General features: G+C 33.5%; 4 protein-coding genes across 5 annotated transcripts; 3 read left to right on the forward strand and 1 right to left on the reverse strand.

The window, feature by feature from the left end:
• Window positions 1-25,202: 25,202 nt before the first annotated feature.
• Window positions 25,203-26,218, forward strand: LOC131605963 (uncharacterized). Its single transcript, XM_058878249.1, has 3 exons — window positions 25,203-25,313; window positions 25,415-25,646; window positions 25,785-26,218. Exons 1-3 carry the CDS (start codon window positions 25,203-25,205, stop codon window positions 26,216-26,218), a joined length of 777 nt encoding a protein of 258 aa, XP_058734232.1.
• Window positions 26,219-30,495: 4,277 nt separating this feature from the next.
• Window positions 30,496-32,610, forward strand: LOC131608126 (protein neprosin-like). The gene is made up of 7 exons (XM_058880054.1): window positions 30,496-30,626; window positions 30,714-30,794; window positions 30,988-31,140; window positions 31,441-31,602; window positions 31,719-31,772; window positions 31,935-32,081; window positions 32,160-32,610. Exons 1-7 carry the CDS (start codon window positions 30,498-30,500, stop codon window positions 32,538-32,540), a joined length of 1,107 nt encoding a protein of 368 aa, XP_058736037.1. The 5' UTR covers window positions 30,496-30,497; the 3' UTR covers window positions 32,541-32,610.
• Window positions 32,611-36,292: 3,682 nt separating this feature from the next.
• LOC131605964 (protein SMALL AUXIN UP-REGULATED RNA 51-like) lies at window positions 36,293-36,637 on the reverse strand. Its single transcript, XM_058878250.1, has one exon. It carries the CDS (start codon window positions 36,635-36,637, stop codon window positions 36,293-36,295), a length of 345 nt encoding a protein of 114 aa, XP_058734233.1.
• A 14,464-nt stretch (window positions 36,638-51,101) lies between these two features.
• LOC131608127 (protein neprosin-like) lies at window positions 51,102-53,198 on the forward strand. Of its 2 annotated transcripts, XM_058880055.1 has the most exons (7): window positions 51,104-51,237; window positions 51,325-51,405; window positions 51,599-51,751; window positions 52,050-52,211; window positions 52,328-52,381; window positions 52,525-52,671; window positions 52,748-53,198. In XM_058880055.1, exons 1-7 carry the CDS (start codon window positions 51,109-51,111, stop codon window positions 53,126-53,128), a joined length of 1,107 nt encoding a protein of 368 aa, XP_058736038.1. In that variant the 5' UTR covers window positions 51,104-51,108; the 3' UTR covers window positions 53,129-53,198. The 2 variants fall into 2 exon arrangements, with proteins under 2 accessions (XP_058736040.1, XP_058736038.1); XM_058880057.1 differs by lacking the exon at window positions 51,325-51,405 and having other exon boundaries at window positions 51,102-51,237.
• The last annotated feature ends 18,891 nt before the right edge of the window (window positions 53,199-72,089 follow it).

The following is a 72,089-nucleotide window of genomic DNA, read 5'->3' on the forward strand; positions in this document are numbered from 1 at the left end:
TTCAGCTCCAAATCCTCCACTTTGTCTTCTTTGTTGGATGTGTTGCCACCTTTCTCTAATTCTTTTAGAAACAACTCAATTTCTTTTTCTTCTTCTTGAGTGAGTACATTAAATGACTCAACAAGAGACCTCTCTAAAGGGTTAGAAAGATGAATTTGGCTTGCTACTTCTTCGACACTTGTTTCAGTTACATCCATGCGAAAACAATCATTCTTGTCTTTGGGTTGTTTCATGGCATCAAAGAGGTTAAAACATACCTCTTCATCTTGGACTCTTAGCTTCATTATACCGTCATCGATGTCAATCATCATCCGGGCTGTTTTCATGAATGGTCTTCCAAGAATGATAGGTGAGTCTTTATCTTCTTCCATATCGATTACCACAAAATCTACCGGAAACAAAAATTTGTCAACTTTCACTAACATGTCTTGTGCAGTTCCATATGGGAGAGTGGTAGACTTGTCAGCTAGTTGCAGAGTCATTCTTGTTGCTTTCATCTCAATATTTCCCAGCCGCTTTACTATTGATAAAGGAATTAAATTTATGCTGGATCCGAGATCAATCAATCCATTCCCAATATTTTGATTCCCTATTGTAACCGGTAAAGTGACTCTTCCAGGATCTCTCGCCTTTTGAGGAAGACGCGATATGATAGCACAACATTGTGCATCAAGTATAACAACCTCTTCTTCTTCCGGTCTTTTCTTCTTTGTCAAGATATCTTTCATGAATTTCGCATATTTTGGCATTTGGGCAATAGCTTCAGAGAATGGAATATTAATTTGTAGTTGCTTAAAAATTTCCATAAACCTGGCATATTGTCTAGCGTTGTCTTTCTTTGAAGGAGCATGAGGATATGGCAAATGTTGACTTGGAATCGTGTTGTTCGCCATCTTATCTTTAGCACTCCTTCTTTTTAATTTCTCCTTCTTGACTTCTCTACTCAAATCTTCCTCTTCATCCCCCTTTCTAATAATTTCACATTCTTCATCTTCTCCATCATGTTTTTCATCTTCTTTTTCTTTATCGTCTTCAACCTCATTAGTTTTCGTTTCATCCTTGCCACCTTTTTGTCCAGACCTTGTTACCACTGCTTTGCAATGTTCTCTTGGGTTCTCTTGAGTGTTGGCCGAGAAAGTTGCATTTGATTGATGAGTTGCAATCTGCTTAGCAAGTTGGCCCACTTGAGTTTCTAAACTCTTTATAGCCGCTTCCTGGTTCTTCTGATTTATCACTGATGTTTGAATGAACTGATTCACTGTTTCCTCTAACTTGGATTGTCCTCCTTGCTGTTGTTGCGGTGGTTGAGTGTATGGCTGGAATGCTTGTTGTTGATACCCTTGATTCGGTGGCCTTTGTTGGTACCCTTGGTTGTTGTATCTTGGTGGATAACCTTGTTGGTATGGCTGATTCTGATATTGATTCTGCCTTTGTCCTTGGTTATTGTTCATGTAATTCACTTCTTCTTCTTGCACTGGTGGACAGAATCCTGTTTGATGATCTCCCTTGCATAATTCGCACTTAGCAACTTGATATGAATTAGATACCCAGTTCAGCTCCTTGATCTGTTGTGGTAATTTAGACATTTGTTGTGTCAAAAGTTCCACTTGTGAAGTTAGCAATTTGTTCTGAGCAAGTAGAGCATCACTGTTGTTCAACTCTAACATTCCGGGTTTCTTATCTCTTACCGTTCGATCATGATTGCCTTGACGATCATTTAGAGCCATTCGCTCTATTATCTGAGTAGCTTCTTCAGGTGTTTTGGACATGAGAGAACCACCAGCTGTGGCGTCCAAAAGTGTCTTGTTTGTAGCTGTGAGACCGTTACGGAACATATGGATTTGGTCAACGTCTGAAAAACCGTGTCCTTTGCACTTTCTCAACATAGCTTTATACCTTTCCCATGCTTCATTCAAAGATTCATTACTACCTTGAGAAAATACTGCTATTGCTGTTTTTGCTTCGAAGAATCGGTTTTGAGAGTAAAACCTTTCCAGAAATTTTTCTTCCAATGTGTTCCAATTTGTCATCACTACCTCGGGTTGATCCAGATACCAATCCTTTGCCTTAGATAGCAAAGAGTGTGGGAACAACCTCTTAAATAATGCTTCCTCATCAGCTTGAGCGACACCCGTAGTACCCGCTAACTCATAGAATAGAGTAAGATGCGTGTACGGGTCTTCATGGTCCAATCCGGCGAAAGGACTTGCACAAATCAATTGTATGATACCGGTCTTCAGTTCTGTCGGTCGCCCGTTGGCGGCAGTTCTCGTGAACTGAGGATTGAGTCTTGGACTATTAGCACATGGACCATTAGCAGCCATGTTGCCAACAGTAGGTTGTATAAAAACTTCCGGTTCTTCCTCCGTGAATAGTTCGTGAAAGAAGAATCCTTCTTGCGACTCGTCAATGGTTTCAAGTTGTTGTGACGATGTCGCGGTTGCGTTGTCTCTTGCTTTTGCTATGTTCGCTCTTTTTCGTGCTTTGCTATTTAACCTCCTAGCGGTCCTTTCGATCTCGGGATCAAAAAGAAGTTGATCGCTAGAAACTTTGCTGCGCATACACAATCTTCTGCAAAACTAGCAAACACGTGAAACAACCAAATAGAGAAAATAAAAATTAAAACTCAAAATAAGAACTATTGCAATGCATGCAATATTGACACCAATCCCCGGCAACGGCGCCAATTTGTTGAAAGTATTTGTGGGTAAATATTTTCGGTAATATATCGTATCCACAGGGATTGGTTAATATCACTGCCGTTCTATAGTTGTTTATTTTGAGTTAAGAAATTTGGTTTGGTTTGTTTTATACTAATAATAATATCAAAAGCAAATAATAAAATAAAAGCAAGTAAAGGACTTTGTGTTAACAAATAAAGAAAGATGTTAAGTCTTTAGGGTTCATCAACCTAATCCTATACAATTATCAATTAATTCACAATAGAACAATCCTTTGAATCATTATCTTCACTTATCCTCAAATAAGATTCCATGTCTGCAAATCAAATTAGATAACTTTTACCGGTATGAGATTCGATCTCTCCAAATCACAATAACGATAATAGTAATTAAGAACGATAATTATGAAAACCCAATTACAATTCCATCTCTGCAAATTGCAATTGAATCAATATAGTAACCTAGGGCAAAAGTTAAATCCTTTCTTTCGATCAAAGATTCAACAATAATGTAAATTAAAAGCAAGGTTTCTTATTGATAATAAATTCAAACAATTGTTCACAGGGATTAATCAATGGTAATGTATATTCATAGGTTAACTACTACCTTAGACTCAACAAGAGGGATTTAGCTCTCCATAGACATGAAGAACATACAAGAATCAATGGAGGAATTCATCTTCATCAATAGAATGTCTTCGATTGGTAAAGAATCCACCTTCAATTGTTGTTCTCAGCTTCAGAATCAGATAGCTCTCCTAATTTCGCTCCCACAAAGTATATCTAACCACTTGGAAATTAGGGCTTTAAAACAGAACTTTTGGGCTTTTAACGCCGAGGCCGCGGCGCGGCAACGGGCTGGCGCGGCGCGCCCCTCAAACAGAAGTATTTTCGCGGCGCGCCTAAGAACTCTCGCGGCGCGCCCTTTGTACTTTCCATCTTTTTCTTCAGCCTTTGAGACTTCCAGCTTTCTTTCCTCCTCATGTTCTTCTTAAGTTCTTATTCAGCTCAAAACCTGCAACAATAACACCCACAAGTGATTCGATTTGCTTTACGCACGAACTAAACTTATTCAGTTCAATTCTTAATAAAAACCTATGGATTCATCACATTTTTGCATTGGTTTAGAGAAGAAATCACTTATATTAACATATGAATTTACCATTAATTTACTCCTAACAGGTATCCAGATCCCCTAAAGGGATAGCTGCGAACTCAGTGGACTTGGCCGTTTGGCCTGAAACAAGTTGTAACTATGAATTCGACGCTTTGAAGCTTTGATGCCCTAGTAATGGCATCTCCATGTTCTTGCGTATAAACTCACATGTAATGGGTGGAATCTGTTCTAATTGCTTTCCTGAACATGAACATACACACCAAAACACGTTAATAAGACATAAATACGTAATTTTGCGTTTTGGAGAGTCTTACCTATGGTGATGACCATGAACCAATTTAGGGCGTGTTTGGCTTTGCTTAATGATGCAGCTGAGTCGTTGAGAACCCCAGAAGATTGATGGAACAGTCGTAGTCCTCTAGAACTTGCTGCAACGCATCTTTTCGTTGTGACCTAGTTTTGCGTAAGTTTCTTGAAAGTTTGGCTAGGGTTTTTGAGGCTGCCTCTCCTATTTTCTGTCCCTTGGCACGTGAATCAGTTAAATATATATATATATATATAATAGAGGAGATTAGGTCAAGTTTGTGGGCTTGGACTTTAGGTTATGAAGAGAAGGAAATTTCATAAGAAAAAACCATGTATTTTCTTTCTAATCTTGGATAGTTTCTTCCCATGACCATGAAAACGAACTTTGGACCTTATTGTGGTATTATTTGGGCCTCCATATGATTTGAAAATAAACCCCTTTAATTTGTTTCATAATTTTGTGATTTTATTTGATTTATTTTGCATTTAAATGAATAAAAAATTCAAATAAATTAAATAAATGGCACAAAAATATGAGAACAATTTTATGGGCTTTTATTGAACTCATGATCATGTGTAGAAACTCAAACTTAGGCCCATTAGTCCAAAAACACCAAATTGTGCAATTTGGGTTTTGAGTTTTTCTTGAGAATCGACCAACTTTTGAGCCTCGTATCTCCTTCAATTCTTATCACATGGAGATGATATAGGACTTTTTGGAAAGCCCTAGGTATCCTTTAATCAACCCTTTTGGTCCCATGTCAAAATGTTTTTCTATGCTCCATATATGCTCTTTTGAAAAAGTTGACTTTTGGTTGACTTTTGAAAAGGACCTGTAATGTTTTGGTCCATATCTCTCAAATGAAGCATTTTTAGACTTGGCATGTGAGACACAAATTTGTAGAGAATTAAATTTCCTTCAAAATGAGCTTTGGATGGGAAATTTCTGATGTTCCATGTGAAAGTTATGGATGGTCAAAGTTGGGTTGACTTTTCCTATAAAAACCCTAATTTAGAAACTCAGGTTCTTGATGATTCTGGAGCTTTTGATTTGCTGATTTTCCTTTGAATAAGTCAAACCCTAGTTTCAGATCCTTGTGTATGAGAATGTGTCTAGGAGCTTTGTGTATTGATTTGAATTTGAATAAGAGAAATAGTATGGGCAAATTTTGGGGTATGACAAGGTACTTACTCTTGTGGTCACTAAACATTTCAAAATGAACTCCATACAAGTAACGATGCCCCACCTTCAGGGTAAAAACAACCGCATCCAATTCTAAAATCATGAGTTGGATAATTCTCTTCGTGAACCTTTAACTGTCGAGATGTGTAAGCTACCAACTGACCATCCTGCATCAATTCTCCTCCTAATCCCTTCTTGGAAGCATCGCAAAATACTTCATAAGACTTATTTAGATCAAGAACGATTAAAATAGGAGCAGTCGTCAATCTTTCCTTCAAGCCATATGCAACACGGTGAACTGACTTTTTATAATCGAAAATGTCGCGGTTAAGCAAGAGTCGCCACCGACTTTTATTTTATCCAAACATATTCGGAAAGGCTAAAAGAAACAGAAAAAAACCTTTTAAGAAATCTAAGTTCGGGGGGTAATTTATGCAAAGGGAAGGTGTAAGGCACCCTTCGCATCCATGGTTTTCCATGGGCTCTTAATTGCTTTGCTTGCTCGTTTGTTTTGAAAAAAATAGAGATGAAAGAAAGGTGGACTTTAGCTCGTAAATGAGCGTAGCCAGTTTTCGAAGAGTTATGAGAAAGAATATTAAAAGTTTGAGCATTGCAAGGCAATTAGGGGCAATTACCTTAAACTTAGATGATAGGTCTCTTTTAGCCTTTCAGAATGAAAGGGTCTATCCTTGCCATGAGAGGGCAGGAAGCCTTTCGTTTGGAGGTTGAAGGGTCGTCGAAGCATCCTTTGCCATAAGACTGTCCCATGCCATAGAAGGGCAGGTAGTCTAAGGCAAGGATCAGAATAAGCCATTTTTTGTTAGGCAACCAGAAGATACCTCAGCCTTTTTCCGTAGGCAACTTCCGAGGGTCGAGGTCATATTTGTGTATCGAAGGCAGCATCATTTAGGGTCGTATGACCTTTAATATTCGAGGCAGCATGGCTGAGGTATCCTCAAATTCGAGGGACATGGCTTATTCTGCAAAAACACAAAGGCAACAGGCAACAGACAACAGAGAGGAGTTACCCCAAAAGGCGTGCGTGTGTGCACCAATCACGTGATTCAATTCAAAATATATTATCTTATAGATTAGTGATTCTAATTGGTTCAGAGTTGCACTCCCTAAATTACTAACCACGCAGTATATAAAGCAATAAAGGGGAAGGGGAAAATGAAACCAGCGGATCCCAACAGGGTTTGACATAAGTAATAATAATAAACATGAAATAAAAAAAAATAGGGTTTAGGGTTACCAACGACGTGGCTTTGGCATTCGACAAACCCTAAAAAAAGAAACAGACAAAAAAATAGGGTGAGTGTATGGCTAGTTCAAAGGCGAGCGGGATTGACCCTAAAAATAAAGAATGAATAAATATATAGAAAAAACAATAATTAAATAGGCAAGGGTACTTAGCTCTGATTTGATCTGATATGGTTGCTAGGGCGCCTTTAGGGTTGACCCTGAAAAGAGACAAGGCAGAAAAAGGATGAAGGCGAAACAAACCCTAATATTAAAATAAACCAAATATAATTTAAATTAAATTAAAATAGAATTACTTAACTTCGGGTTTTCTGAAGGCGCGTGGTCGGGAGAAATCATGTTGCTAACCCTGAAAAAAGGCACGGAAAAGAAATAAAATCAGTGTATGGCATGATCTTGTAAACCCTGATTAGGGTACGAATTTAAATAAGGAACCACAAATGATTTAATTAATTATTGGTCTTGCGACCTAATTAATTAAATCAGGATCAGAAAAATTAAATTGAATGTAAAAATATTTTTTAGGAATTTTTTTGGCATTTAATAAGATAGATATGAATTTTTTAAAATATTTTAAATAATTAAACAATTTAAATAACTATTTGTATATTAATTATATAAAAAAAAAAATTATAAACAAATAATGGTAGTAAAAAAAAAGTGAATAAATATTAAAAAAGTTTTGAAAACAAAATATAACTTGTTTGATAAAAGAAAAAGAATTTTAAAAAGTAAATATGTATATATATTAATAAATAAAACTATTTATATAATTAAAAAGAAAAAAAATTGGAAACTTAGCTGGTCGATCCAGTGTGGCGAGCTCCTGAAGGACCACGGTGCAACTACATGCTTACAGGCGTTGGATGAGCATCAAATGGGATCGGACGGCTGTTTGAACAAGGTGCATACGCGTGTCTGCAGATGCGAAGTACCGGATCCCACTGTCTCTTCTTTCCACGCGCGCGCCCTTTTTTGTTTGAATCAACCAATAGGACGTTGACACGTCCTTGTCTTCTTCCTTGAGAAGTTGCAGAAGATGCTTTTACACCGCGTTTAGTTGAAGCGCTGTAAAAGCCCACTTCTTTTACACCTGTAGAAAACAACGAACAGCACAAAACAAAGCAAAAATATGGCGCACATGCACCCTTGTGATCGTCCAGTCTCCACGATCTCAACCATGGCCTTATTAAACCATAATTTTGCGTGTGGATGAAACCCCTAATTCGAAGCCGGAACCCTAACCATGGCAATATGATCATAACAACACAATAACGCACCAAATTTTCCAGAAACGATAAATACAATGTTCTAAACACAAATATGCAATTAGGTTATGATATAAATGCGTGAATTTATGCGATCGAAGAAGATTAGAATCGGACAAAGAATGACTCACAGTGCTTTGTTCTTGATGTTTCAATGCTTGAAAAGGATCGAGACAGCTCCAGTAGGGATCACAGAAAGTGTTTGGATGTTTAATTCCTCTTGAATCGGCCTGCAATTAGAATTTCAATTTTGGAATTTCCTTGAGTTTTACAAGCTCTGTTAGGGTTCTTTTGCTGCCAATTTTTCGTGACCTTTGCATCTGAGTATGTTTTGTACTTATATGGGAAGGATTTAGGGTTGTTATTTTGCTTTGAATCTTCAAGAATCAATGATTGGTAATCTCCAAAATTTGATTCATGGAAGTTTCTATATTAGGCCCAATCTCAATCTTTTTGTGATCAATTTGCCTTGCACGAATTTTGATTGATTTTGGAATATATTTGATGATTAAACAAGATCCAAATCACCTCTTTTATAAAATATTTGATTTTCCAATAATTTATTTGATTTTAATCCTTTTTAAATGAATTAAAAATTCATAATAAATCAAATGAAACATATAATTTCGTGGGAAAAAGGTTTTGGGGCCTTGTATGACTTGTGGATCAAGTTTGAATGAAAACATCTTGGGCCCATTTGTAAAATATTTGCATTCCTTCACATTTTTCCCTCCAAAATAACCTAATTTGGACAAGGCCTATCTCCCTCAATTTTTGAGGTATGGAAGTGTTCTAGGACATTTTGGAAACCTTAGAGAGTCCTCTAACCAATGTCTTTGGTCCCATATCAAAATCATTTTCCATTCTCATTTTATGACCTTTTGAAAAAAGTGTCTTCTTGTTGACTTTTGAAAAGGACCTATAATGTTTTGGTCCATATCTCTCAAATGAAGCATTTTTAGACTTGGCATGTGAGACACAAATTTGTAGAGAATCAAATTTCCTTCAAAATGAGCATTGGATGGAAAATTTCTGATGTTCCATGTGAGAGTTATGGCTGGTCAAAGTTCAGTTGACTTTTCCTATACAAAACCCTAATTTAGGAACTTCTTGATTTGTTGATTTTTGATCTTTCCTTGATGAACCATGATCAATTGTTGATCAAATGGTGAATGATACTTCAATATGAGGATTTTGACAAAAAATCAGGAGTTTTGACTTTGCTTTGACCACAGTTGACTTTTTAGGTCACCCAGTCGACTGTTGACCTTTTGTACTTTTGAATAGCCAGAACTTGGAGATGAGCCTTGATACTTGTCATAGGGATAGTGTGGAATGTATTTAGCCATATGAGATGCTTTGGAGCCATTGATTCACTGATTTCTTTTTGAATTAATCAAACCCTAGTTCAACCATTTGTATAGGAGAGTGTTGCTTGTGGCTTTGTACCTTGTTTTGAATTTGTGCCAGAGAAAAAGTTATGGGCAAATTTTGGGGTATGACAGCTGCCCCTGTTCAATTATCTTGAACCTGAAGATGTAGAGTGGTTTGTATGCCAGTCGGTATCTGAAGGTGGAAGATGATTGAACACTAGAATACCAAGAAATTTGCCCTAGCTGAAGTAGGGACTTTTGTCGGAGATGGGCTTGAAGATGCCACCCAGATGTCGAGACTGAAGTGTTTGAGAAGTAGTTGTTTTGAGTGTTGATCGTGTCATTACTGTTCGTAGTAAATGAATTAGGTCTAGGAAATAGTTGATTGTGTCCACATCGTTCGTGATGATAGAATTGGCTCTCTTGTCGTGTCAGTACCGTTCGTAGTAACTGAATTAGACTGTAGAAGCAATTGATCGTGTATACACCGTTCGTGATGATAGAATTAGATTCTTTAGAGGTTGATCGTGTCAGCACCGTTCGTAGTGACCAAATTAGATCTTGGAAAGATAATCGTGTCCACACCGTTCGTGATGATGGAATTAGATCTCTGAGGTTTGATCGTGTCAGTACCGTTCGTAGTATCTGATTTAGATATTGGAGAGATAATCGTGTCTACATCGTTCGCGATGATAGAATTAGATTCTCTTGTCGTGTCAGCACCGTTCGTGGTAACTGAATTAGACTGGGGACGCCAGTGATCGTGTCTACACCGTTCGTGATGATAGAATTAGATCTCTGAGAGTTGATCGTGTCAGTACCGTTCGTAGTAACCGAATTAGATCTTCTGCCGTGTCAGTACCGTTCGTAGTAGTTGAATTAGACTTGGTTGGTCATTGATCGTGTCTACACCGTTCGTGATGATAGAATTAGATCTCTGAGCATTGACCGTGTCAGTACCGTTCGTGGTAACCGAATTAGATCTTTGAAAGTGACCGTGTCATTACCGTTCGTGGTAAATGAATTAGATCGTTGATCGTGTCAGTACCGTTCGTAGTAGCTGAATTAGATCTTGGAAAGTTGGAGATTTCGTTCATTTGTCTGTACCTGTATTCTGAAAAAGGTAAGGTTAATTTTTATGCGATGTCATGATGTATGGGTCATGTAATGAGTCTCTCAAAATGAATGAGAAACTTTGTATGTTATGCCTGAATTCATTATGAGGTAAGGTATGCAATGTATGAATATGTTTATGCCATATGATATGTGAATATGATTTATGTTGATTGAGAAAATGAATCCCTATGTCCTTGGGACTTTGATGTCTGATCTTGTTTTGAAGATGCTCAGCTTGGGGATTTGTGATTTCTGCTTGGAGATGATCAGTGACTTGATGTGCCACTCTGTTGGGGAGCCATGTCTTTGTCTGGACAAGAGTATTTGAAGATATCTTCTTGGTGATTACTCTGTGGGGATATGATATTGTGAAATCAACTTTGTGGGAAGACGCGGGTGTCTTGAATTTTGCCCCCAGTATTATAGTACCTACCATTCCTGGGTTTTAATTAGGACGTGCCACTGAATGTATAGGTTTGCCCCAGTTAGTAGGAGCTTTGAAAAGATTCGCCTCGCGAGGACTTTATGAGATGTGAACTATGGGTGTCATGCTCCTCGTAATCATTGGTCCAAGACAATGCCCCATGTTGATTGGAAATAGATTCAGATTTACTTGGATGCATGCCCCTGATTATTTTTGGCATCCTTGAGAGATTCTCGGAATCTTGATTTGATTGCCCCAGATTGATCGGGAAATAGTTTGAAACCCATTTGAGATGTATGCCTTTAACTTTTTGGCATTTGAGAGATTCTTCGAATCTTGACTTGATTGCCCCCGATTGATTGGACAAAGCATGCCATGCCCCTTGTATACGTAGGAGATGTTGCTTCTCGGAGTGATCTTGTCTATCGGGATAACTTTCAGTCATTAGTTGTACCCTATGCAAGTTCTTTCTGATGCTAACATTTGAAATTATGTAGCAGAATATTTTTAATAAAGAATTCATGAGATGCAATGCATACGTTTGTCTTGAATTTTTGAAAAGCATTAGGACAAGAGATGTAAAAGCGTGATATTTGTAAAACATGCTATTTGTAACAACGTGATGTTTATAAAAACATGATGCTCGTAAAAACGAAATATCGACTCAGCATTCGTGGTAAACCTTAGGGAGTCAGGATACCTTTTTTTGGTGACAGTATGCTTTCGAACTAACCATGCTTCAATTAGGACTTTTGAGGGTTGTAATGTGGCTCGGTTCACGGTTTAAGAAACAAAGGATAAGGCTCAAAATTATTTGATTGTACCCACCCCTCTTCGTGATGATCTTCAGTCCTAAGCTCAGTTAATTTGACTAATGCATTCAGGTTCCAAGAGACTTTTGGATTTGCACCTTTTGATAATGATGATGGTTCATAAGCAGAGAGAATTTTTGAGATGGCAGTCTTCCTTTTGGTAGTCACAACATTGTGTTGTTCAGAAATTTGTTGACTTTTTTGTTTTCTTCTTTTTTATATCCCTAACTTTTGCCTGAACTGTCTATTTTGAGCTTACAGTCAGCGGGATGCCTTGATTTTTGCCTAAGTCATCTTTTGATTTTTGACTTAGCAGGCTTTTCTTTGTATATATGTTTTTTCATTTTTTCTTTTTGAAATATATTGACTGCCTCGCTTAATGATTGATGGACCATCATTGGCTTTTGACTGACATCTCCAAAACTTCTTTGATGTGTGCGGATGAATGCTTGTGATTGAAACCTTTGTAGAAAGGTGTACTGAATGATTCTCTTGAAATAGAATGCACAACCAAATTAACTGAGAACTATCCTGCCCCAGGTTATGATCAAGGGTTTTAATTAGTACAAGAAAAAAACTTCTACTTCTTAGGCTCAAAGGGGTTGACGAGGGATTAACATCCTTGTATCTCCACTGTTTAGGAATTGAAACAATGCCTGTACATCATCAGCATAGTCCGTTCAAAAGCATACCGTATGAAGTTGCGGTATCGTTTTCGTCATCCTCCCTTAAAAGGTATACAACTTTAGCAGGAGTTTGAGTATTATAAAACATATGCAAAGTAAAGACATAATTAAAAATGAGTGATAACGAAATAGTTTATTCAAGACAAACATATGTAATGCACTGATGATTATTATTGAAACAGATAATGTCTATCATAATTTGAATGTTTAAACAAACAGAATAGTAACTTGCAAACGAAATTAAAACTAATGATTTAAAAGTTCATCCTTCTGAACATTAATCAATCTTGTCGTGACTAGAAACGGGAGCGGTGATCACCACAGGGGTCTTGGGATGAGTGAATTCAATCTCCCCAGCATCGATCAAGTCTTGGATCTTGTTTTTCAAAGGCCAACAATCATTTGTATCATGTCCAGGACTGTTGGAATGGTATGCGCACCTCGCATTGGGCTTATAGTTAGGAGCGGAAATGTTGGGCTTTACAGGAGGATCCCTCAGAGTGATCAAATTTGCTTTCAACAAATGTTGTAATGCCTGAGCCAGCGACATGTTGATCTTTGTGAACTGACGCTTAGGTGCAGCTGGCTTGCGTCTTTGTTGTTGTGAAAATGCCCCAGTGGGTAGGCTGTGTTCATTGCGACCTTTCGGGTTGTGCGCAATATTAGCCATATAGGGTTTCTCAGGTGAATTGAAGCCAATGATCTTTTCGTCAATTAAGTCTTGAATCTTGTGCTTCAGTTGCCGACAATCCTCTGTATCATGACCACGACTATTTGAATGATAAGCACATCTCGCATGGTACTTATACCCAGGAACAGGTTTAGCAGGAAATGAATATGGAGGTAGTAGAGTAATCAAGTTCTGATTGAGCAGTTGTTGCAGAACTTGAGACAGCGGCATGGGTAACAGAGACAATGATCGCTTAGGTTTGGATCTCTGATTATCTTGACCACCTTGATGCTTATGTTGATACCTCTCCTTCTCGATCAGAAGTGCCTTTAGTTCTTCTTGCCCCTTGGTCAAGTGAAAGATTATTTTCCTGAACTGGTTATTCTGAGCCTGAAGATTTTTGACAGATTGTTCGAGATCCATTTTCTCACTGAAATAAACAGCGGAAAGATGAGGCATTTGTTTTTGGGTTAATACCTATTTTCCCCCTGCCATATAGGCGACATTTGAAAAACCCCCCTGCAAAAAAAAAAGTTGCAAGAATTTCCCTAACATTTCAAGATTCTCTCATTTTAAACCTTCGTCAGATCCAGTCAGCAAAAAAGCTGATGTGGCATGTACTTTTTTTATTTTATTTATTTTTTTAATGATGTGGATGCCCAGGTGGCTTTTTATTTTATTTATTTGTTAATTTTAAATGCCACATGTACTAAATCTTATTTTTATTTTTGTTTAATATAAAAAAACATGTTAAAAATATGTTGGAGGTGGGAGTTGAACTCACACCCTTCCACTTACAGTGTGCAACGCCTGGCCACTAGACTGGATGATTCAAGTTGTTACATATTTACATTTAATTGTTCTTATAGTATCAACTAAATATTTGCATTTAATTACTAATTATATACAACTATATATATATATATATATATATATATATATATATATATATATATATATATATATATATATATATATACTATATTTACGTATAATATATAATAATAATATATTACGCTAAATAATAATAATAATATATATATATATATATATATAATAATATATATACTATATATATATATATATATATATATATATATATATATATAAATAATAAATATTTACTATATATATAATAAATAAAAATATTTACTATATTTTATGTTTTATATATATATATATATATATATATATATAAAATAAATAATAATATTTACGTTTTATATACTATATATATATATATATATATATATATATATATATATATATATATATATATATATATATATATATATATATATAAAATAAATAATAATATTTACGGTTATATATATTTACATTATAAAGTAATATATTAGTTAATAGTTAATATTTAAATTAATAATTATTAGTTAATAGTTAACGTTATTAATACATATTTAGTTAAATTACAAAACCAATACTGTAGCTATTTAAATAAATTAAAAATAAACTAAACTAATTATATTAATACATATTAACTAATTATAATTTAAAAAAAATATTGTTGCAAAAAAATATTGTTGTAAATATAAAACGTAAAATATAGTATGTAAAACATATAAATTATAATATATAAACCATAGTATTAAAAAATCTATAGTAAATACTATATAAAATATATATTAAAAAAGTTACATTAAATAGTATTTAATTAGTTGTATATAATTATTAATTAAATGCAAATATTTAGTTGTACACTATAAGAATAGTTAAACGCAACTAAGTTACAACTTGAAGCTCTCAGCCTAGTGGTTAGGCGCTGCACTAATATGGGAAGGGGAGTGGGTTCAACTCCCAGCTCCAACATATTTTTAACATATTTTCATGTATTAACCAAAAATAACAATAATATTAAGTACATGTGGCATTTAAATTAAAAAATAAATAAAATAAAAAGCTACGTGGATATCCACATCATTAAAAAAAAATAAAAAATAAAAAAAATACATGCCATGTCACCTTTTTTTGGTGACTGGATCTGACGAAGGTTTAAAATGAGAGAATCTTGAAATGTTAGGGAAATTCTTGCAACTTTTTTTTTTGCAGGGTGGTTTTTCAAATGTCGCCTATATGGCAGGGGGGAAAATAGGTATTAACCCTTTGTTTTTTATGAAACCTGTGATGCGATGTTTATGAATGATATGATTATGCATATGCAATGTTTCCAAGGATTTAAAGGACTTTTAACGCATTTTTGGAGAAGGAAATAAAAGAAGTAAAATAATAGTTCTCTTATAAAATATAGTGTTGTAAAGTTGATAGTTACATCTGAAACAATAAAATAATAACAATTAAAATAATAGAAATCAATCTCCAAGTCGGCGCTTCCTCTTCAAAATTCTGATCTCTTCTTTGTGAGCTTTGATCATCTCATTCCTTTCTTGGACGAGCCTATCAATCTCTCGTTCCCATGATTGTATCTGATCTGGAGAGACGAAATCCTCAATCTTCCATTTGCGGGAGAAATAGTCAAGCATACCATCTCGCTCTTTAGCATCAGCCACTAATACCGCTTTTTCAGCTTCAACCTTTTGTAAGCGACTTTCAAGATCCGCCTTTTCTTTTCTTAAGGAAGCAATGGTAACAGCAAGGTCTTCATTTGGAGCTGGTACATAAGGCTCCAAAACCACAGGAATAATTGGAGGTGTAACCCTTGGCACAATAGGAGTATCAGATGGGTATGGCATACCATGCTCAATCACTCGGTCATAAATCCATCTAAAATAAAGGTCTAAAGGGATGTAGTTTCTTGGTCCTAGCTCTCTTGTGCATACTTTCTTTACTATGGACCAAGCTCTAATGAACAGCTTTTCCTTTCCAGTCGTATCTGAACCAAAATCAAAATTTTCTGAACTGAGGTATATGGATCGAGGCTTGTCTTTCAAAGCGAAACCAAACTGATGTCGAGCTAATATGGGATTATAAGTTATCCCCCGTCGGGTACCAAGGAGAGGTACATTTGGGAAGTCTCCACAGCTATCGAACAAGTGAGTTCCTTCGAAATCTTTTTGACTCCAAATAATGTCTTCGTATGAGAGCCTTATGATTCTTTGAACCCATGTCAAGCCTTCTTCATTTTTTATCATGGAGCGGGGTAAATGCGAAACAAACCACTTATGCAATATTGGTGCGCATCCAAGAACACAACCTTTGCCTTTAGACGATTTGTGATGGATGGAATGTGGCAGGTCACCTAGTAAAGTTGGAACCGGATTGTTGCTAATGAAGATCTTGAGAGCAATCACATCCACGATTTTGTCATAACGCGGAAACAATACTTGCCCATAGATTAGGCAAGCGAGGACCTTTTCAAGAGCATCCATACTCATAGCATTAATTAAGATATCAGCTTGACTATACAAGAAGTCAATTGGTACACCAGTATAATCTCCTTTGCTTACCCAAACCTTTTTGATTTCTGATCGAGGCAAGTGTAATGCAGCAGCCACATCTTCCAACTTAGGTACCTCTTCTTCGCCAGTGTATGGCATCTGATCAGGCACAGGTAATCCTAGGATGGAGGAAAATTCCTCTAATGTGGGAACCAACTGAAAGTCCCTATAAGTAAAGCAGTGAAGGAGAGGATCATAAAACCGGATCATTGTGTTGAGAAGCGTTTCATCCACCTTGGTCCTTACCAAACTGATTAATCTGTTAAGAGATTCAGAAAGCACAAAAGCACCAGAAACATTGTCACAAAGAATCTTCAAAGAAGTAGGTATCCCTCTGAAACTGAGGCAGAAAGGTTTATGAACTTTGATTTCCATGACCTACAAAACAAATTATGGTTAACAATCCTTTAACTACTTGGAATGAGTTAGCCATGATATGTATGAATGATGCATGGATGCAGCAAACACAAATAAGTTCACGCAAATCACACAATTTTTGGCTTAAGGCTTGAATGGAGTCTGATCAGGTGTCCTTCCCAAGGGTATTTCTATGGATAAGGAGATTTCAGCAACGGGTTCTACCAAGTGACTCAGAATTGTCAGCCCCCTCTAAAGCACCCTCGAACATGGTACATGCATACCACGCAATGATACTTTAGGAAGAAACCTATCTGAGCTGTAGTATCGGGTAGCGACCATAACTTGGCATGCACCAAGAATAGCCCCCCCCACTACGTTCCTAAAAGTTAAGATGGGTTAAGGGTTACTATAGGTCCTTGAGCTCCGAAGCACCCAAAGATACATGCGTAAACCTCTCTCATGCAAAAGAGGTACACAATAACCAGTGGAGGCCTAACTCAAGTGCGAACTTCATTTTGACCAACCCTAAGCATGCACAAGGGGGGTCTCCATGACTATGCCGCTCCTAATCTTAAGTGTTCTTGAATCCGGGAATAGGATTCGTCCTTCAATTTTCCCAAAACGCCCCTGAAAAATAAAACAAACAAAGCAAACAATAGAAAACATTTTAAAATGCATCCTAAACCTTTAAGGTAACCCCTCTTAATCGAAACTTCCCCAGCAGAGTCGCCAGTTCTGTAACACGGTGAACTGACTTTTTATAATCGAAAATGTCGCGGTTAAGCAAGAGTCGCCACCGACTTTTATTTTATCCAAACATATTCGGAAAGGCTAAAAGAAACAGAAAAAACCTTTTAAGAAATCTAAGTTCGGGGGGTAATTTATGCAAAGGGAAGGTGTAAGGCACCCTTAACATCCATGGTTTTCCATGGGCTCTTAATTTCTTTGCTTGCTCGTTTGTTTTGAAAAAAATAGAGATGAAAGAAAGGTGGACTTTAGCTCGTAAATGAGCGTAGCCAGTTTTCGAAGAGTTATGAGAAAGAATATTAAAAGTTTGAGCATTGCAAGGCAATTAGGGGCAATTACCTTAAACTTAGATGATAGGTCTCTTTTAGCCTTTCAGAATGAAAGGGTCTATCCTTGCCATGAGAGGGCAGGAAGCCTTTCGTTTGGAGGTTGAAGGGTCGTCGAAGCATCCTTTGCCATAAGACTGTCCCATGCCATAGAAGGGCAGGTAGTCTAAGGCAAGGATCAGAATAAGCCATTTTTTGTTAGGCAACCAGAAGATACCTCAGCCTTTTTCCGTAGGCAACTTCCGAGGGTCGAGGTCATATTTGTGTATCGAAGGCAGCATCATTTAGGGTCGTATGACCTTTAATATTCGAGGCAGCATGGCTGAGGTATCCTCAAATTCGAGGGACATGGCTTATTCTGCAAAAACACAAAGGCAACAGGCAACAGGCAACAGAGAGGAGTTACCCCAAAAGGCGTGCGTGTGTGCACCAATCACGTGATTCAATTCAAAATATATTATCTTATAGATTAGTGATTCTAATTGGTTCAGAGTTGCACTCCCTAAATTACTAACCACGCAGTATATAAAGCAATAAAGGGGAAGGGGAAAATGAAACCAGCGGATCCCAACAGGGTTTGACATAAGTAATAATAATAAACATGAAATAAAAAAAATAGGGTTTAGGGTTACCAACGACGTGGCTTTGGCATTCGACAAACCCTGAAAAAAGAAACAGACAAAAAAATAGGGTGAGTGTATGGCTAGTTCAAAGGCGAGCGGGATTGACCCTAAAAATAAAGAATGAATAAATATATAGAAAAAACAATAATTAAATAGGCAAGGGTACTTAGCTCTGATTTGATCTGATATGGTTGCTAGGGCGCCTTTAGGGTTGACCCTGAAAAGAGACAAGGCAGAAAAAGGATGAAGGCGAAACAAACCCTAATATTAAAATAAACCAAATATAATTTAAATTAAATTAAAATAGAATTACTTAACTTCGGGTTTTCTGAAGGCGCGTGGTCAGGAGAAATCATGTTGCTAACCCTGAAAAAAGGCACGGAAAAGAAATAAAATCAGTGTATGGCATGATCTTGTAAACCCTGATTAGGGTACGAATTTAAATAAGGAACCACAAATGATTTAATTAATTATTGGTCTTGCGACCTAATTAATTAAATCAGGATCAGAAAAATTAAATTGAATGTAAAAATATTTTTTAGGAATTTTTTTGGCATTTAATAAGATAGATATGAATTTTTAAAAATATTTTAAATAATTAAACAATTTAAATAACTATTTGTATATTAATTATATAAAAAAAAATTTATAAACAAATAATGGTAGTAAAAAAAAAGTGAATAAATATTAAAAAAGTTTTGAAAACAAAATATAACTTGTTTGAAAAAGAAAAAGAATTTTAAAAAGTAAATATGTATATATATTAATAAATAAAACTATTTATATAATTAAAAAGAAAAAAATTGGAAACTTAGCTGGTCGATCCAGTGTGGCGAGCTCCTGAAGGACCACGGTGCAACTACATGCTTACAGGCGTTGGATGAGCATCAAATGGGATCGGACGGCTGTTTGAACAAGGTGCATACGCGTGTCTGCAGATGCGAAGTACCGGATCCCACTGTCTCTTCTTTCCACGCGCGCGCCCTTTTTTGTTTGAATCAACCAATAGGACGTTGACACGTCCTTGTCTTCTTCCTTGAGAAGTTGCAGAAGATGCTTTTACACCGCGTTTAGTTGAAGCGCTGTAAAAGCCCACTTCTTTTACACCTGTAGAAAACAACGAACAGCACAAAACAAAGCAAAAATATGGCGCACATGCACCCTTGTGATCGTCCAGTCTCCACGATCTCAACCATGGCCTTATTAAACCATAATTTTGCGTGTGGATGAAACCCCTAATTCGAAGCCGGAACCCTAACCATGGCAATATGATCATAACAGCACAATAACGCACCAAATTTTCCAGAAACGATAAATACAATGTTCTAAACACAAATATGCAATTAGGTTATGATATAAATGCGTGAATTTATGCGATCGAAGAAGATTAGAATCGGACAAAGAATGACTCACAGTGCTTTGTTCTTGATGTTTCAATGCTTGAAAAGGATCGAGACAGCTCCAGTAGGGATCACAGAAAGTGTTTGGATGTTTAATTCCTCTTGAATCGGCCTGCAATTAGAATTTCAATTTTGGAATTTCCTTGAGTTTTACAAGCTCTGTTAGGGTTCTTTTGCTGCCAATTTTTCGTGACCTTTGCATCTGAATATGTTTTGTACTTATATGGGAAGGATTTAGGGTTGTTATTTTGCTTTGAATCTTCAAGAATCAATGATTGGTAATCTCCAAAATTTGATTCATGGAAGTTTCTATATTAGGCCCAATCTCAATCTTTTTGTGATCAATTTGCCTTGCACGAATTTTGATTGATTTTGGAATATATTTGATGATTAAACAAGATCCAAATCACCTCTTTTATAAAATATTTGATTTTCCAATAATTTATTTGATTTTAATCCTTTTTAAATGAATTAAAAATTCATAATAAATCAAATGAAACATATAATTTCGTGGGAAAAAGGTTTTGGGGCCTTGTATGACTTGTGGATCAAGTTTGAATGAAAACATCTTGGGCCCATTTGTAAAATATTTGCATTCCTTCACATTTTTCCCTCCAAAATAACCTAATTTGGACAAGGCCTATCTCCCTCAATTTTTGAGGTATGGAAGTGTTCTAGGACATTTTGGAAACCTTAGAGAGTCCTCTAACCAATGTCTTTGGTCCCATATCAAAATCATTTTCCATTCTCATTTTATGACCTTTTGAAAAAAGTGTCTTCTTGTTGACTTTTGAAAAGGACCTATAATGTTTTGGTCCATATCTCTCAAATGAAGCATTTTTAGACTTGGCATGTGAGACACAAATTTGTAGAGAATCAAATTTCCTTCAAAATGAGCATTGGATGGAAAATTTCTGATGTTCCATGTGAGAGTTATGGCTGGTCAAAGTTCAGTTGACTTTTCCTATACAAAACCCTAATTTAGGAACTTCTTGATTTGTTGATTTTTGATCTTTCCTTGATGAACCATGGTCAATTGTTGATCAAATGGTGAATGATACTTCAATATGAGGATTTTGACAAAAAATCAGGAGTTTTGACTTTGCTTTGACCACAGTTGACTTTTTAGGTCACCCAGTCGACTGTTGACCTTTTGTACTTTTGAATAGCTAGAACTTGGAGATGAGCCTTGATACTTGTCATAGGGATAGTGTGGAATGTATTTAGCCATATGAGATGCTTTGGAGCCATTGATTCACTGATTTCTTTTTGAATTAATCAAACCCTAGTTCAACCCTTTGTATAGGAGAGTGTTGCTTGTGGCTTTGTACCTTGTTTTGAATTTGTGCCAGAGAAAAAGTTATGGGCAAATTTTGGGGTATGACACCATGAAACTCTGTTTACACCCCGAATCCCAATCATAAGGACACTCCTTTCGGATAATTCTAGTCATTGGTAAAGCCAATGAGAAAACCCTTTTATAAATCTTCTGTAGTAGCCGGCTAAGCCCAAGAAACTTCGGACTTCTGAGACATTACTCGGCCTCTCCCAATTAATCACCGCTTCAATTTTTTGATGGGTCCACTGCCACACCTGCTTGAGATATGACATGACCAAGAAATCTTACCTCCGCCATCCAAAACTCACACTTGCTTAACTTAGCAAACAATTGATTTTCTAGCAATACCGACAGAACAATCCTCAGGTGTTCTTCGTGCTCTTGTGGAGTACGAGAATAAATAAGAATGTCATTAATAAAGACTACTACAAATTGGTCCAAATAAGGTTGAAATATCTGATTCATATAGTCCATGAAAACAGCTGGAGCATTCGCTACACCAAAAGGCATTACCAAGAATTCATAATGACCATAACGAGTTCTAAAGGCAGTCTTTGGCACGTCTGAGCTCTTCACACGGATCTGGTGATAACCCGATCGTAAATCAATCTTCGAGAACACGCAGGCTCCTTTCAATTGATCTAACAGGTCGTTTATCCTTGGTAAAGGGTATTTGTTCTTGATAGTGGCCTTATTCATTTGACGGTAATCAATACATAACCTCATCCCACCGTCCTTCTTCTTTACTAACAACACCGGGGCTCCCCACGGTGAGACACTAGGTCGCACAAAGTGTTTATCCATCAGCTCCTCCAATTCTCTCAATCCAAGTGGTGCCATCCGATACGAAGAAACGGATATAGGAGCCGTTCTCGGTATCAGGTCAATAGAGAATTCCACTTCCCTTTCCGGAGGAAGAGAACTGACATCCTCGGGAAAAACATCAGGGAAACCACTAACAGCAATCGTGAAATCTCGAATTTGTCAATCGTCTCCTCCGTGAGAACCAACAAAACAACTACTCTTTCCCAAACAAGGAATTAATCATACCTACCGTACCTTCCAGAATAATAGTCAAAACATCTTTCGGAGTAACTTCTTCAGATGGAATAATGATTAGTTTCTCTTTACACCCAATGAATACCGAATTAGCAGAAGGCCTATCCATTCCCAAAACAACATCTACTTTCTTAAGTGGTAAACAATTAAGGTCAATTTGGAATTTCTACCACCCACAGATAAAACACAATTCTCACACACCACGGTGTCTCGACTATCTCATCCAAGGTATACACTCGACCAATACCTCTTCCTTGCATTTGATTCCTATTCTGAGGACAATTCCTCACCACATGCCTTTCTTGTCAATAATAAAAACATTTCACCCTTTTTAAGGTTACACCTTCCAAGGTGATTCTTACCACAACCACGACACACCGGAGGTGCACTAAACCGAGAACCTTACACTTGTTTCCCTTAGAAAACTTGTGACCTATGCCGAAACTGTTTGGCTTGGCCTTCCTTTCTCATTATGATTCTTCTTCTTCAAATCTTCCTCAGCTTGAACTTTCTTCAAACTGGTCTCAGCCACATAACATTGTCACAACAACTCCGTATAGGTAGTGAACTCCCTCTAGGACACACTATGCGAAATCTCAGCCCTTAAACCAAATAGAAACTGGTCCACCTTCCAACTCACATCAGGAGCATACTCGGTCTGCCTAGAATAAGCAACCAGAATTTCAAACTTCTCAGTATAAGTAGCCACCGACATATTCTCCTGCCTTAACTGTTGGAACTCCAATTCCCCTTTAGTCCTCAGCGAACTAGGGAAGTATTTCTCCATAAAAGTGGTCTTGAAATTTTCCCACTCCTTAGGTACTTCTTGAATAGTCATCAACGCAGAAGCACTCTTCCACCATCTCATAGTTGGACCTTTTAGCAAATGAGAAGCACCACCACCTTGTCCTCTTCACTACAATGCACGATCTAAAACATCCCTTCCACATTGGCCACCCACTCGCGTGCCTTAATAGGATCTAATCCGCCGTGAAATTCCGGAGGATTCATGCGAATGAAATCCTTATAAGTCGCACCTGCAGCTTCGGGTACAACCACTGGAACATTATGACTCCATTCATCTGTTGCATCATCTGCAGCATGAACTGATTCTGCTGCTGTTGCATCTGTTGCATGAACTGGGGCCACAGAATATTCTCACCGCCATTCGGTTGATTCACTTATGGGGGTTAAGTGTGGGGGTCAACCACGAGTCCTGCGTCCGTCCACCATGTTCCTGGAGGTCATGAAAATGGGATTGAGTTGATCAGGCTCAATACCATAGTCATAACACAACAAAACTCATGGGAACACAACACATCTTGGACAGAAAGAAACACTTAAAATATCTCATGGCTAGGTCAAGGATACGACCTGCTCTGATACCAACTGTAACACCCATATATAATTACATGCATCAAATCATATAAATATACATGAATCCAAGTATTTGGTATTGAAATACTTATAAGTCCCTAGTAAACACATTATACATATTAATGCCCTAACACAAAAGTTCTATACTATGGCATAATACATACAAGATGTCCAAAAGAAAAATACTAAGAACTAGATCAAACAATGATCACAAAAGAAATTCACAACGGAAGCTTCGCCATATCCAAAATAACAAGAGAAATAAGGAGTCAAATTGCTTTCTCCTTACCCTTCGCGGAACATGTAGTACCTGAAATCAATATATAATGGGGTGAGATAAAATAATCTCAGTGAGTTCCCTATCTTATGGGTCCTCTCGGCTTTACAAGGTTCTAGCCTATCACTCTCAAATATAGACAAGGAACTAGACCTTAAGTTCACACACTAACATTATATGGAATCATACTTAGAGTTCAACAACTCAGACACAAGATTACTAATCGGAAACCAATACCAAGGCATCCCTCTATTCCCGTCCCCTTCTACGATGAAGTATACCAATCCTCCTGCAATAGGATTCACCCAAACAAAATACAAAATACTAGGTTACACCGAAGGCAACCAACAATTTTCATCATTTCCTGTAACAAATGGCAAGTTATCACAACAATATAGCAATTAATCAAATGTGCTAAAAGTATATCGTTCACTTAATTCTGAACGATAAAACAACTCGAGGAATCAAACTATTTTTCCCGATTTCCGATTAAATAATTCTTCTTTTGATCCCAAAACCTACACTACTAGAAAGCACACGCTTCTAGCTTCCTACCACTTCGAATGGTGATTAAAACAGAGTTATGGTTCAAAAGTTATGATCGAAACAATTTTATCTCATTCAACTAAAATTGCTAAGAAAAGGCTTCAGTTCGCGCGCGCTAACTGTTGTTCGCGCCGCCAACCTCAGGCAGTGGCAAACATCACAGAAAACTCGCAGTGTTCGCGCCGCGAACCCTTGTACGCGCCGCGTACTGTTAACAGAACCAAACCCCATAATCCTTCTGCATGGTTCGCGCCGCCACCTATCGTTGGCGCCGCGAAGCGCGCGAAATCAGAAGTTCCAGATCTGTTTTCTTGCCTTTCCCATGGTTCAATCTGACCATTTCCACATCCAAACCTGTTCCAGACCACACTAAAGCCTAGAAACAACATACACATGGTACACTTATGATTTACAATACTAAATCATGAACATTCAAGATTTGATTCAAAACCTAGGTTTTTATAGAAAACCCCAAATTGCAAAACTTATGATTTTCATCCATAAATCAAAAGCTATAAGTTTCTAACTAGAACCCACCTCGATTACAAGTCGTTGATGATGAAGATGAGTTGATTCGGCGGAGAATGGTGAAGATCCAAGCTTTTCCTCTTTTCTCCTCTTGCTCTTCCTTCTCTCTACTTCTTCTCTCTAGAACCTTGTTTATGTTGCAATGAAGAAGAAAAGCAAAAGAGGAAAGAATATAAGACTATATTCTTAAGTTAGCACTACTAACTTAAATGTCCAAAAGTATCTCTAATGTTCCAATTAATGAAACCTCAGTGTCAGCTAATATCATTAGAGCATTTAATTAAATACGGGGTATTACAAGTCTCTAGAATGCTAAGGATGTTCTATATTTGGGATGTAGGTGGAGCATTAGAAATTGTAGTAATATCAAGGTCTTACATGAGCCTTGGCTTGGAGGTAGCAAGGATTTCCGCCTTAGAGGTCTGTTTCCCCAAGGTGTGTATCAACTCGCGGTTCAAGATCTTCTCTTACCCAATATTAAGTGTTGGAACACTCAAGTTGTTAATTACTTATTTGATCAGGTTGTTGCGAAAGAAATCTTCAATATTCCCTTGATAGAGGAGGTAGTAGAGGATAAGCTGGTTTGGGACGAAGAGAAAAATGGGGACTATAGTGTTCGTACGGGTTATAAACTCTGGAGGAATTCTCGTTATTTTCAACCAAATTGTAGAGTGGGTGGCAATTGGGATAGTTTGTGGAATATTATGGTGCTACCTAGAGTTAAACATCTCCTTTGGAGAATTTGTATAGGCTGTATACTGTCGCGTAGAAGACTTAGACGATATTACGTTCAATGCCCCTTGTCTTGCCCGATTTGTGATTTGGATGTGGAAGATGATTGACATGTTTTCTTTGGTTGTCATTCTACTAGTCTTTGTTGGCACGCAACAGGTTTAACTACTATTGTTGATCACCATTTACAAACTTTTAGTGATGTTAAGTCTATTATCCTTGATATTTGTAGTCGAGAAGATAAGAAAGACGCGGGTCGTTTTGCTGTAGTGTTAGAGAGTCTTTGGAAGAACCATAATAATATTGTTTGGAATAATAATAGGGAGGATATTTCTAGAATTGGTACTCAAGCTTATTATAATTGGTTTGATTGGTTTGATGCTCGTGAAATTCATGTTCCGAACATTGTTCCTCAACTCCCGTTGGTTTGCATTCCCCCATCTGAAGGGTGGTTGAAGTGTAATGTTGATGCCGATTTTAATAGCCACTATCAGACTACAAATAGGGGTTGGTGTCTTCGAGACAATATGGGAAGATTTATCATTGCAGGTGTAGCATGGGATAAAGGCATTATGTCTCCTTTAGAAGTTTAAGCTTTGGCTCTAAAAGAAGCCATTCATAATGCTATAACTATGAATCTGAACAATGTGATTTTCGAAATGGAATATCAGGGGGTGATTCACGGAATTAATTCTACGGTTACCAGTAGTTATGAGTTTAATGCTATTATTGTCTCTATCCAAAGATTGTTGAGCTTTGTTACAAACTTTGAGGTTAAATTTATTAAATGTCAAGCAAATATGGCCGCCGACTCGTTAGTTAAGGTGGCCAATTCTTGGTATAGACATAGTATGGTTAATGTTATTCCTCCTTGTATTGATTGTCATTTGTTTAATGAAATGAGTTAAGTTTGTTCTTGTAAAAAAAACACTAAGGATATTTTTTGAAAAATCGATGTGGAACTTGTTTAGAACACAACAGCATATTCTACCTGCGACCTAATATGATAAGCATGACCACACACAGTAATGTCAATCGCAACCATTTCCATTATGAGTTTAACAAAATTTAATCAAAGTTTCTTATGAACTTGAACATGTTTCAAGACATGAAATGAAACATAACCATGGCAAGAACCCTTAGGATGAATGCATAATATTCAAAAAGCTCATTTACTAAAATCATCAAATCCTTTCTCTTACAACAAGCAGCACAGAAGTGTTGTCCCAAATTTTGAAGATTCTTTTAACATAGTTATTATACACGGAGTATATTGAAGTATTTTTCAACCATATACATTTATTGTTCACAGAAGAAAACTTGGATCTATTCTATTTTTTTTCCTTATGAAGTGTTCATATTTTTATGTTTTTTTGCACACTGAATGGGTAGATAATGATATTTTATTCAATCTATTTTACTTGAAGGTCGTTCATTCTGCCAAAGAGAGGTGAAAAAAGTTGAAAAATATTAAAGTTTAGAAGATAAGAGGGGTGCATAAATATCCAAGGTGTAATATTTATGTTAGAACATGAAATCTTCTGATCAATATTTCTATATTTGATGATAACATTATATATGAATTTTGTATAAGACAATGTGGTACTCTAATTATTCACATTTTCCATTTCAGAAAAAGTCAAAAAGAGTATGCACAAAATCATCATTCAGAAGCTCTGACCCAGAAGATCTGGATGGCTTCATCAGAACATGGTCTGGAAGACATCAGAAGATGGTCTTAAGGAAATCAGAACATGGTCTTAAAGACATTGAAAGATGACATTCAGAAGCAAGGTGTAGCGGCCGACGTAAAAAATTCAAACGTTTGCACATTTGAAATATAACAGAGTCGCCACCAAATTTTATTTATTCCAAAAGGGAAGGGGAAATATTGATAAAACCCAATGGGAAATTAAAACAATGGATAATATGGTCCTCGCAACCAAATTTGGGTTCGGGAGTCGGTTAAGCAAGGTGAAGGTATTAGCACCCCTCACCTCCATCGTACTCGATGAGACCCATTTAGTTAGTATTGTGATATATTGTTAGCTTGATGTTTACTTCCGTTATTTATTAGTTAGAAAAAAGAAAGGAACAAAAAAGGTTTTTTTTATTATTATGCTCGTCAAGACATTTGTATCTTGTGCCTACGTATTCACTCGTGCAATGGGAAAGTCAGAGCAACCATAGTTCGGGGTAAAACTACAAAAGTTGGTTGATTTTAGCGAGAGGTACTTGATCGCATTCAAACAATACTATGCATACATGGATGAGAGATTGTTCGCATCACTACAAGAATGGATAACTAAATCAAGAGTAAGACGAGATTTTGGCCATCATCACATTCGAGTAAAAAACATTCAATTTTCACACGTGAAAGTATAATTGTATTTGAATTCGACTAAGTGTCTCGTTTATAAAAAGAATTTGAAATGAAAAGGTGTGAATAAATTTGTTTATTAAGAGAGAAATAAGCATTCAAACAAAGGCTTAACGACCATCGCCTAAATGCTTTAAAGAGCAACTTGCACAAGTACGCAAACCCATCTTGGATGATGAAAAAGATTGATTTGATGATTTGAGAGTGTCTTTTAGAGTTTTGTTAAATAAAGATACAAATCGAGTTTTATGGAGTCTTTAATGAAATTCGTGCATTCAAACAAAAGCTTAACGGCCATCTCCTTAAAGAACAACTTGTACAAGTACGTACAGACCCTTCTTGATCCATTATAGACAAAACTCAATTTGATTATTAAAAGCGTTTTGTAAAAAAGGTGAGTTAAATCGAGTTTTAAGAAGTCTTTAATGGAGTCTAAACATCCAAACAGTGGCTTAACGGCCATCGCCTAAACGCTTAAATAACAACTTGTACAAATACGTATAAACCGTTTTTGATTCATCCATTATAAACCACACTCGATTTAATTATTAAAAACATTTTTGAAGTTTTTGATGGTAATAAGATAAATTCAAACATACAATGAATAATAAAAAATAATAATATAATAAATTGAATATAAATGGTTAAGATAAAAAGATAAAGAATATAAATGATTAAGATAAAAAAGAGAATAATAAAAAATATTAATATAATAAATAGATAAGCTAAATTGATGAAATAGATTTTTAGTTATTATAATTTAATGTGATGAAAAATTTATTTAAATTAATTAATCAATTTAATAATAATAAATTGATATGTCAATTTTTTTTAGTGAGCGTGTGTTAAATAAAAAGAGTATAAGTGGTTGAGATAAAAAAAAAGGAAATATAAAAAGGGAGTGTAAGTAGTTGAGATAAAAAAAGGAATATAGATTGACTCCATTAAATAATAAATTAATTTAGATAGTTTTTTGATAAAATAAGTCTTAAAATTTATATATATATATATATATATATATATATATATATATATATATATATATATATATATATATTTGGTAGTAAAATTTTTATATTTTTAATACAACATTTTAACAATATCAAAATTTTAAATAGTTACTTACATTAAATATATAATATTTTTTAGTATCAAAGTTTTTTTTTAAATATGTTGTTAAAAATAATTAATTTAAGAATATCAAAATTTTAAATTGTTACTTACATAAAATATATAATATTTTTTAATATTAAAGTTTTTTTAAAATATGTTGTTACAAGTAATTAAGTGATTTTAAATATTCAGCTATTTATAAAATATAATTTGAGAGAAAAAATATAGAATATAATTAAATCATGATTTTAAATTTTGAGCTATTCATAAAATATAAATGGTTGAGATAAAAAAGAGAAAGAATATAAATGATTGATATTAAAAAGGGAATAATAAAAAAAAATATATAATAAATAAATAAATTAAATTGATGAAATAGATTTTTAATTATTATAATTTAATGGGATGGAAAATTTATTAACTAATCAATTAATCAATTTAATAATAATGAATTGATATGTAAATTTGTTTTTGGAGGTGAAAGTGGGTTAAAGAAAATGAGTATAAGCGATTGAGATAAAAAAGGAAATATAGAATGAGAGTGTAAGTAGTTGAGATAAAAAAAAAGGAATATAGAATGGCTCCATAAGAATGGTTCAAAATTTATTATTGTGTTTTAGGCGCCTAAAATGTGGTTGAGATAAAAAATTGCAAATATTAAGTAAATAGGTTTAGGCGGGAATTGATTGCATTTAGGCGCCTAAAATGGTAAATAGTAATGTGTTTTAATATATTAAGGATAATGCAAATTATATTATATAAATATGTAGTGCGGGTATGGGGCGGAGTGAGTAGTATGATACTCGTTTCCACACTTATACCCACTTGTTTTAATGGGTAAATTACCCGTGTCCGTACCCATTTCCATTTTGTGGGTATCCATAGGGTATGAGCCAAATTGTTATCCCTAATCTTGACTATATATATTCTAAATACATTACATAAAGTATTTCATAAATTTTAACTTTTAATTTTTTATATTTTTAAATTTGACTTTTTTAGATTTAGTGAATAATTGATGTATCCTGATTCCTGCTATTGTATATAGACAAATTACTTTTAAAAAGGTGTATTCAAACGTATCGAAAAAAATTATTTTTTATTTTCTTTTTAAAATTTAACTTTTTAGATTTAATTAATAATTAATGCATCTTGAATATATATATATATATATATATATATATATATATATATATATATATATATATATATATATATATATATATATATATATATATATATATATACTTTACATAAAGTATTTAATAAATATAAAAATTAATTTTTATAATAAAAAAATGATGGAGTATAAGTTGTCATAAGTATAAATAAGAATATTTGGTCGAACAAGTATTATCTAAACATTATTTGAAAGAAAAATGTATAGTTATATGGCGTTATCTATGGTTCTAGTTATTAGTTTTTGCTTAGCATCTAACAATGTTAATGCAAAATATAAAACTCTATTAACGGAGAAACATCATTTTTTAAATTCTGAGAACATGATGGTATGTATAGTATTGATTTTTCTTTCTTAAAATTTGTTTTATATATATTTTATTTGATTGAAATTTTTGTTAACAAATCCAAATCAGATGGATGCTGGTTTTGATTGTGTTGATATCTACAAGCAACCTTCTTTACAACATCCTTTATTGAAAAATCATAAAATCCAGGTAAAAATAGTAGAAAATATTTTAAATTGTATTAGCTTACTTAATTTTGAACGTATGAAAGCTTATTGTTATTTTATGAAGTAGTTAAAGGGAATGATGCATAATTGTTTTTTTATCATATAATTTATTATTTATTTTTGTTCAAAATTTGGAATATAAATTCTTGTTGTGCTTTGGTTTCATTGTCAACCAGCTTTACCCAACATTTGCCAGAAACATTGTACCAACAAATTCATCTTATGACGGTAAAACCATTGAAGAATGTCCAACAGAAAAAGTTCCTTTTTTCAATACAACAAAAAAACATCAAATAGAAGGTTTTCGGCCAAATTCTCCAAACTATCATGTAAGTGGACTATCATAATCATCATATCATGATGTGTAAGATTATATATTACATAATAAATTTAATATATAATGTAAACTTTAAACTTACTTAACATATCATGATTTTTTTTAAAGATAAAATTTAATATATAAACAAATTAAAAATAAATTTGCTCAATTAAAAAATAATCTTTCTATTGTAAATCAAAAGAAATATATCATTGAAATAAAGATTAGTGAAAGTTGTAATAATAATAATACTTATATTTTATATTGAAATATTGTATAATCTTAATATTGTATTTGTATTATTCTCTAGTCGGTTACCCTCGACACTACTCAACCTATGACATTTCATGGAGGACATGCATTCATTGGTGCATATAATTTACAACTTCAAGAAAAACAATATAGCATATCTGGAATATGGGTTCAAAATGGTCCACCTTCTGATTTGAATAGCATATTTGTTGGACTTGGGGTACGTTATTTTAAAAAATAGATTTCTTTAAGTACTTAAGGGCGTTCATAGTTTATTTTTTCTGTTAATAAAACTATTTTTAATGTATTATTTGTATCCATTTTTTGATATACAAGGTTAATCCAGGCTTATATGGAGACAGTAAACTTCACCTAACTGCACGTTGGAAGGTAATAATATAAATGTAATGTTTTAAATATTTTTACAAAAATCATTAATAATTCAACTTTTAAACTATTAGATTAAAAAAGAAACCGTAAAAAAAGCAAAAAAAAAAAAGAAGAAAGAAAGAACATTGATATTGTTTTTCTTAATTTGATACAAACATGCAGGCAGGTAGATCTGGATGTTTTGATACTAATTGCCCTGGTTTCGTGCAAGTATATAAAAGTAAAACATATATTCTTGGAATGGAAATATTGCCAGTTTCTAAAATTGGGTCACTTAAAAAAACAGCTGTTGTTACCATAATCAAACAGGTAATTTTCATTTGAAATTTTTAACACATATATCATAATGTATATTTTATTAAATTTTAATTGCTTAAATATTTGTAGGATAAATCAACAGGTCATTGGTGGTTATGTATTAACTCTGAGCAAATATGTCTTGGATATTGGCCAAAAGAATTATTCTCTCACTTAAATTCAGGGGCATCTATAGTTAGATTTGGCGGTGAAACTTATACTCCACCTGTAATGGATAATCCTCCAATGGGTAGTGGAAGATTGCCACAAGAAAAAGTCATCAACTCGGGTTTTATGTCAAGAATTGAGATTATTAATTCAGAATATAATGAAACTGACGTACATCCTGAAAATATGAAGATAAATAAAGGGGGTAATTTAAATTGTTATGACTTGTTATATCATGGTTATGAAGGAAAACTTAATCATCAAGCTTTTTTGTATGGTGGGCCGGGTGGAAAGTCGTGTTAATGATTGTATCACATAATAAAGTTATTTAACGTATTTATAAAAACTTATTGAATAAAGTTAATGATTTCTATCTTGTGTCTTATATTTCTCCCAACGATATAAGCTTTCTTATTATAATGGTCTATAATTTTTGTAATTTTTGAAATCTTACTCGGGTGAGTTCTATCATCTTAAGAATTAATTGTCTCTAGAACCAAGAACACAAGTCAGAAAATTATCATAATAGGAAGTACATCTAATATGTGAATATTCATAATAGACTCACACTCTAGACAATGCCTTCAGAATGACCAAATAGGGTTTGCGCCCTAAATGGCTACTAATCCTGCTCAGTTGTCAATTTTTGGTGCATGTATACCATTGTGTTATGGGTAATTCTTGATGCAAGTTCATCACAATGCCTGTGCACTATTTTATACTAGAGTAAGGGCATACATAAATGGAGGTCCAATAATGAATGGCCATGTGTCCCTAAGTGAGTGACTCTTCAATGTTTGTCTTCTATGTTAATTGCTGAAATTTGCAAGGTGTATGTGCTATTATGATTAAGCATGAGGACATCAATGAAATGTCGGCGCATCTTAGACATTTATGAATGCTACCTGCATAGTTGTAAGTTTTTGGTGCAGGTGCACCGTTGTATTCTGGGTAATTCTTGATGTAGGTGGACAACGATGTAGGTGTGTTGTTGTATACTGGAGAAGTCACCACCATTATTTATATATCCTAAGGACAAGGAAAATAATAGGAAAACCCTAGATTTAAGGTATGGATAAGGTGGTCTTCACCACCAAGTTAATGGTTCGGGATTCGTTTAAGCGAGTGGAACCAATCCAGTCCATTAAAATCAACAAAATTAAAATTTAATGGACGTGATTCATTGTTCTCATTTCTCATAATAACCAAGTGTTCTCACTTGAGTCGTCCCCATATATATATATATATATATATTAATGAAGACTAAAAATTAAAATTAAAGAATTTATAAGGAACAAAAATATATTTAACTAAAAAATAAAAAAAACAATTACATAATATATATTCGCAGATACAACCACTTTATTTAGAATTAAGATCCTCTTCACTTCTTTAAAAAAAACATCAATTTTAATCTTAATATACTTAATATAAATGTAAGGTTGTGATGATGACAACCCTAGCATTTGCTTATGTGTCATCTTCACATAGCATTTGCTTATGTGTCATCCACACAAAATCCTACCTCCCAAAATTCTACCAATTAAATATAATTATAATAATAATTAAATTTTTAATTTTTAATAGACAACAAATTAACAATATTTTATTGTTTAATATTTTGTAACTCTAAAATATATTTCAATTATAAAGTATACAAATATTAGATAAATTTTTTTATATGTATGTAACAAATTATATATGTAACTCTCAAATATATTATATGTATGTATTTTTATGTTTATATTTTAATAATATTTTATTATTTAATATTTTGTAACTCTCAAATATATTCTAATTATAAAGTATAAAAATACTTTATATGTATATATTTTTAACTTTTATATGTATGTATTTTGATGTTTATATTTTTAATAATATTTTATTATTTAAATTCTATCAATTAAATATAATAATAATAACAATTATATTTAATTTTTAATGGGCAAAAAATTAATTTTTACACTAACTCAAATTCTTACAAATTACTCCTCTAATGATAATAATAATATTTTATTATTTAATATTTTGTAACTCCCAAATATATTCCAATTATAAAGTATAAAAATATTAGATAAAAAATTTATATGTATGTATTTTTATGTTTATATTTTATTAATATTTTATAATTTAATATTTTGTAACTCTCAAATATATTATAATTATAAAGTATAAAAATATTAGATAAAAAATGTATATATATATATATATATATATATATATATATATATATATATATATATATATATATATATATATATATATATATATATATATATATATATATATATATATATATATATATATATATATATATATATATATATATATATATAAAATTTATTTTAATAACTAATTATGATAAAAAGAATTTTTCACTTAGTTTATAAACATCATAAGAAGATTTTATCTCTATTTTATTTAGTGACTAAGTCATATATTTAATTTTATATAATTTAAATTTTAATTATGAAATGTAACAAAATTCAAATTAAAAACTTTATTTCAAAATAAATTTATCAAATAAATTTTTTCTGTATCATAATAGATAAGAAATAAATAGTAATAAATATATTTATTATTATTAATTTTATGTGTCATAACTTATTTATGAATAATAATAATAATAATAATAATATTCATATTTTTATTCCAATTTTATCTAATTCCAATTATAAATTTAATAAATAAAACTTAGAAATATATTTACATTCCATTCCAATTAGTAAGGGTATCTAATAAAACCTATAAAAAATGAAAATTAATATATATTTTTGGAATATTTTTTTTCTTATTTAAAAATGTATAGTGAATTAATTTTAAAATTTTCACAATAAAAATAATGGACAATTAACATCATATAGTTACATACGTTAAACTTTGCATTTTATCATTATGAAATTAATTTTCTTAATAAATATTCCAAAAAAAATTTCTATCCATTTCATTTTCATAAATAAATTAATTAAACGTTACTCTTTAGTCAATAAATTAATTAACGTTACTATTTGCATACTCATAAATAACGTCATAAAATTAATTTTCTTAATGATAATTATGGAAAGTTAATTGATAGAATTATTATAAATTGATAGGCACAAATAAATATCAACAATAGACTCTCTCTTTCTCTCTTTAAACCGATGTTATAGCCATTCTCATGCAAATACCAATAAAACTCAACAACAATCTCTCTTTTTTAACCAATGTTAGATGCATTATGCATTATCACACAAAATACTACATGATGTGTCTAGAAATTACAATTTAGAAGATAAGATAATTTAATTTGATTTATTGCTTTCTATCTTATTGCATTCTTGAAACCCAAATTCTCCTCACAAATTCCATTAACTCATGTTGATTTTATTTTTTATTGATCAACTTATTTTTCTATGATTTGTATTATTTTTAGTGTCTCAAAGAAACACAAATTTCCACTGTGATTTTAATTCCAAATAGGATTAACCATGTGTGAAGGATGAAAATATTGAAATATAGATGAATTCAATAATTAAATAATTGTCATTGTGTTAGATGTATATGTTGGAAATGACTAAAAAAAACTTCATTGTTTTGTAAATAATAAAGTTAATATCATTTTCTATTTTTAATTTGTAAGCTTTACTTGAGTATGTAATTGTGATTATTTATTGATATGTATTAATTATTTCAATTGCAGCTAGGTGCAAAAACAAAATGTTGATGAGACTAAATAACACTACTTAAGGACAATGAAACGAAATTATAAATAAGGCAATATTACGAGACTAATGATTTTATTTTATATGGATGTAATGGTATGATTTATCATATACTTCCACTATGAAATGTATTTGAGCTATTAAAAAAAATAGTCTCATTTTAAAAACGAGTAGAGAGTAGACTATACATTTTAAGGTTCAAAGAATAGTAACACTTTTTATTATTATTGACAAAATTAATTAAAATGATTATGAAATAAAGTTCATTTTTCGATAAAATAATAAATTCCATGCATTGAATTTCAATCACAATGTAATCTAATAAAATTTATCATATACTTCCATAATAATCTATGCACGTGCATAGATTTTTATGTATGCACAGTAACTGCACCCGCACGGAAGAACCAAACCTCCGTTACCTCGTAGACCGAACTCTTCCTCAGTCACATCGAGAAGACCGGCGAAAACGGGGAAGTTGAGAAACCGAGCGGGGATGGCGAAACGGTGCCGTTCCGATCCGACGTAGACGAAGAGGAAGCCGGACGGCGGTTGTCGTCGAGGAGTGACACTGGGCTCTTCGGGCTCTGGACGGAGGGAATGGCGACGGAGACTGAGGTGTTTCCACCGTGTCATGAGCTGTTTCAAGCGAACGATTTGGCGAATCTTGTCGACTTTTTTCATTGTTCCTGCCATTGAAAGATGAAGAGAGAGAATCTAGAGAGAGAAAGAGAGAAGGTTTTGGAATTGAGTTTTTCTCTCTGTGATTGTGAGCGTTACGAAGAGCTCTTGTTTGCTTTGGTTTTGGATTCTGAGTTAAATAGTGAAATGAAAAAACGAAACAAGTTTTGGTTGGGAAAACGACTGTGTTTATTATTTTGTTATTTGAGGGTATAAATGGAAAATAAAATATAAGGGAATTGGAAAAATTAAAATCGTAATCATTATCACATTACTGGCTACGATTGTTCCGAATAAATTTGATGATTATTTTTTTTTAATAAAAAATTTGTTTTAAAAATAATATCTATTAGTAGTAAGTAGTTTAGAAATATTTTAAAGTAAACAGCGAAATGTGATAAAATTAATAAAAAAATTAAAATTAATAATTTTATTACAACCGATGAAATATAGAAAGCAATTTTAAGTAAATATATATATATATATATATATATATATATATATATATATATATATATATATATATATATATATATATATATATATATATATATATAATGAGGTGGGATATTATTACTCCAGAAATAAGTTATCAACACTTACTCCTCATCATGATCATTGATTCTATTCAATCCAATGGTTAAAATTAATGAGTATTATTTTTCTCTCTCCACATTTAATTACTCATTAATTTCAACCATTGGATTGAAAAGAATCAATGATCATGATGATGAGTAAATGTTGATAACTTACTCATGGAGTAAGAATATCCCTCCTCATATATAATATATTTAAAGAATTTTTTAAATATAAATATTATATAGTATACACCCTCTGGTCACTATTATAAGAAAAAAAATAATCTAATTCTTAGTCACTATTATAAGCAAAAATCAATTATTACTAAATCATTTAATGCTGTAATTCCTAATATACCCTATATTTCATTTTCCAATACTTCATTAAATTTAATAAAGAGGATATTATAGTAAATTTAATCAATATTTTCTCTGAAATCTAAAAAATTAACTACACTTAATTGAATTTCTTAATAATCGTGAAAACTATTTTTTTGCTTATAAATGTGACCGGAGGGTGTATCTGATAAGTTGGATTGGGTCTAAATCCAGATTCAATATAGTCTCCTCGATTTTAAGTCATTCCATAAAATAAAAATGAGATTCAAATTTAATGAGGCAAGTCGAGTAGGTTAGTCCTAAATCAAAGTATTTTATTTTTGATTGATGTACTCCAACATATGAATAGAAATCATTAATCGGTCTAAGACAAGAAAACAATGAAAATATTGTTTCCTTATTAATTGGTCTTATGCAGGGAGAGAAACAATAGTCTTAATGATCATCGATTGGTTTTAAGAAAAATCGTAATCATATCATTTTATTAACTACAATTTCCCCAAATAAGTTTACTGATTATTGTTTTATAAAAATTTATTTTAATATCTATGTTATTTGTTTTTTTAAGTAAATGATTGCATAACAAAAAAAAAACATAGGCATAACATTTAATCTATCAAAGAACTAGTAAAAATAATAGTGGAACATGTCCGAGCTATCTTTCAAAAACTTTTAAAAGTATAAATAGAAAGTAAATCTAACTAAATGTTATACCAAAAAAAAAACATAGACTAATCCATCTGCAGGTGCATTTTCCTATTTAAAAAGGTGAGATATCTTGAATATAAAAGAAGCATATGTTGTATAAAATATTCTTCTATTTAATTAAAACATGACAAAGAATAATATTCACATTAGAAAATGTATGAGTGGTCAATATTGAGTCAATTTTAAACTAAAGATTTCTCATTTTCTCCTATTATCATATTCGATAGCTAACATGATTTCATACAATTCAACTTGAAATGAAGTGTAACTCAAATTTTAGTTAAGAACGCTTCCAAAAATGTTCCTAAATCATCCCAAATATGCTGCCACATGTTGATATTCTAAGATTTTCTTTTGAAGCTTCATATATATGTGTTGCATTTAATCTAATCATGACTAGAAAAACACCAATTAACTTGTGTGATTTTAGGTGTGAGGGGAGATTGATATTTCATGTCAAAATATTTAATCAGTGTAAACTCGTGAATTGAAGAATACATGTGACCTTTGAAAGAAGTAGATGTCATATAAACTAATTGTTTAACACGAATAATGTCTCTATCAAATTCAATTTTACAAATTTGAAATCTTATATTATTTCTTATGTAGCTCAATTAGAGGCCATAAAGATGTTATTAGCCTTTTTCTACATTATGAGTTTCAAAAGGATAAAGACGTGCTTTTTGAAACGATTACATCAAGGAGGAGTATTTGTTTTCAAGTTTTATTAACTCAACTTTTTCTGAGCATGTTTTCAAACATAAGAAAGCTTTATACAAGCTGAAAGAAATCTCAAAGGCGTGGTACGACCGTCTAAGTAAGTTCTTGCTTGAAAATAAGTTTCATAGAGGACAAGTTGATAAAAACACTTTTTAACAAGAAAACTTAGCATGGCATTTTACTGGTTCCGATTTACGTCGATGATATAATCTTTGGTTCTACTAGCGAATCCTTGTGCAAGGATTTTTTTGAAATGATACAAACCATAAATAACACTAAATTTCCACTTCTTGCTAGCCAACATATAAACACATATTTTAAATGGACACTCGTATTTTCTAGAACACATGTTATCTCTTTTAAACTTCCTTAGAGGAGTATGGTATTTCTTGCTTCTTTGGCACAACATTGTTACAAAAGTGTTTCTTCTTACGGTACCATTATCCGATTTTCCTATTACCACACCAAAATCATGATTTGTTGCATTCTTACGAATTCATGTGAGCATGCTTTCACAATCATCAAACTCTTGCTTGTTATTAACTAATTCTCTTGAGATATTGTCGGGGTGCACCATACCTATTTATAAACAATAACACAAATAACACAAAATCACAAGACTACTGGAAAAAAACAACACATGTACGTTTCGTAGATGCACCTCTGGAATGTGTTCATCTTACGTTCCGTAGATATACCTACGGGAGCAACATTACTTTTTTTTACAGAAAAATTATGCATAATATGAGCAATGCAATAGACAAAAATGATTATTTATCTGAAATTGAGTCTTCTCTTGCTCCATTAGATTTGTTGCACCAAAAAAATTGAGTTTTGCAGTGAAAATGATATTGATTATGTAGGGTTTTTAGGTTGTGGAGAAGTGGGTGTTGAAGAAGAAATGTAACAATGAGAGAGTGATCATGCTGGTTCAAACTATATCAGATACTCCTTTAGATACATCTAAGGAAATTTCTGGCGCTAAGTCGTTCTGTAGATGCACCTAAGGAAAAATCCCTAAACTGAATTAATTTGTATTACTCCCAAAGTTCACTAGTTTAAAATACTTCCGCATATGCATCTCTGTAAAAATTTAAATTTTGGTAAAATAAATTAATTCCTGATGTGCATTTATGAAAGCAGGGGCATAATTAAAATTTTGTCAGGTGGTTAAGAGAATCAAGGGGTGTAATGAGATATTCTCTAATATATTGTTAAATATTATTATTTTTTAGTTTATAGAATAAATTATTAATTATTAATTATATATGTTAGAAACTAATTAAAACTCTTAAAAATAAAATTTTGGATCTAACTCTCATTTAATTTTAGCATGTGCCTAATATTCATAATTACAATTTGGTAAGTATAAAGTAGCATGTGCCTCATTTATTTGGGCTTACCTTCGATGATAGGTCGTAGCAAGAAGGGGACTTTTGCTTTTATAAAAGATAGCATTTGGAAGAGAATTAATTCTTGGAGGGGTCGATCATTGTCGAAGGCAGGGAATAAGGTGATGATAAAATCTGTTTTGCAAGCTATTCCATCCTATATTATGAGTGTGTATGTTATTCCTGATGGGGTGGTGAATGATATTGAGAAGATGTTAAATTCTTTTTGGTGGGGAGGTGGTGGTGGTAATATGGCTTGGGAGAAGTTGGTGTGTCCGAAGAGAGATAGAGGTATGTATTTTAGAAATTTTAAGGCCTTTAACTTGGCTATGGTAGTTGTTTTGGACTGGGCCAAGGTTCGTCCCACTTAACCTTGGAGGCCCAAATCATCCTTAGGCCCATAAGGAAAAAACGATGTTCGGCTTCTCAAGGACCAAACCACCTTTAGAGAACTATATCCAGTGCCCGACATAAGCTGCTCCCCGCGAGCATCCCACCTGACGAGGATCCTCCTCGTCTAGGTCCAAGCATGCCAAGCGCGCTCCCAGCGAGCGCCTCCTCCACCGAGGACCCTCCTCCTCGTGGTCCTATGCCGAGGATCCTTCTCCTCGTAGGGTTCCTTCACATCCAACCCCCTGAATAATACAGAGTCCGCATAGTCCTTAAAATACCGTGTCTCCCTTGAACTTCGGATTGGTTGACCAGGACGGAGAGCACTCACGCACCTCCGATATTTCCGCCTAGGAAACCTAGCAGTCTCCTAATTGGGTCTGGGTATCCAGTCCAGTAGCGAGATCTTGGCCCAACGTTGGGGGCTATAAATACCCTCTTTCACTAGAGGGTCAGGTATTCATTCTCTTCTAACCTTTAGCTTGTACTTGCACTATGATTTCTCGTCTTCTCACTTTGGTATCAGAGTACCTTGCAGGTACACCCCTCTCCACTTCTCAAAGATCCAGTTCTGTTCAGGCCCTGAAGATCCATCTGATAAGGTATGATTAGTAGCTAAACAAGGTTGGAAGTTGTTGTCTAATCTCGCTTCTTTACTATCCAGATTCTTCAAAGCAAGGTACTTTCCTAATTCCTCGTTTTTGGATGCTCTCTAATCCGAGTTTTTTATGGAGAAGTCTCTGGAATGCTAAGGATGTTCTATATTTGGGATGTAGGTGGAGCATTAGAAATGGTAGTAATATCAAGGTCTTACATGAGCCTTGGAATTCTCGTTATTTTCAACCAAATTGTAGAGTGGTTGGCAATTGGGATAGTTTGTGGAATATTATGGTGCTACCTAGAGTTAAACATCTCCTTTGGAGAATTTGTAGAGGTTGTATACCATCGCGTAGAAGACTTAGACAATATTACGTTCAATGCCCCTTGTCTTGCCCGGTTTGTGATTTGGATGTGGAAGATGATTGGCATGTTTTCTCTGGTTGTCATTCTACTAGTCTTTGTTGGCGCGCAGCAGGTTTAACTACTATTGTTGATCACCATTTACAAACTTTTAGTGATGTTAAGTCTATTATCCTTGATATTTGTAGTCGAGAAGATAAGAAAGACGCGGGTCGTTTTGCTGCAGTGTTAGAGAGTCTTTGGAAGAACCGTAAAAATATTGTTTGGAATAATAATAGGGAGGATATTTCTAGAATTGGTACTCAAGCTTATTATAATTGGTTTGATTGGTTTGATGCTCGTGAAATTCATGTTCCGAACATTGTTCCTCAACTCCTGTTGGTTTGGATTCCCCCATCTGAAGGGTGGTTGAAGTGTAATGTTGATGCCGATCTTAATAGCCACTATCAGACTACAAATAGGGGTTGGTGTCTTCGAGACAATATGGGAAGATTTATCATTGCAGGTGTAGCATGGGATAAAGGCATTATGTCTCCTTTAGAAGTTGAAGATTTGGCTCTGAAAGAAGCCATTCATAATGCTATAACTATGAACCTGAACAATGTGATTTTCGAAAGTGAATCTCAGGTGGTGATTCACGAAATTAATTCTACGGTTACCGGTAGTTATGAGTTTAATGCTATTATTGTCTCTATCCAAAGATTGTTGAGCTTTGTTACAAACTTTGAGGTTAAGTTTATTAAACGTCAAGTAAATATAGTCGCCGACTCGTTAGTTAAGACGGCCAATTCTTGGTCTAGACGTAGTATCGTTAATGTTATTCCTCCTTGTATTGATTGTCATTTGTTTAATGAAATGAGTTAAGTTTGTTCTTGTAAAAAATACTAAGGATATTTTTTGAAAAATCGATGTGGAACTTGTTTAGAACACAACATCATATTCTACCTGCGACCTAATATGATAAGCATGACCACACACAGTAATGTCAATTGCAACCATTTCCATTATGAGTTTAACTAAATTTAATTAAAGTTTCTTATGAACTTGAACATGTTTCAAGACATGAAATGAAACATAACCATGGCAAGAACCCTTAGGATGAATGCATAATATTCAAAAAGCTCATTTACTAAAATCATCAAATCCTTTCTCTTACAACAAGCAACACAAAAGTGTTGTCCCAAATGTTGGAGATTCTTTTAACATAGTTATTATACACGGAGTATATTGAAGTATTTTTCAACCATATACATTTATTGTTCACAGAAGAAAACTTGGATCTATTCTATTTTTTTCTTCCTTATGAAGTGTTCATATTTTTATGTTTTTTGCACACTAAATGAGTAGATAATGATATTTTATTCAATCTATTTTACTTGAAGGTCGTTCATTCTGCCAAAGAGAGGTGAAAAAAGTTGAAAAATATTAAAGTTTAGAAGATAAAAGGGGTGCATAAATATCCAAGGTGTAATATTTATGTTAGAACATGAAATCTTCTGATCAATATTTCTATTTTTGATGATAACATTATATATGAATTTTGTATAAGAGAATATGGTACTCTAATTATTCACATTTTCCATTTCAGAAAAAGTCAAAAAGAGTATGCACAAAATCATCATTCAGAAGCTCTGACCCAGAAGATCTGGATGGCTTCATCAGAACATGGTCTGGAAGACATCAGAAGACGGTCTTAAGGAAATCAGAACATGGTCTTGAAGACATTAGAAGATGACAGTCAGAAGCAAGGTGTAGCGGCCGACGTAAAAAATTCAAACGTTTGCACATTTGAAATATAACAGAGTCGCCACCAAATTTTATTTATTCCAAAGGGAAAGGGAAAATACTGATAAAACCCAATGGGAAATGAAAACAATGGATAATATGGTCCTCGCAACCAAATTTGGGTTTGGGAGTCGGTTAAGCAAGGTGAAGGTATTAGCACCCCTCACCACCATCGTACTCGATGAGACCCATTTAGTTAGTATTGTGATCTATTGTTAGCTTGATGTTTACTTGCGTTATTTATTAGTTATAAAAAAGAAAGGAACAAAAAAGGTTTTTTTTTTTATTATTATGCTCGTCAAGACATTTGTATCTCGTGCCTACGTATTCACCAGTGCAATGGGAAAGTCAGAGCAACCGTAGTTCGGGGTAAAACTACGAAAGTTGGTTGATTTTAGCGAGAGGTACTTGATCGCATTCAAACAATACTATGGGCACATGGATGAGAGATTGTTCGCATCACTACAAGAATGAATAACTAAATCAAGAGTAAGACGAGATTTTGGCCATCATCACATTCGAGTGAAAAACATTCAATTTTCACACGTGAAAGTATAATTGTATTTGAATTCGACTAAGTGTCTCGTTTATAAAAAGAATTTAAAATAAAAAGGTGTGAATAAATTGTTTATTAAGAGAAAAATAAGCATTCAAACAAAGGCTTAACGACCATCGCCTAAATGCTTTAAAGAGCAACTTGCACAAGTACGTTCAAACCCCTCTTGGATGATGGAAAAGATTGATTTGATGATTTGAGAGTGTCTTTTAGAGTTTTGTTAAAGAAAGATACAAATCGAGTTTTATGGAGTCTTTAATGGAATTCGTGCATTCAAGCAAAGGCTTAACGGCCATCGCTTAAATGCTTAAAGAACAACTTGTAGAAGCACGTACAAACCCTTCTTGATCCATTATAGACAAAACTCAATTTGATTATTAAAAGCATTTTGTAAAAAAGGTGATTTAAATCGAGTTTTAAGAAGTCTTTAATGGAGTATAAACATCCAAACAGTGGCTTAACGGCCACCGCTTAAACGCTTAAATAACAACTTGTACAAATATGTATAAACCCTTTTTGATTCATCCATTATAAACTACACTCGATTTGATTATTAAAAACATTTTTAAAGTTTTTGATGGTAATAAGAGAAATTCAAACATACAATGAATAATAAAAAATAATAATATAATAAATAGAATATAAATGGTTGAGATAAAAAGGTAAAGAATATCACTACTAGAAATACTCTGTTTTCCTGCGGATTATAGCTAAATTTCTGCAGGAAATACTTTTCTTGTGGATGTTCCTGCATTTTTATGTCCCCAGCTAAAACCTTCGTGGGTAATGTATTTCGCAGGAAGATCCGCAGGAAATATTCCACAGATAAATCCGCAGGTACCTTCTGTCCCAAATTAAAAAAAAAAAATTTTTTGAAACATAATAAATTATATATTAAAAAAACCATAATATAAAAAGATAATTTTAATTTAAAATATTTGAATTTATATAAGACAAATTCATAGAACAAGTTACTATAAAAATTGCTACAAAATTATAAACATCAGGACATTAGATAGTAAAAAAGAGTGAATTTAAAACAAAGTAACCATTCTCAACAACAATTCCATACATTCCTAAAACAAGATCACTAGACTCCAAATTAAGTGAGTATATAGAACTCAAGTTTAATGAGATGAGAATTGGGCAGCCTTCATCTTCATAATGGAATCATTATCTTCATTCCTGCCAAGACAACAATCATCCTCTTCATTCCTGTTCTTGCCAAGACAGCAATCAACTGATTTTAATCTCTATGACAACTAGAATACAAAGTTCTAAACTTTAAGAAAATATAGAGATGGGAGCAGGGGATATAAGACAGGATCTGAAACCAAGTGGAAGGCTAATTTCATTTCATAACAATGTTTACCTTTGGGATTGAATGAGAGTGAAAAAAATAATAAGTATAAAGCCCCGTCTAGTGGCTAAAGGGTTCAACCAACAGCCAAGATTTAATAATACAAAAATATTCTCTTCAGCATTCACAAACTATATACAACACATGTGGTTCTTTTCTTGAGCTCTCATATACTAAGTGTTTTAATCTATCACCGACATCACTAAGATTGAACAAAAATCTAACATTACATTGCAAATATTAAACAACTAAATGAAGTATAACCAGAACAAAAACAATACACATAGAAAATAATCATTATAATAGTGATAAATAGGAAATGGTTTTTGACTTTTCTTACTATAAATGTTCTGTCGTCCTAATCAATTCGTTTAGACTTTAAATAAGTTAATAAACTTTTAGGCAAGTTGTTTTCTATTGGATGCTTTAAGTGTATGCTTTAAGTTAAAAGTAATCAAGAGTGATATATTATCTCTAATCCATGCAGCTACCACTTTGTTTTGGAACAAAGTATAATGTATTAATTGCATAAAGTAAAGTATGATTTGATAATACTGAAACAACTTGTATGTATATGGAACCTTATTTAATTAAGTTTTTATTTAAAACTAGTTGCTAGAAATGCTTTAAAAATCATCATTCATTCCACTTCACAATTTATAAAAATCTGACGTAGTAATAAAAAGAAGAAAAAAACATCCAACAAAATTAGTAAATGGTTGAGGCTATAGGTTTTCGAAGAGTAAAAAAAATAGAAAATCAAACACCCTATAGAAAATCTAACATAATATGAGATTTTGACACCCTTCAAATATAAGTTTAAAGGTGGAGAAAGAAAATGTAATCCCGCTTCTTAAACTACTTATCAAGTAATAACAGATAAAGAGGTGGAAAAAAGTGTAACCTGAAGAGGCAGGCTAGCTCCAGACCACTGTGTGAGATTAGTCTGCATAAAACGTCAACGGTTATATACAGGTGAAGGTAATCACGCATGAGGCAAGCTCTAAACAATCTATCAGAAGTAGGACTAACAATTAAAAAAACATACAAGATTTCTAAGCAAGATTAATTTTTCTAAGGCTATATCAAAATCTTACAAAGTCAAACCTTATATCGGAGGGTAAACAAACGTGCATGGGGGAAATCATTGGAAAGCCATTCCCCAGACCAAAAGGTTCCAAGCTTTCCATCTTCCTCTCCAATCTTCTCTACCAAGGAAGACATAGTCGAGGATTTGTCTTCAGATATACGCCAAGTTTTGTAAGGACCGCCACGGAGGCCATGGACAAAAACCACATCTAGTGGAGGACAATCTGTATCTAGGCTGCTTTTAGTTGAATCAATTGAACCACTAGAGCAAGTGCCATCATTCAAGGATTTGGACTCATCCTCAACAACAACCACATAGCCTTCTCATATTCTGCCTTGAGCTCAGCAACTATATCCAAATAAGGCTTCTTCTCCTAAATCATCAACAAGCATCACAACATTTGATCAACATCACAATAAGGAATAATTCAAAGCACAACAACACTTGAACCAGAACTTAACATCTTATATTAACTTACTTCATCAGTCAAAGACTTCCACTTAAATAAAAGATATACATAAGCCATAAAAACATGACAAGTTCACACAAACCGAAGGACCTGTACATGGTACTGGCAACAACATTGCAACTTCTAATATCGCAAAAAAATTATCACTAACATCAGACTTAACACTTCCTGCCTGAATCAAAATAATATTTAAGACATCAACATAATGCATGCTTGAATTATTGAGAAGCACTAAAGCATGTGTCAACAAGTTTCATCTATGAAACAACATAAGAAAATATGCTAATTTGAATGCAACACAAAAACAAATATGCAAATTAGAATGTTGTAGTAGAAGCTGACTTACCTGATGATGAAGAATTATGTTGAATGAATTGATTCAATTTTTGAGTTATATCATGACTATTGTGGATAGGAGGAGTAGAGTCAAAAAAAGGCTTTGACCTGTATTTCAAAGGTTTGCTCCATATCTTCTGATCTGTTTGCAGCATCCATCAAATCAGGGAATTAATCTGGTTGAGGCATTTTCACAAACACATTATGAGTGAGAATACAAAAACAAGGGTTATGTATCAAAGAAGTAGCGAGAGAGGGAAAAGAGTGAAGACTGAAAATGAAAAATGAGCTAAATGGAGCAGAAAATGTCATTGTTCTTCGTCTAGAGTCGCGGCGGCCAGAGGCATTGAAAGGGTGGCCGGAAGTGACTTTGTCAAAAACAAAAATCCAACTGGTTCAAGTTGAAGCTAACGTGTTGATGAGCACGAAAACAAGCTTCTTTCTTCGATTAGAGGTGCGGTGGCCGAAGGAAGAGAAAGAAGGTGGTTCGGTGGCGCTAGGGTTTTCAGGGAGAAGGAGGAGAGTAAAGTGTGTTCACATTTCTGCATAATGGAAAAGGGAAAAGAAAATGGTAAACGCAAAAATAACCAAGTTAAATTTAACCCCAAATTATCAATTATTATTTAATTAATTTCAAAGACACCCAAATATATTAAAAGAGAAATTATAAATCTCAAATATTTTAGTTATTTATTTATTGACTCTTTATTTATAAAAATTAATTTTAAAAGGAAGATCTAAATTCAAATAGAATAATCAGAGAGAAGAAAGTATTCTCTTAATTTTTTATATTATATTTATTATTTTAATTAAAACTAATAAACTTATTATTTTATAATAATAAAATAGATTTAAATGATTTTCTCTTAATTTGTTTCTTAATGAAATATATATATATGGATGGTGCACTGACAATGTCAATTCTTAACCAAAACATATTTAATTATTTTAATTGATACCCACAAAGATTTTTTTAAAAAGGGTCCTTCCAAAGATGTATCTACAGAAGTTTGGGGCAATAATGAAATTTTGTGTGGTGTCTAAAAGATCTACGAGATGCATTGAGAAATCGTCAACCATGTTTGTAGGTGTTTTTCACCTAGTCGTTATTCCATATGGCGCCACTTACTTTATAAAATAAAATTCTGCAGGTAAATTTGCAGGTAAATCCGTAAGTAACAGTAAAAAAAAACATGGTTAAACATGATTATTAAGGTAATATTTAGTAAAAAAAAAACAGTAAATTCACGGGTTATTGAATTTTTTTTTAAAAAATATAGGAGGCGCAATATAGAATGGCGAAATGGTTATTAAGGTAATATTTTGAAATATGAGTTACTTATGTATTTTTTAAAAAAACATTGGTTAATATAAAAAAATCTTTAACACCCATTCTCAAATTTTTTAATACCTTTTATTTCATTAAAAAATTAAAATGAAAATTTAAAAAATAACACAATTCACATAAAACATTATATAATACTATTAAATAATTAACCATTAAATATAATGATTAATTTTTTAAAAAAAATTTAGACAAAAATTACTATTATTTTAATAAAATAGTTAAATTTGCAGCAAAATCCGCAGGAAAGTTTCCTGCGGATTTTGTATTAGTTTGGTTTTAATAAAATAGTTATTCGCAGCAAAAGTCGCAGGAAACGTTCCTGCAGATTTACCTGCGGACTTTGCATTATAGTTTCGTTTTATGTTTGAAATATATAAACCGCAGCAAAATCCGCAGGTATTCCTGCGGAATTTTCAACCAATTCTGTATCCGCAGGAAATCTTATTTCACTTAAGAAAGTCCCAGGAAAATCCGCAGGTAAACCTGCGGAATATTTTCCGCAGGAAATTCCGCAGGTAATACGTGTATTTCTTGTAGTGTATAAATGATTAAGATAAAAAGGGAATAATAAAAAATATTAATATAATAAATAGATAAGCTAAATTGATGAAATAGATTTTTAGTTATTATAATTTAATGTGATGAAAAATTTATTTAAATTAATTAATCAATTTAATAATAATGAATTGATATGTCAATTTTTTTAGTGAGCGTGTGTTAAATAAAAAGACTATAAGTGGTTGAGATAAAAAAAAAAAGAAATATAGAAAGGAAGTGTAAGTAGTTGAGATAAAAAAAGGAATATAGATTGACTCCATTAAATAATAAATTAATTTAGATAGTTTTTTGATAAAATAAGTCTTAAATATATAATATTTTTTAGTATCAAAGTTTTTTTAAATATGTTGTTAAAAATAATTAATTTAAGAATATCAAAATTTTAAATTGTTACTTACATAAAATATATAATATTTTTTAATATCAAAGTTTTTTTAAAATATGTTGTTAGGAATAATTAAGTGATTTTAAATATTCAGCTATTTATAAAATATAATTTGAGAGAAAAAATATAGAATATAATTAAATCGTGATTTTAAATATTGAGCTATTCATAAAATATAAATGGTTGAGATAAAAAAGAGAAAGAATATAAATGATTGATATTAAAAAGGGAATAATAAAAAAATAATAATATAATAAAAAAATAAATTAAATTGATGAAATAGATTTTTAATTATTATAATTTAATGGGATGGAAAATTTATTTACTAATCGATTAATCAATTTGAAAATTTATTTACTAATCAATTAATCAATTTAATAATAATGAATTGATATGTAAATTTATTTTTGGAGGTGAAAGTGGGTTAAAGAAAATGAGTATAAGCGATTGAGATAAAAAAATGGAATATAGAATGAGAGTGTAAGTAGTTGAGATAAAAAAAGGAATATAGAATGGCTCCATAAGAATGGTTCAAAATTTATTATTGTGTTTTAGGCGCCTAAAATGTGGTTGAGATAAAGAATTGCAAATATTAAGTAAATAGGTTTAGGCGGGAATTGATTGCATTTAGGCGCCTAAAATGGTAAATAGTATTGTGTTTTAATATATTAAGGATAATGCAAATTACATTATATAAATATATAGTGCGGGTATGGGGCGGAGTGAGTAGTATGATACTCGTTTCCACACTTATACCCACTTGTTTTAATGGGTAAATTACCCGTGTCTGTACCCATTTCTATTTTGCAAGTTTTTACCCTACCCGTCTCCATTTTGTGAATTTTTACTTATCCGTTACTGACTTTTTTGTGGGTATCCATAGGGTATGAGCCAAATTGTTATCCCTAATCTTGACTATATATATTCTAAATACATTACATAAAGTATTTCATAAATTTTAACTTTTAATTTTTTATATTTTTAAATTTGACTTTTTTAGATTTAGTGAATAATTGATGTATCCTAATTCCTGCTATTGTATATAGACAAATTACTTTTAAAAAAGAGTATTCAAACGTATCTAAAAAAATTATTTTTTATTTTCTTTTTAAAATTTGACATTTTAGATTTAATTAATAATTAATGCATCTTGAATATATATATATATATATATATATATATATATATATATATATATATATATATATATATATATATATATATATATATATATATATATATATATATATATATATATATATATATATATATATATATATATATATATATATATATATATATATATATATATATATATATATATATATATATATATATATATATATATATATATATATATATATATATATATATATATATACTTTACAGAAAGTATTTAATAAATATAAAAATTAATTTTTATAATAAAAAAATGATGGAGTATATGTTGTCATAAGTATAAATAAGAATATTTGGTTGAACAAGTATTATCTAAACATTATTTGAAAGAAAAATGTATAGTTATATGGCGTTATCTATGGTTCTAGTTATTAGTTTTTGCTTAGCATGTAACAATGTTAATGCAAAATCTGAAACTCTATTAACGGAGAAACATCATTTTTTTAATTTTGAGAACATGATGGTATGTATAGTATTTATTTTTCTTTCTTAAAATTTGTTTTATATATATTTTACTTGATTGAAATTTTTGTTAACAAATCCAAATCAGATGGATGCTGGTTTTGATTGTGTTGATATCTACAAGCAACCTTCTTTACAACATCCTTTATTGAAAAATCATAAAATCCAGGTAAAAATAGTAGAAAATAATTTAAATTGTATTGGCTTACTTAATTTTGAACGTATGAAAGCTTATTGTTATTTTATGAAGTAGTTAAGAGGGAATGATGCATAATTGTTTTTTATCATATAATTTATTATTTATTTTTGTTCAAAATTTGGAATATAAATTCTTGTTGTGCTTTGTTTTCATTGTCAACTAGCTTTACCCAACATTTGCCAGAAACATTGTACCAACAAATTCATCTTATGATGGTAAAACCATTGAAGAATGTCCAACAGGAAAAGTTCCTTTTTTCAATACAACAAAAAAACCTCAAATAGAAGATTTTCGGCCAAATTCTCTAAACTATCATGTAAGTGGACTATCATAATCATCATATCATGATGTGTAAGATTATATATTACATAATAAATTTAATATCTAATGTAAACTTTAAACTTACTTAACATATCATAATTTTTTTTAAAGAAAATTTAATATATAAACAAATTAAAAATAAATTTGCTCAATTAAAAAATAGTCTTTCTATTGTAAATCAAAAGAAATATATCATTGAAATAAAGATTAGTGAAAGTTGTAATAATAATAATACTTATATTTTATATTGAAATATTGTATAATCTTAATATTGTATTTGTATTATTCTCTAGTCGGTTACCCTCGACACTACTCAACCTACGATACTTCATGGAGGACATGCAGTCATTGGTGCATATGATTTGCAACTTCAAGAAAAACAATATAGCTTATCTGGAATATGGGTTGAAAATGGTCCACCTTCTGATATGAATAGCATATTTGTTGGACTTGGGGTACGTTATTTTAAAAAATAGATTTCTTTAAGTACTTAAGGGCATTCATAATTTATTTTTTCTGTTAATAAAACTATTTTTATTGTATTATTTGTATCCATTTTTTGATATACAAGGTTAATCCAGGCTTATATGGAGACAGTAAACTTCACCTAACTGCACGTTGGAAGGTAATAATATAAATGTAATGTTTTAAATATTTTTAAATTATTAATAATTCAACTATTAAACTATTAGATTAAAAAAGGACATCCCGGTAAAAGTGAAAAAAGAACATTGATACTATTTTTCTCAATTTGATACAAACATGCAGGCAGGTAAATCTGGATGTTACGATAATAATTGCCCTGGTTTCGTGCAAGTTTATAAAGGTAAAGAATATAGTCTTGGGAAGGAACTATCGCCAGTTTCTAAAATTGGGTCAATTGAAAAAATGGTTCTTGTTACCATAATCAAACAGGTAATTTTCATTTGAAGTTTTTTAGACATATCATAATGTATATTTTATTAACTTTTAATTGCTTAAATATTTGCAGGATAAATCAACGGGTCATTGGTGGTTATGTATTGACCTTGAGCAAATATGCCTTGGATATTGGCCAAAAGAATTATTCTCTCACTTAAATTCAGGAGCATCTACAGTTAGATTTGGCGGTGAAACTTATACTCCGCATGGAATGGATAGTCCTCCAATGGGTAGTGGAAGATTGCCACAAGAAAAATTTAGAAACTCGGGTTTTATGTCAAGAATTGAGATTATTAATTCAGAGTATAACGAAATTGACATACATCCTGAAAATATGAAGATAAATAAAGGGGGTAATTTAAATTGCTATGACTTGTTATATCGTGGTTCTGAAGGAAAATTTAATCGTCAAGCTTTTTTGTATGGTGGGCCGGGTGGAAAGTCGTGTTAATGATTGTATCCCAGAATAAAATTATTTAAAGTATTTATAAAAAAGTATTGAATAAATTTAATTATTTTTATCTCGTGTCTTATATTTCTCCCAACGATGTATGCTTTTTTATTATAATGGGCTATAGTTTTTGTAATTCTCGAAATCTTACTTGGGTGAGTTCTACCATCATAAAAAGTAGTTCTAGAGCCAAGTACAAAAATTAGAACATTATCATAATAGAAAGTACATCTAATATGTGAATATTCACAATAGAGTTACACTCTAGACAATACCTTAACAATGATCAAATAGGGTTTGCACCCTAAATAGCTACTAATCCCGCATAGTTGTTAGTTTTTGGTGCAGGTGCACCGTTGTGTTCTGGGTAATTCTTGATGCAGGTTCATCAAAATCCACAGAGGCCTAATAGTCAATATATCATTTCTATTGTTATAGTATTTATCTAAGGCTAATAAATAAAAGACTTAAATTAAATTCAGTAAAAATAATGTTGGAATAGAATCGCATCAGTTAGTTGGTATTCTCGCTGTTCATAAATTAAGTATCCAAGGGATAATATTTTCTATTTCAAAATGAGGTAATTAAATGGGAATTGTCGCTTCCACATATTCAGAATTGGATTTATCCTCTAAATTATACCATCCATGGTCACGGTGAATGGCGCATATTGCGTTAAAGTGATAAAACATTTTTAAGTTACTATACTCTATTTATGATAGAAAAGTGATTTTGATTTTGAAAATAATATTTTAAAGGTCTGATTTAGTATCAAAAGACCGTACTGTTAAACTTACAAACACGTCCAAAAATAGGCTTAACAATATTTTATCATAATAATTATCTTCCCAATTAAATAAAAAATAGCTTCCGCGGTATTTATTAATTAATTACCAATTAACTTAAATCTAAGGTACCAGACGATTTTCGATCTTACCCGCTTATAAGGGTTTCTACTTTCGTAGTTACCGACAAAATTAAGGCTTATAAAAGTTATAATAAAAATCAAAATAATCCCTATAGAGTTCCTTAATTAACAACTTATTTAGAATACCGTCCAATTAACGGTCTTCACATTTCAACGAAAATAACTTAGCTTGACATAACAATTAACAAAACGATTGGTTTGAAATCAAAGGTAAGCATATTAAACGATTTAATTGAATACGAAGAACATGCGAGGAAAATATAAATGCATAAAATAAAGCAAAGCAATAATAAATAAATAAATACTGAATGTAATATGAACCTGCTCCAAATGGAGAGTTGAATATGATACAAGGAAATAACTTTTGCGGAATTGTAAATGGCTGGAAGAACTAAGTTGGCTTTGAAATTCGGAAATAAACTGTTGGAAATGAAAGGTGCTCCAAGCTCCGGTACACAATCAATCGCTATAATCCTTCGGTGTGAAGAATTAAAGCTTCTCAAATAGTGAATTCTATGGCTTATGATACAAAAGCCTATATGCCTAAAAAGAGGGAACTAAAGGACTATTTATAATAAACTTAAAACCCTAAAAATATTGATTCCGTTCATTTGATTCGCGGACAAACTTTTAGGAGCGAGTCGGGAAATTGGTGACCAAGCAAGGACTAACTTTGACTCCAGGTATCTAGGATGTGTGGCGACCGACACACGCCTATGGTGAGTACCATGGCTTCAAGGCAAGCAAAACTTGGTATTTGACATAGGAGTCATGGAGCACTCGTGGCTACCACCATGGTGAACACCATGGTGGTCTCCATAAGTCCAATCATCCTAATTTCCTACGTTTTTCTCTCATTTCACTTCCTTTCTTCGCACAAGGTTCAAAACGACAAATCACTTGAAACAAACACGATTACCAGCATAACAGAAGAAGAGAAAGATAAAATGATACTAGAACATGAACAAATCTAATAAAATAAATGGTGAATTTACGTGTTATCAAACTCTCCCACGCTTGAACTATTGCTTGTCCTCAAGCAAAACAAAAATAAACAGTGACACTTAACAGCATTTCTAGGCACAAAGAATTTATTTATAACGAAGTTATGCCAATAGGTATTGTTCCTATATAACACTTTAGATTACTTTCCGGAAGAAGATTCCGGCGAAGTCACACAGGAGTTTGTAAATATTTGCTTTAGGAATTTCAGCCATGCAAGTGGTGCAAGCTCAAGATATAATGCATCTGGCTTATCCTTCAGTTGGGAGCTCTATTTATAGCTGCTATAGCAGTAATTACCATCATAAATGGAGGAACCTTGGATTCCCTTCACAATGAATGAACTATAATAACCCCCTTCCGTCCTGGCAATTAAAGGATTATAACTCCCGTAACGGCGAAGTCCCTTTGCGTGTGGATAACAGTTATGATCAACTAGGTTAAACGGCTTCAACCCTACTCAAGGTAACGTCTTCCTAACTGGAGAATCCATATTAACCGGGTTGAAGTTAATTTCCGAGTTTAAGGTCCTTGTCAAGTCGAGTTCATAGTTTCTCAAGGTAAAACCTAACTCTTATCCATCTTATCTCTTGCCTACCTCCCCCATCTGGTGTCGGCTTGCATGATCGGCCTAAATATTCCAAATATGTACAATCCCACCAATATAAATTTTTTTAGGGATGAATAGCTTGGTCCATCAAGAGTTTATTTTGGGCCAATTTGGCAAGTCGGTTCCTACGTCCATCCAACGGTAAAAAAATATGCTTTTGTGTGTGTCATCGGGTTTCCCATATTAATTATTGCTTTTGTCTTTTCGAATGTACCAATAATGATGAGTCTTTATGGGTACCATAACTCTACTTTATTAGCCCCTAAACCCAATTCAAAATTTACTTAACGCTTGCCCTTCTTCCTTCCCTCCTTTTGCAACGTTCGAATATTTCCACTTAAAGCTTTACCCATAAGTGATTTTTTCTCCATCCATAGCTTTCTTCATCAGGTAACTTTCTTCTATTCCTTATTGTCATTCTTTCCATTTTCTTTTTATCATGGTCATTATTAGAGAATGCGATGAGTCAGGGGATATTTTTGTTCCCCAAACTGCTAAAGACAGGAAAGGTATCTGGAAGCAATGTATGGAGTCATGCAAAGATCATATGCGTCGCGTTAATTTCAACCAAATCATTCAAGAGGTGTATGGAGATCTTTATGAATCTTTTAGCGATACTGACTCAGAATCTGGGTCGTCGGGTTCTATAGAGATTCTTACGAAAATGGGTGTGTCCTTCATTGATGTTGTATTAAAATATAAGAATAGCTCAGTTGATCGTGACGACATATAGAAACTTCGTTCCAAGAGGGAGCACCCTATGGAATAGGCCAGCTACGAGCCTATGGACCATCCCGGCTAATCATGTTTATTTTGAATGTCGTTATATTTCTATGTTTTGTTTTTTAATTGCATTCGTAATATTGTTAAGCCCCTAGTGGCATGCACGATTACTCCAGCTATCTTTGGCCTTTCCTTTTTAATGCATTGCAACATGCTTGTTTATGTTATGTCTGAATGTAAATTTTATAATCAATTATCCACTTCAAATTATTAACGAAGGACCATGGTGCCTCGTCGTACCAACATGTGTCGGCATAACCAGCTCTGAACATGCTTAAAAACTGTGGAGGTCTAAATCGTTTAAGACCAACGCAACAAAAGACCATGACGGCCTAGTCGTTTTGTTTAAAAAAAGGTCGCGATGACGTAATTTTGAATAACGCAACAAGAGATCGCGATGGACTAGTCGACTTATGTTAAAAAGGACGCGATGGCACAATTTTGACTAACGCGACAAGAGACCGCAATGGCCCAATTTTGACTAACTTGACAAGAGACCGCGATGACCTAGTCGACTTATGTAAAAAAGGTTGTGATGGCGCAATATTGACTAAGGCGACAAGAGACCGCGATGGCCTAGTCAATTTATGTCAAAAAGGCCGCAATGAAGCAATTTTGACTAACGCGACAAGAGACTGCGATGGCCTAGTCGACTTATGTCCAAAAGGTCGCGATGATGCAATTTTTAGTAACGTGACAAGAGACCGCGATGGCATAGTCGACTTATGGGACATTATAGTCGGCAAGGTATGTTGTTTCCGTCGTCCCAGAGTTTGACTTTTGAGTCAATGTTCCTTCAAAGTCACAACCCGAATACCTCCCTAGGGAACCTCGATGCTCTGAACAGCTCATTTATTGAAACAAACTCGATATCCCCGAGCGTGTCCGATCAACCCCGACCGATTATTGGGAGGATTGTTAGAAAATGCTTCCCAATGCTTTCCCACTGGAAAGTACTGAATCATTTTCCAAACTAGGTAAGAATATCCTAAGACGGAGGCCTTAGGTAGGCCCATGTACCAGTCTAGTGCTTCACCTTTGAAAGTTCCTACCATTAACACACGTTTGAGGGTATTCAAAGCCCCGATTGTGGTTGCTTATCATCTACGACCATGACATGTATTCAAAGGAGAGAGATTAAAGTTTTCGGGAATCCCATCCCCTAATACAACTTTTGACATAGGCTGGAAGTAAGGTGACTCGTGAGTGAGCCCATCCTCCTTGGGCATTTGAGACCGTAGGAATTGTATAAAACCTTGAAGTGACTTGGGCAGGTGAACTCGTCCGAACCAGGGCAAGTGATCCTAATGGGGCAGGTGAATTTGTCCGAACCAGGGCAAACAATCCTAATGGTATAGGTGAACTCGTCCGGACCAGGGCAAGTGATCCTAATGGTGCAGATGAATTTGTCCGAACCAGGGTAAATGATCCAAATAGTGTAGGAGAAATTTGTCCGAACCAGGGCAAATAATCCAAAGGGTGTAGGAGAAATTTGTCCGAACCGGGGCAAATGATCCAAATGTTGTAGGTGATGTTTGTCCGGACAAGGACAGACGATCCAAATGGTGCAGGTGAAATTTGCCTGAACAAGGACAAATGATCCAAATGGTGCAGGTGAGCTTGTCAGAACTATGACAAGTAATCCTATTGTTACAGGTGAACTTGCTAGAGCTATAGCAAGTAACCCTTTTGGGGGTTCACAAACTACGAAAACTTACTAGAACTATAGTAAGTGGGGTTCACAAACTACGGAAAGCTTGTTAGCAATATGGTAAGATGATCACACAGCTAACGGCGAGTCCTCGCTATGTAAGACTCAGGCTTTAGTAGGACAATTCTTTTCTCTCACGCTCGAGCACAAGGTAAATTTAGGGGTCTTCCATTATTTAATAACTCTTCGATCCAAAAAGCGTAAGACCTGCGTATTCTCACGTCATTCAATCCAAGGTAATTAAATAGGGGCAGCTATCATACCCCAAAATTTATCCGTTATAATTCGCAACTTTTAATTTATTAAGGGAGTTAAAAATTAAGAGCCATAGGGTTTAATATACCTATTATTAAACTCGATCTCTTATAAAATTCCCATATAAATTGGCTTAAAATAAATAGGGGTGTGAATAGCAAATATTTGAGCTTCATTAATTTAGGGGTGTCACTAATTATAAAATTATTATTAATTTTTAATCATTAATTAAGATTAACATTAGGATTGTCAGTATTTAAATAAATATATCTGGTTAGAGCATAACCGTGTTCACATAAATTGCTATGATAAGTCTTTGAGGTTTTCTTCTCCTGAAGAGGAAAGCTTAGAGTTGTTATCGACCAGACAGTTTCGTTTGTTGATGAAAGAAGATGTTCAAGTGTTCGCATTGGTTGCTTCGATGTCTGTTGAGAATCAGGCTGTAATAGAAAGGTTGAAGGTAGTATGTGAATTTCCTGAAGTTTTCCCTGATGAAATTCCTGATGTACCGCTTGAGAGAGAAGTTGAGTTCTCTATTGATCTTGTACCTGGTACTAGGCCTGTGTCTATGGCACCGTACAAGATGTCTGCATATGAATTGTCAGAATTGAAGAAGCAGTTGGAAGAATTTCTTGAGAAGAGGTTTGTGAGACCTAGTGTGTCGCCGTGGGGAGCTCCCGTGTTATTGGTTAAGAAGAAGGATGGAAGTATGAGACTTTGTATTGATTATCGTTAGTTGAATAAGGTGACAATCAAGAACAAGTATCCACTTCCAAGAATTGACGACTTGATGGATCAATTGGTTGGTGCTCGTGTGTTTAGCAAGATCGATTTGAGATCGGGTTACCATCAGATTAAAGTGAAAGATGAGGATATGCAGAAGACGGCTTTCAGAACCCGTTATGGACATTATGAGTATTCCGTGATGCCCTTTGGTGTTACTAATGCACCTGGAGTATTTATGGAGTACATGAACCACATTTTCCATGAGTATTTGGATCGTTTCGTGGTGGTGTTCATTGATGATATTTTTATTTACTCTAAATCAGAATCAGATCATGCTGAGCATTTGAAGTTGATGTTGCAAGTCTTGAAAGAGAAGAAGTTGTATGCTAAGTTATCCAAGTGTGAGTTCTGGCTGAAGGAAGTTAGCTTTCTGGGGCATGTCATTTCTGGTGATGGCATTGTCGTGGATCCGTCTAAAGTTGATGCCGTGTTGAGATGGGATACTCCTAAGTCGGCTACCGAGATTCGAAGCTTTTTGGGACTAGCTGGATATTATAGAAGGTTCATTGAAGGTTTCTCTAAGTTAGCCCTTCCGTTGACTAAGTTGACTTGTAAGAGTAAGGCTTTCGTGTGGGATGTTTCTTGTGAAGACAGTTTTACTGAGTTGAAGAAAAGGTTGACGTCGGCACCGATTTTGATATTGCCTAATCCGGAAGAATCGTTTGTGGTTTATTGTGATGCTTCAAAGATGGGTTTAGGAGGTGTGCTCATGCAAAATGGTAAGGTTGTTGCTTATGCATCGAGACAGTTGAGAGTTCACGAGAAGAACTATCCTACGCATGATTTGGAACTTGCTGCTGTAGTGTTCGTGTTGAAGATTTGGAGGCATTATCTATATGTTTCTAGATTTGAAGTCTTTAGCGACCATAAGAGATTAAAGTATTTGTTTGATCAGAAGGAATTGAATATGAGACAACGAAGGTGGTTAGAGCTGTTGAAAAATTATGATTTCAGTTTGAATTATCATCCAGGAAAAGCTAATGTTGTTGCCGATGCCTTGAGTCGCAAGACTTTGCATATGTCGGCAATGATGGTTAAGGAGTTGGAATTACTTGAGCAATTTTGAGATATGAGTTTGGTATGTGAAGTGACCCCTAAGAGTTTTCGATTGGGTATGTTAAAGATAAACAATGACTTTCTGGATAGTGTCAGAGAAGCCCAGAAGTTGGATGTGAAATTGGTTGATTCGATGATTGGAGTCGATCAAGCTGAGAATGGTGATTTCAAGTTAGATGTGCATGGTGTGTTGAGGTTTCATGATCGGATTTGTATACATGATGATGTGGATTTGAAAAGATCTATTCTTGAGGAAGGTCATAGGAGTAATCTGAGTATTCATCCCGGAGCTACGAAGATGTACCAAGATTTGAAGAATTTGTTTTGGTGGCCTAGAATGAAGCGTGACATAGCTCAGTTTGTGTATGCATGTTTGACTTGTCAAAAGTCGAAGGTTGAACATCAGAAGCCTGCTGGTTTAATGCAACCGTTAGAAGTTCCTGAATGGAAATGGGATAGTTATTCCATGGATTTTGTGACAAGTTTGCCGAATACCATGAGAGGACATGATTCGATTTGGGTGATTGTTGATAGGCTTACGAAGTCGGCTCATTTCATACCAATTAACATCACTTATCCGGTTTCGAAGTTGGCGGAAATTTATGTCCGTGTGATTGTGAAGTTGCATGGTGTCCCCTTGTGTATTGTTTCAGACAGAGATCCGAGGTTCACTTCAGATATTTGGGAGAGTTTGCAAGAGGCGTTGGGTTCTAAGTTGAGGTTGAGTTCAGCGTATCATCCTCAAACAGATGGTCAAACGGAGAGAACGATTCAATCTTTGGAGGATTTGTTGAGATCTTGCGTTCTTGAGCAAGGAGGTACGTGGGATACTTATCTTCCATTGATCGAGTTCACATACAACAATAGTTACCATTCGAGTATCGGTATGGCACCGTTTGAAGCGTTGTATGGTCGGAGGTGTAGGACTCCGTTGTGTTGGCATGAATCTGGTGAAAGTGTAGTACTTGGACCTGAGATTATGCGAGAGACTACCGAGAAGGTTAAGTTGATCCGTGAGAAGATGAAGGCTTCTCAAAGTAGGCAGAAGAGTTACCATGATAAGAGGAGGAAGGATTTGGAATTCCAAGCTGGTGATCATGTATTTCTAAGAGTTACGCCAACGACAGGTGTGGGAAGAGCCTTGAAGTCGAAGAAGCTAACTCCTCGTTTTATCGGACCATATCAGATTTTCGAGAGAGTTGGTAATGTGGCGTATAGAGTGGACTTACCGCCTAATCTTTCGAATTTGCATGACGTGTTTCATGTGTCGCAACTTCGAAAGTATGTTTCGGATCCTTCGCATGTGATTCATATGGATGATGTGCAAGTGCGGGATAATCTCACGGTGGAGACTATGCCTATAAGGGTTAAGGATCGCGAGACGAAGATGCTTAGAGGCAAAGAGATTGCTTTGGTGAAAGTGGTTTGGTCGGGAACTACCGGTGAAAGTATGACGTGGGAATTGGAGAGCAAGATGCGCGAGTCGTATCCTGAGTTATTCGATTGAGGTAATTTTCGAGGACAAAAATATTCTAAGTGGGGGAGAGTTGTAACAACCGTTTTTCTTTAATTATTTATTTATGTGAATTAATTGTGAATTATGTGTTAATTATATGCTTAATTGATTTTATGTTGTTTTTGTTGGGAATTATTAGTGCATAATATAAGATAGTAAGTGTTGTGATTATTGGGCCTAAGTCGGTATTAGTAAGTGAGGGGTGTTAATTAGAGCCCATTAGTAATTTAAGATAGTAAGGGTTTAACAAAACAAGGGTTTTAGGGGTTTTAGACTTAGAAGCTCATTTTGACAAAGTTGTGAAAGAAGAGAAGAGTAGAGTAAAGAGAAAGAGGGGAATCTCATATTGAAGATAGAGTTGTCTTCAATCCAAACCTAAGGTAAGGGTGGGATTCTTTCATGCTAAAGGGATGTAAGATGATGTTTTGGGTGGGGTTTTGATTATATGTTGTTATCCATGAATGTGTAGAAATTGAATAAAGATTGTTAGAGTTTATAATTGACTTCTATGGAATTGTGAATCTAAGCATGATTGAAGATGTATTGATGTTAGAAGACCCATAATAGGTGTTATAATTGTATATATAACCTGTATTCTATTGATATTCGTGATGCTTGGTGTTTTCCAACTTGATTGGGTTGAGTTTGGAGGTTTTTGGATGGGTTTCGTATGCTGTTTTCTGTGTTTGGGGTTTTCTGAAATCGCCAGTTCGCGCTGCGAACCCTTGTGCGCGCCGCGAACCTCTTGGCAGAAACTTGGGAAGTTCTGGTTCACTCAGTTCGCGCCGCGACCCCTTGTTGGTGCCGCAAACTGCTTGGCAGAAACTTGGAAATTTTTGGATTCACTCAGTTCGCGCCGCGAACCCTGTTGGCGCAGCGAACCCTATTTTGCATAACTTTTTCTAAACTTTGAAATGATGTATCTTTTGAACCGTAACTCCTTTTTAAGTGCCGTTTGGACCTACGTGAAGCCCTAATTGATGTCTTTCTATTGAATATGCTTAGTATAACTTTGGAAACTCTTGGAATCTCCTTGAATTGGATTTTGTTGACATTGGATATCTGGAATTGATTATGTCGTTTAAGTTGATCATGTCATATACGTAGATTATGTTGTTTGAGTCGATTATGTCGTTAAGTGTGATAATGAATGTGCATCATTGAGTCACATTCATTGCATTGTTTGAGACGGCCCTAGTGTCAATTGTTTGAGACGGCCCTTGTGGCGAATGTTTGAGACGGCCCAATGGCAATTGTTTGAGACGGGAGTTTATTCCAATGGTACCACATGCATTTGCATTGTTCGAGTCACATAAGTAAAGTCGTATGATGAGTCGTATTTGAATATTTGCGTGTGCATAACATGAGTGTTTTCTTGTGTCGATTTGATGGTTGTTTCGTTGAGCATATGTGATAAATGACTATGTATGCCTTAATTGAGATTGATATCATTGTTGTCGGTAAGATGTTGAATGACGTGAATAGTAGTAAGTGATATATGTTGAAAAGTGGTGACTGATGTATGATTATTTCCCCGCTTTGAATATTATCATACACTTCTTTATAATGATTGATATCTCACCCTTTCTGTTTGAATGTTAACCTCCATTGGTAACGTGCAGGTAATGACGCGGAGTAGTCGTGTACCTATAGCTCGAGTCGGTGTGTGTCAATGCTCTGATACGTAGCATTCGGGGAACGTTGGAATACTTGTTTACACATTGTTTCTTGTGTTTATCCTTGTTGAACTTTGTCCTTATGTTATGCTAAGACTTGATAGATGTATTGTGTCGTGTTTGGCCATGATATTATGAGTTGTATTGTTGTTGACATATGATTTTCCGCTGTGATGCAAGTACTTGATTGGCTGACAATGATTAATGATTTCGATATTGTTCTCCTACATGTGTGTTATGTATCTAAGTGATTGAGCATGATATACGTATGCGATGTTTGTTGTTTTAAAATGTGACGCTCTGAATCGTTATGTCCTATTTGCTTGAGATTTTGTACTCTGATATTCCTGTTTATTGCGGGGTAGATTTGGGGTGTTACATTGTTATTTTTTCAGATTGAGGAGTAGTTTTTGTACTTGGTGAGGATTAGCTCGTCAAGTAGTTCGTTAGAGTCAGTTGGGTCCATGTCATGCTCTGGTTGTGTAACACTAGGGACGTTATTTAGAGTTACTTGATAAACTCTTATCATTGGGTGTTTTGTTTATGGTGGTATTTTGAGTCTATGACTCTGGTTGTTTCATTATTAAGATGTTAAAGATATTTTCCGCTGTGTTAACATGTTAATCTGGATAATTTTGGTTTAACGTTATCTTTTATGGCATGACATGAGTATTGTTTTAATTATTTGGAAGTTGTAATGCCCTTTTCATGTTTTACTCTGATTATTGTTAAATTTCCCGCGGGGTTTTAGAAGGGTGTTACAATCGGCACAAACACTCTTTCTCTGCACAAATTTCATACAAACCTTTAGAACAAAGAAAAAATCAAATCATGTTTCTGCCTTTACAACGCATACACTTTCAATCAGATATGTAACATGCCTTCATTAGTGTCCAATTCGGCACAGATGTCAATGTGTCAGTGCCAGTGTCTTGTGATCAAATACCTGATATGTGTTCGTTAGTGTCCAATCCGACACTGATGCCCACTGACGAACATTTGATGTCGATTTGGTGAACATAAGCCAAAAAAGAACAAAGCAAGTTTGATTTACATTCACCACAGTGCTACTAACATATTCAAAACCATTATAATGCAAAAAATCATAGGTTCTTGGATAAGTGTCAAATGGTTCACACCTGAATTAGAAATCATCAATAGAGAAATATTACTACATTGCTGAGAAGTTAACAAAATATTGGTACAAATTATTTAGTTTTTTTTTTAATATAATCTTAAATAAGATTAACAAAGTACCCGTCATCCATAACACCAATCAGGCCACGGTCATATCAATGACTATTAAAAGAACTTCAGACAAAACTCAATCATTGTTATCCTATGCTTATCATATCGGTATGTTTATATTCGCTAAAATCAGTATTTGTTTCCTATAATAAGAGGTCAAAATTTCTTAAACCAATTGAAGTACATAAATTGCACAGAAGCCAAAAAGAGAAATATGAATAGTTTTTTAAATGATCAAACCATAGTTTTAGAGAAACACATACCATATAAAGTGTTGTCCTGTCATATGAAGGATCATTGGTGATGGGACCTTCTTCCATTCGCAGACCTTATTCAAGAAGGATCGAGCCATTCCAACTTGATAACCACTTCTAAGTCAGCTTTATTCATGTCCAATTCCATTGAATCCTCGAGAAATCTGACTTGTTTTCCAAAATCTCGCAAGGAAGAAAGCTTGGACGCATCCTCTCGACTCTGCTTTGCATGAGAAGCAAGAGGTTGCATCCCTAGAGTTTCTGGTCCAGTAATATCAATGTCAGTTTCAACCATGAACATATTTCAAAATCCAATGCAGTTGTTGCAATAGAATCAAAAGCTTCAAAAGCGGACACTGGATATGGAAATAAGAGATGGTTAGTGTGCAATTTAAATGCTTATGTTGTATTGTTGTATTGAAAATAGAAGCTATAGTTGTATAGAAAGTACACAATGTAAGGGAATACACTTATCTTTTATTAGCGGTGCCGATATACGTGACGATCAATTGTGCTCCTTTATCTTCATTCATTTATTTATGATTTACGTTGTAATTGTGCAAGACTAACTGATAGAGAAAACAAAAAAAAATATGTAAGTCTCCTTTCTAATAGCAGAATATGTTTATACAATGATGATCGATGTAAAGATATAAGACTTTCTACAATAAGTCCACAATGGATCTAAGCCTTCCCATTCACCATGTAAAAAATAAATCCTCACAAATGCCCTGAATGGGATGCAAGCTTCTACTATAGTGTATATATACACTTTCAGTGCAATATGAAAATCAAGTACAATTTGGATTGATTATTTTGAACATAAGTCACCACAGATCTACAGGAACAGAAAAAAAAGGAATTAGTAATATATATCAGCCTTACTCTGCAAAATCGGCAAACCGGTCTAACAACAACTATATTTGCAATCTTCTCACGCTCCTCCGACGTTGCAAAATGGGCAAACCAAATGCAAGTATTTTGTCAGTTCCTTAGTCTGCAGCCCTGATAATATCCTATCAAATAAGAACACAAGAATTCCCATCAAAAGCTAATCTTATGAAATGTTCCAAACCATCAAAGTTTCCTATAGAGAAAGGTCAGTATTAAGCAACAAAATTAATTAAATAATCTAATATCACATAAAAATTAACTAATTAACAATTGACACTGCATCAATTCATTAGTATTAAACCAAATTCTAAGCTTTATGGCAAAACAAAACCAGAATCTCCACATTTATCCTAAAAAAAAAATCCAGTTCATTCATAACACCCTTTAAGGAGATGTAAAACAATGCATTACACTAAGTTTATAAGAACCCTAACTACAAAATCAAAACCCTAAGTTTATAAGAAAACCAAATAGAACCCATACATTGTTAGCTTCAAAACTCATCGGTAAAACTCGATCAACCTATAACCTGAAAAATAAACCACAAAATCATCAAATCAACCACAAAAACCCTAACTACAGAATCAAAACCCTAAGTTTATAAGAAAATCAAACAAAACCTATCCCTTTTTAGCTTCAAAACTCACCGGTAAAACTCAACCGCCAACTACCTTCCATTTATGGGCAACTCTGACCGCCACTTTCCACAACTCTTTGGTGTCGTTGAAGTCCATAATCTTCTCCATCGGACGAGCCATGTAGAATCAGAGGTTGAAGACGGAAAACGCAGAGGTTGAAGACGGAGGAAGGTTGAAAACGGAAAAGGGTTAGAGAAATAGCAAAGATGGTAGAGGTTGATAGAAAAGAGAGTAGTAAAAGGTAATGAAAAGACTTTAGAGTTTGAGTAGGGCAAAAACCATATTTATGTTTCTAAGAAAGATAGATAAAATATTTAGAAAAAGGAAGTATTTGGTTTTGTTGAGTTCACTTGCTTTGTTAGGTTGTAGAAATGAAGAAAAAGAAAAAGGAAAGCAAGCAAGGTGTCCACGTGGCACATCATAGAAGGAAAGGGGCAGAAATGTAATGTATATTTCAGATCAGTAAACTTTCTTATATTTTCTTATATTGTAGATAATATTTCTATTCCATATTCAAAGAGAAACTTATCCATAAAAAGCACGTATATCATAAAAGAGTAGATAAGTGTAAATGGTTCTTTTGTACATTTGATATTTTCTCAAGTTAATATTATATATCAAAAATGCTATTCTTACACCATTGTTACACTACACCGTATGTCCGTACTGTACGGACGTATATCCGTACCGTACGGACATACTATTCATGTACAGACAGTACTATTCACCGTCCGTACATGAATAGTAAAATATTAAATTAATATTTTTTAAAAAAAAATAATAATTTGACTATACTTGCGAATTTAATTGCGGATTTACCTACGGATTTGACAATACATGCGGATTTACCTGCAGATTTATCTACGGATTTGACAGTACCTGCAGATTTACTTGCAGATTTACCTACGAATTTAACAATACATGCGGATTTATTTGCGAATTTACCTACGAATTTAAGTAAACCGCAGGTAAATCCGAAAGTAAATCTGCAGGTATTATCAAATATTTTTTTTAAAAATGTAAAAAAAAAATTATTAAAAAATTATTTTTTTTTAAAAAAAAAGTTACTATTCATGTACGGACTGTACGGACGGTGAATAGTACCGTCCGTACATACGGTGTAGGTGTAGTACGGCGGTGTACAAATAGCATAGCTGATTATATATAGTGATACCAACATCACGACAAACTCAAGAATTTTCCAACACGAAATATTTTATTCTTCTTTATTTTACTTCCCAGCATAAAATATCTATTTTTTTATAAAAAAATTGTATCTATAATGATTGAGATAATTGCTTATATTCTTTGAATTTAAAATATTCTCTCCTCCAATTTTAGACTCTACCATGTTTATATGTGAAAAATATAATTGATAGCATATTTTTAATGACAATGTGGTTGACAGTTAGATTTTCTGCATTCTTTTAATAGCGATAATATGAGAGTTTGTGAAAATTGTCCTATAGAAAAAAAAGTAAAGAGATGCATTGCAATTATACTTATTCATACTAGTACCATTTATCCATGCGTAAAACTTTGAGAAAATGGGTGATACACTGACAGTGTAAAATAGTTTTACACTGTCAATCAATCACAACTATGTATCCAATTAAAGCCCTCTTTTATTTTAAAAAAATTTTAATGACATGACAGATTTGTGATTTTCTATTGGATGATAGTGTAAAACTATTTTACACTGTGCATATCCATTAAACTCTAAAACTTTTATGGGTAAAACTTTTGCGTGTGAAAGAATTTCTCACTTCTATTTTTTATTAACAAAACAATTTTAAGTAGCATTATTTCAAAATGGTGATCAATTTCTAAACACGCGCACCTTGGTGAAGAAAAAATATTTTGCATCATATAGCACTTCCCGTATAGATAAAGTTTTTTCAAAAAAGAAGAAAAATAAGATATTTTGTGCTGGGAATCTCATATAACTCAAAAAAGAAAGCAACTATTACATATTAAACTAGCAAACACCAGTGCTATTGCACGAGATTGTTATAAATATGATATTATGTTTTTTTTGAAACGGCAAACCAAAATGATATATAAATGACAAGGCATGAGACATGCCATAATCCTTACAATAAAGGGATGTGGTAACAGGCTAAAACATCCCAGCCAAGAAGCCACTGAAATTGATACAAGACTAAAACAAGACAGCAACTAAGAAAAACACCAAAACTAAAAAGCAATAAGACAGCCTTGTCCCAAACTCCACTGTCTAGCAGACCACCCAGTAAAGAAAACATAAAGAACCAAAGCTAATGCTGAGTCCAAGAAACCTCGAACCGCATCGATTTAAACGAAGAACATCAACCAGAAACTTCAAACACCAAAGCAGAGGGGAATGCTGCCAGAGGTACTTTGCAATATATAGCAGCACCTGAGAAGACAGAAGATTAACAGGGCCACAACCGAAGCAGAACCAAAAAAACAGCTTAAAATCTAGGCCGAGACAGGGTCTAGGATTAATCCTCCATTGAGCATAGTTTAAATAATATATTTAATTTATTTAAAAACCTAATATACGTTGAAATTGTCTTAATATTTTATAAAAAATGATTATTGTATTACTTTGATACAACATAACCTTTGCAATTAAATTATTTTTTTTTTATGAGAAAGAGAGCCTAAGCTCGGGAACAGAAAAAATTAAACAGCAACTACTCTATCGAAAGTGCACCCAGCAAAATTCTTTTAAAGAAGAATCTTGATATGATCAGGAGAATTTTTTCCCCACATGCCACAGCTGTGAAAAAAATCTACCCAAATGCCACAGTCTGAAATTTATTTCCCAGAATGCCACAGCTGAGGGGGTTTTCGCCAATCAAGATGGAGACAACTGTGGGACCCACCTGCTGAAAGGTCCATGTCGCCAATCAAGGTGGAGACATGGTGGTCCCCACCTGACACACACATGATGTCGCCAATCCACATGGAGACAACCCATTTTCTTAAATTTTTTTTTCGTTTTAATGATTTTAATGATTTTTTTTATATGTAATATATATTTATGAGATATAATTATGTTATATGATCCAATAAATTAATTATATACTTTAAAACCATTTTTTTAATTAATTATAATTATAAATAAATTTTTTAAACATAATTAATACAAGATATTATTTTTTTTATTACGAAATAAACTTTAATACAAATTATTAAATTAAAAACAAATATTATTAATTATAATTAATACAACTTAATATGTATAATAAATAAAAAAATAGTAGTTTAAAAACAAATATATTTAAACTGAATAATATAATATTAATACAACGATGAATACAAAATATTAATTTATAAGCAAATATTATTAAATATAATTAACTCTAAAAATATGAATACGAAATTCATACATTTCATACAAATGAAAAATCAGTGTTGGCGGTGAGTAGGGTCGTCTTGTTCTTGTGTTTCTTGTGTTGGAGGTTGAGGAGACCAAAGATGAGTTAGGAATTCAATATTATGGACGACATCAAAATCATTGATATTAAGATCCAAGTTTAAGTTTGGGGTGGATTGTCTTCGCGGCGTGTCATTTTGGATCACGGTTGGGAAGTAAGAGGTGGTGGGTGGTGGATTGTGTGAGGAGGTTGAAGGGTTTTGTTGGATGTAAGGGGATTGTTGGTGTTGGGTTTGGTAGTTATAATTTGTTTGAGAGTGGGATGGGGTGTATTGTGTGTAGGAGGTGTATTGTGGGTCAACGTAAGGGCTAGAAGTATGTTGTTGAGAATAATTGGGATTAGGATGTTGTTGTTGGAAAGGTTGAGGTTGTTGTTGGAAGAATTGAGGTTGAGGTTGTTGTTGGAAGAATTGATGTTGAGGTTGAGGTTGAGGTTGTTGTTGAAATGGTTGAGGTTGAGGTTGTTGTTGAAATGGTTGAGGTTGAGGTTGAGGTTGAGGTTGTTGTTGAGACCCACTTGGAATTGAACGGGGGTCAGTGAGATAGTGTTCGTATGATGCATATATTATTGGAAGCGACCTATACCAATGCATGTACTCTTGCGATGGTTTTGTCTCCTCTTCTAATTGAATTCCCTGCAACGTATATGATTCTCTATCAGTCCAACATTGTTGCTCGTCGTGAAAGAGTTCAGTCCATGCTATTTTTTTGGACTTGTTTGTATGCAGCCTGTGATGTTCTTTGAGGCACTGTGGTGGATCGGGTATATTTTGTACATAGCCAAATTGAAGCCTCACTCGATCACTTTGATGCATTTCAACAATATGGAAACAAATTATATACGTTTTCGCACTCCAATTCAAACCATCTTGAGGTCGTGGGGGCGCAAATCCTAGATACGGCCTCCAAATAAACTGACAAGTATAATTAATTGAATAAATTAGTTAGTGTAATGAAATGGAGTTAAAACAAAATATATTCTCAAAAGGGTTGATGAATAAAAACCTGATCTGGCCGCATGTGATCAATTTTAAACCGGTATCCTTCGAGATAGTGGCGTGGGTTGTTACTGAATTTCATGCCTTTAACGCACCATCTAAACAAAATTAAAAAAATAAAACAATTATTCAAAAGTATTTAAGAAAATTAAATAATGAAATTAAATTATATTTTACCTCGACGCATGAGGAAATGACTGATCGAACGAAGTGTGAGGAGAAATAATAGGCAGGCGTGTAAATGCCCAAGCTTGAAGAAGTAAAAGATATCCTGATATTTCTTTTACTTTGAATTCACACGCTTTGCACATCTCCCTATACAAGTAACACAAAACAGCAGAACCCCAACTATATGTGCCACACTGATTAAAATCAAAGAGGAATTGTGCCCATTTTGGATGGACGTGGCTGCCGCTTTTATCGGGAAATAAAAGTTGACCAATCAGAATCATTATATAAATTCGAGCATATCTCATTTTATGCTCTTCTGTTGAAGCTTCTGTTGGTCTATTTGCTTGTGATTTATAAATGTCTTTAAGCCATGTTAATCTTACAGCGGAACCATGTAAAAAAATTTCTGGCGGTATTTCCCCCACGATTGAAGGCCATACATCCTCATTAAATTCAGAAGGACCGTTTAATTGCGTACCTTCAATGGGAAGGCCTAGTAACATGCTAACATCCTCCAATGTGATGGTGCATTCACCAGTCGGAAGATGAAAAGTGTGAGTTTCTGGCCTCCATCTTTCTAACAACGCCAAAACTAAACGGTTGTCGATTTGGGTTGAGGGTATATTTGTTACGTGGTATAAACCTGACGAAATTATATACGGGAGGATTGCAGGATATGGGTCCAACTTTTGATGACTTCTACATCTAAACCCTTGTACATGTTCATCATCTACCTGTAATAAAAAATATTTAAGCGCTTAAACATAAACTAAAATATTGAATTGATAAATATTTACTAATAATATTTAAGCGTTTAAATATAAACTAAAATATTGAATTGATAAATATTTACTAATAATATTTAAGCGTTTAAATATAAACTAAAACACTAATAATAATTAAGAACTTAAACTATTCAACTTACTAAAATATTGAATTGATAAATATTTACTAATAATATTTAAGCGTTTAAATATAAACTAAAATATTGAATTGATAAATATTTACTAA

The sequence above is a fragment of the Vicia villosa genome, linkage group LG5 (assembly GCF_029867415.1).
Source record: "Vicia villosa cultivar HV-30 ecotype Madison, WI linkage group LG5, Vvil1.0, whole genome shotgun sequence".
Taxonomy (NCBI): Eukaryota; Viridiplantae; Streptophyta; class Magnoliopsida; order Fabales; family Fabaceae; genus Vicia; species Vicia villosa.

Bases quoted from the DNA above. Each gene is read 5' to 3' on its own strand.
- LOC131605963 (XM_058878249.1), top strand. From the start codon at position 25,203: ATGCTAAGGATGTTCTATATTTGGGATGTAGGTGGAGCATTAGAAATT. The intron at 25,314-25,414 runs GTCTGTTTCCCC...TTATTTGATCAG, and splicing joins CAAGGATTTCCGCCTTAGAG to GTTGTTGCGAAAGAAATCTT. The intron at 25,647-25,784 runs GTATACTGTCGC...GGCACGCAACAG, and splicing joins TTGGAGAATTTGTATAGGCT to GTTTAACTACTATTGTTGAT.
- LOC131608126 (XM_058880054.1), top strand. From the start codon at position 30,498: ATGTATAGTTATATGGCGTTATCTATGGTTCTAGTTATTAGTTTTTGC. The intron at 30,627-30,713 runs GTATGTATAGTA...AATCCAAATCAG, and splicing joins TAAATTCTGAGAACATGATG to ATGGATGCTGGTTTTGATTG. The intron at 31,773-31,934 runs GTAATAATATAA...ACAAACATGCAG, and splicing joins ACCTAACTGCACGTTGGAAG to GCAGGTAGATCTGGATGTTT.
- LOC131605964 (XM_058878250.1), bottom strand. From the start codon at position 36,637: ATGGCAGGAACAATGAAAAAAGTCGACAAGATTCGCCAAATCGTTCGC.
- LOC131608127 (XM_058880055.1), top strand. From the start codon at position 51,109: ATGTATAGTTATATGGCGTTATCTATGGTTCTAGTTATTAGTTTTTGC. The intron at 52,382-52,524 runs GTAATAATATAA...ACAAACATGCAG, and splicing joins ACCTAACTGCACGTTGGAAG to GCAGGTAAATCTGGATGTTA. The intron at 52,672-52,747 runs GTAATTTTCATT...AAATATTTGCAG, and splicing joins TTGTTACCATAATCAAACAG to GATAAATCAACGGGTCATTG.